Source organism: Arachis ipaensis, chromosome B9, assembly GCF_059453495.1.
Source record: "Arachis ipaensis isolate K30076 ecotype BB chromosome B9, ASM5945349v1, whole genome shotgun sequence".
NCBI lineage: Eukaryota > Viridiplantae > Streptophyta > Magnoliopsida > Fabales > Fabaceae > Arachis > Arachis ipaensis.
Genome location: NC_142444.1, coordinates 91,375,626 through 91,447,714, shown reverse-complemented (window position 1 = coordinate 91,447,714; position 72,089 = coordinate 91,375,626). Strand labels below are relative to the sequence as shown.

The window sequence follows — 72,089 nt, the reverse complement described above, 5'->3', positions numbered from 1 at the left end:
GCTGCTGCACCTCCGTGGTAGCCTGTGTCTCTGGTAGTGTCTCTGTCTGAGCTGGCTCCGCCTCATGCTCCTCCTCGTCCGAAGCGGAAGAGTCAAGAAGAGGGGGCAACTCAACGCCCAGTGCCACAAGCATCTGATCTACTCTGTCCAGACGTCGCATAATGCAGTGCTCACTGCGCTCCGTGAAGCGTAGCAGATGCTGTACTAAGAGATACGTCGGCTGGGGTGCTGGTGGTGGTGGTGCTAGTGGTGCTGCTAGTGTTGATGGGCCTGCTGTGGCTGTGGAAGAAGAGGCTCCAGGTGTCGTGGCCGCTCTGGCTCTGGCTCGGGAACGACGCCGGGATGGGGGTTTCTCGTGCACCTAGTCCACCCACAGAATGGAGGACTCCTTCTCACGCTCTTCCGGGGGTGGTGACACATCCTCTACCTCCCATGGGCACCGGCCAGCTGAATCATCTCGGTGACCAATGTCGAGAATGGAAGTAAGCTATGGACATGTGCTCGCCACATATATCTCCTGATCAACTGAGGGAAGTATAACTCCTTCCCCTCCATAACACAGCCGATCAGGACGAGCATGTCCATCGGAATCTCAGAAAAATGGGTAGTAGGCATGACGTAATGGGCAAAGATCTGTTGCCATGTCCTGGCCTCCCTAGATAGATGAGCAAAATACATCCCCTTGGGCTTCTTGTTGTCAGCATCCATCACTCAAGGGGCATCTGGGGTGGCAATAACATCCCTCAGAGCAGCATAATCAAAGGTCATACAATGTATCGCTATCTCCGCCTACTCAATGGCATCTGTATCACTGGTCCTAGGCAGACAGCCAAGTCTATCCTGAATAGCAGCCTCAGTAACCAAGATTTGACCACCTCTCAGGTGGACTAAATCAATGGTGTATCTGAAGAAGTTACAGCAAAATTTCTTAACCCATGATGAGTTTATCCTACCTAGCTCCCTATCAATAAAGCCTAGGCCCATCCCCTGAATACGTGTCGTAATGGCTTGCCTTAAGTCAGTTGGAATGGCCAGTTTTTTCTCTATATTCAGATTCTTCTTCCGGTATATCAGAAAGCGGAGCTCACAATAGAGGTTAGGGAACCGGTGAGCGTCTGTAAGCGGTAGCTGTTGGTTAGCTTTATCCTCATCATTAATAGGGTTCTTGGCATAGTCGTGGTAGGGAGAAAGAGTGGAGGGCTGAGGTTTCTTGCACTTTCTAGAGGTAACTTTGGCTTTTTCTCTATCGGCCATCCTGAAAAAATAGATATATAGGATATAAACAATTAAGCCACGTAGAGGAAAATAAAGCAAGGCATTAAGCATATACAGAAGGCAAGAGGATTAACCTATTCATGAAGTGAGTAAAAAAGAATGAAAACTTGGAATGCAAGCAAACAGAATACAGAATTCAAATTGAGTGATGCAAACCAAGAAGTCATGCAACAATGATAGAATGCTTGTTTGATAAGTCACAATTGTCATCACGCCTCAAAGAATGTGAGTGTTAGTGAGAAAACCAAAAAGAGAGTTGTTAACAAGGTCAAAAGTTAGAAAACTAAGCCATGTGTTAGTGGCATGACAATCATGGGACTCAACCAAGAGAAGCTCAAATGAGTATATAAGACAAGCATGCTCACAATCATGAGGATAATGCAATCATTGATGATGAAATATGAGATTGTATGAAAGCATGCAATTGGAAGGCAAATCATCAATCAAAGCCACGGTCACTAAATGGGCAATAATTGGTATAGAAAGAGTGAAATATGCACTGTGTATAACTAAAACAAGTTAGAAACCAATTTGGATTAAAAGTGTCACACAAGTGGAATGCACCAATCATTACAAAGGAATGAGCCATATTCAAGAAAAATGCAAGTCAAGATCAAATGGTGAGCTTAGCATGAGTTAGAAAGCATTTGATTTAACTCAAAAAGTGAAAGCATATGAAGGTTCGCATTGAATAACCAACACCTGCTTGAATGAGTCAAGTTCACTGCATATCAACAAGAATCCAAATAAATGGGAAAGCTGACCATCTTGACTAAGGAATTGCATTTGGTAGGAAATGAATGAATGTTGTCTAGTCAAAAAGAACCAAAGGCAGTCCTTAAGTTACAAGTTAACCCAAGGAGATTTTTCCAAAAATTCGGCAGCATCCCGGCAGGAAATTAGGCATTCCCGGATAGCAGAAAATAGCAAAGATCACATATGAATCCAAGGTATAAGAAACTGGTAAAATAATCACGGATTTCATGTGATACAGGCAACATTAATCAAGCAAGGCAGGAATTAGGCAGCAGTAGCACTATGTACACAGAACTACACAGCAGTCATCATTCAGCAAAGCATGCAACATTCAAAAAGTAAACAAGAACGGAGCACTTATCAGGCCTAGAGTCCTCTAACCACAACCTAGCTACCTAACAGCATGCATCTCTATCTAACCTAATAAACAGAATTAATCAACTAGCGAACTAAAATTAACAGAGGTAATTGAAAAGAAAGAAAAAACAGAGCAGTAGTGATGAGGCAGGGACCTGGAATGGTGGCAGGGATGGAGGGAAATGGTAAATGGAAAGGAACCGAAGTGATGCTGCCCAGGAGTGGTGGCGACAATGCCCGCGGCGGTGGCGCAGGGGACGGAGGAGTAGGAGTGCCGAACAGAAAAAATAGGGCAGGCGTAGAGCAGAACATTGGTGACGAACAGTAAGGGAAAGGTATGGAATGGGAGGAGAGGAGAGACAAGGTTGATGTGAGGAGATTGTAGGGGTCGCCGGCGGTGCTGGAGTATCCGCGGCGGTGATTGGGCGGAGGTAGAAGACGAAACGGTGAGACAGGGGGATGAGAGACGGAGAGGAGAAGAGGGAGGAGACAAGACAGGGGGTAGGGCGGCGGCGGTGAGTTGCCGGACTGGTGGGTGGTGGTGGTTGCAAGCTTGAGAGTGGTGGTTATGGGGTTTGGTGGAGGGAAGAGAAAATCGAACGTTGAAGAGGAAGAAAGTGAGGGACGCGATCTTAGGGCTCCTCGCGTGGATGGGGTTAGTGTTTATGAATCCACGCATACGTGTCCTGTACGCGTCCGCGTGGGCGGTGCGAAAAAGGGATGGGCGCGGTAACGGCACCATTTTGATGAATGGAATTTTGGTGGTATAGAATTCACTAATGAAATCTCGTTGCAATATAGCTTCTAAACCAACAAATAATCCTTTCATACAAAAAATTTTTTGTCAAAAGTACAAACCCCTAAAATTATAAACCGAAGTATTTAAACCTCGGGTTGTCTCTCAAAGGAATTGCAGGGTATTGTTCTTGTTATTGGCCATGGACATGTATATTTTGGGGTTTTGAATGAGAGATAAGAAAAGTAAATGGTAATGGAAATCAAATGACAAAAAGGTCTTGGCAAGGTTTGGTGGTCAAGGATCTCTATCCTTATCACTAACCACAATATGATAATTGCAAGGATTAATCCCACTAAGTCATCCTCTAACAAGGAAAGTCAAGTGAGCTATATCAATCCAAGTCCATAGGTCATAGCTATTCACTAATTGAATTAATGAGAGCTAGAGTTAATGGCCACCAACTATCAATCACTTGGACGTTAGCAACTCAAGAATTCCTAAGTTATCTTCCCAAGCCAAGAGCATAAAATTCTACTCTAACATCTTCTCAAGCATTTTGACAAACACTTGGAAGGTATAAAAGGAAAGCATGGTAAATCTACAACAAGAATGAAATCTAACAACACTTTATTGCAAGGAATTAACAACAACAATCAAAAAAAAACATTATTGACATGAATTACCTCAAATTGAATTGAAAGAAAGTAGAAGAGACAATAGTGAATCTACAACAAAGCATAGTAACAAAATAGAAGAAATTACAACAAAAGAATAGAAGAATGATGAATGTAACAACAAAGAATTGAGAAGTAGAAGTAGAAGAAGGCATGAATTAAAACCTAGATCTAAGATTATTGACCTAAACCTAATCCTAATTCTAGAGAGAAGTGAGAGCTTCTCTCTCTAAAACTAACTAATCCTAATCCTAATGTGTGTGAATGATGAAAAATCCCCCCTTTGCTCTTCAATCCTGGGTCCTTAAATGCATTTTGGCGCCAAAGTTGGTTACAAACTGGGCCCCACAGCTTCTGAGAATTCCCTGGGCACGTTTTGACTTTAAAATCACGTGCCAGCACTGACGCGTATGCGTACAGCATGCGTGCGCGTCTCTTGACGTTTTGTGATCCACGCGTGTGCGTGGATGGTTGCATCCAAATCTTTGGCTTTTTCCATGTGTTCTCCACTTTGCATGCTTTCTTCTTCACTTCTTTGATCCATTCCTAGCCTTTTCAATCTGAAATCACTAACAAACCCATCAAGGCATCTAGTGGAATCAAAGGTGAATCAAAATCATCAAATTAAAGGTCTAAAAGCATGTTTTCACATTTAGGCACAAATTAAGGGAGAATCACAAAACCATGCTATTTCATTGAATAAATGTGAGAAACGGTTAATAAAAGACTCTAAATTCAACACAAGATAAACCCTAAAAATGGGGTTTATCATTTGGTCACGCAGCTTGCTCACCGGGCTAGAGTCCCTTGGCTATCAGATGATGAGTCACCACCAATAGTCCACGGGAAGGAGAAAGTGATTCCTTGGGGAACTTGGGTGGGTGACCAACCAGCAGCCCAGCGTAGAGACCGAGCTGTCACAGTAGAAGCATCTGGGCCAGCCTCTTCTTCAATAGCAGCCGGACCCTCTACAGCACCACATGCATCCACCAGGCCAGCACCACCATCATCAGCACCCCAGCCAACCTACCGACTCGTGCAACACCTCTTAGAGCACATGGATCAGAGTGAACGTCACAACAAGCGATGTTATGAGTGCCTGAGCCGGATGGTCGCAGCACTGGGCGTCGACATGCCTTCCGACCCCTATACTCCTTCCGACCATTCTGAGGCGGAGGAGGAGGATCAGGAGGAGGAGGCTCAGCAGGCAGAGGTTCCTATACAGACTCAGGCTCCCACAGAGACACAGCAGACTTCTGTGGAGCCACAGCCGGAGCCACAGCCTCAGCCAGCTGCAGACGTTGACCCTCTCACCCAGCCTGAGTTGTAGCATCGAGGACGATGCTTTCTTCTAAGTGTGGGGAGGTCATCGTCGTTGGCGGATTTCATTTTGGTGACCATTTTAGACTCCTGTTTTAGTTCGCTTTATTTTGTTTTATTTTCAGTACTTGCACATTTTTACTTTATTGCACTTTTGGGATTCTTGTACATATTAGTTATTTTGGATACTTTTTTTTTAGTTATCACATTTCGCACTTTGACTTGTATATATCTTAGTTTTTAGTTTGATTGGTACTTTTAGTTTGATAGTGTATATATATAGTTATTTTAGTTTATTAGTTGTGATTTGGAAAAATGTGGATTATTGAGTTTAGTTTACCCTTTTGCATATGAGAATTTGGTTTGGTTGAAAATAGGGAATAAACTAAGGAATTTTAACCTTTTCCAATCACAACATTTCATTTAGGACATATATATATATATATAATAATCTTAGCCAAAATAATGAAATTTTTTGAGAATTTTATCTATAGGGCACCCCAATTGATTTGAGAAAAAAATTTTCTTTTTTAGACCTTGCTTGAATTATATATTGTGGATCATGTTTTTGAGCTAAGAACACAAGCATATGAGATTTTGAGCCTAATTGTGTGGTTACATCATATAACCACTTATTTTCATTCTTGTGTGATTAGTCTCTTTCTATGATTGTAATCTTTGATTTGTTTAATTCTATATGTCCATTATTTTGTGTATACATGCATTTATATGATTGAGGCCATTGTTTCAAATAGCTCACTTACCCAAATAGCCTTACTTTTTATCTTCCATTGTTAACCAACTTTGAGCCTATGTTAAACCCCATTTGTTCTTAATTTTAACACATTACAAGCCTTAAAACGAAAAACAATAAATGTCTCTTGTTTGGATCTTTGATTAGTTTAGGCTAGTGAGAGTGTTTATCATTTAATTTTGGGAGATTTGGGAACATTGGGTAGAGATAAAAATGTATTTTGTAGTTTTGTTGAAAATCATGGGAATTGGGTGCATACTCATGTATCAATTATGTTTAAATCATATGCATTGATGCTTTTGTATATATTTTAGTTTTAAAAAAAATGAATGAGAAAAATAAAAAGAAAAAAATAGAAAAGAAAAATAAAAGCAATAAAAAGGGGACAAAATGCCCCAAAGTGAAGTTCAATAATAATCAATGCATATGAGTTGTGATCAAAAGCAGAATGCATGAGTATATGAAAAAGTGAGAATTATAGGTAGTTAGGTTTGTTAGAATTGTATAGGTTGTATATAGATTTGGTGGGAAGTTTAAGTTAATCAAAGATTCAAATTTTAGTCCACTTATCCATATGCATCCTACCTTGACCCTAGCCCCATTACAACCTTGTGTAAGACCTCATGATATTTGTATGCATGCATGAAATAATTGTTGATTGTTAGATGAAAAACAAATCTTGGAAAGAATGATTGGGGAGAATTGAGTTAATCAACCCTATACACTTGAGTGACTAGAGCGGATACACATCCGGTGAGGGTTCAATTGCTCAATTACATATTTTCACCTATGATCTTCTCTTTTCTTGCAAGTTTGTAAAATCATTTTAATAACTCAATTCAATTGTTGGGTTTAATTTGATTGCTATTGCTTTAGCCCTTATGCTTATATATGTATTCTTGGGATTTGATTTATTTTGAGTAAGCAGATGCATTCATTTAGATAGTTTGCATTGAATAAATGTTGATACCCTTTTTTTCTTTCTTGAGTTTAGCATGAGGACATGCTTGGTTTAAGTGTGGGGAGGTTTGATAAACCCTAATTTTGTGGTTTATCTTGTGTTTATTTTAGGGGATTTTATCAACTTATCTCACATTTATTCAATGAAATAGCATGGTTTTGTAATTCTCCCTAATTTTGTGCTTAAGAGTGAAAACATGCTTTTTAGGCATTAAAATAGCTAAATTTAATTCACCTTAATTCCATTCGATGCCTTGATATGTTTGTTGAGTGATTTCAGATTCATAAGGAAAGTATTGGATGGAAGAGATGAAGAGAAAAGCATGCAAAGTGGAGAATTCATGGAAAAACAAGGATTTGGAGCATTTAAAGCGACGCGCACGCATGAAAAGGCACATCGTCTAGGCGACGCGTACGCGTGACATGATGCATACGCGTGAGAAGAAAACGCCAGACGACGTGTATGCGTGACCCACGCATACGCATTACAGCAGGCACGTGACCTCATTAAAGTGAAAACACTGGGGGGCGATTTCTGAGCTTTTCAGGCCCAAATCCAACTGATTCCAGAGACTATTTCATGCAGAATTGAAGATTGGACAAGGGGGCAATTAGTGAGTGTAGGAATCATGCTTTAGTTAGTTTCTAGAGAGAGAAGCTCCCTCTTCTCTCTAGAATTAGGTTAGGATTAGGTTAATTTCTCTTAGATTTAGGTTTAATTTCTTGTTCTCATCTTGTTCTCTTTACTTTTCTTTGTTCAATTGCTTAGATTCTCTTAGTTCTCTTGTTAATTTCCCCTTTATGTCATTTTTATGTTGATGCACTATTGTTGGATTTGGATTTTCTTTTAATGCAATTTACATTTTATGTTTCTTTATGTTGTTAATTGAATTGTTGTTGTTAATTCCTTGCAATTGGTAGTTGTTAGATTTTATTCTTGTTGTCATTTTATCTTGCTTTCCTTTTGTGCCTTCCAAGTATTTGATAAAATGCTTGGAAGGATGTTAGAGTAGAATTTTTGTGTTCTTGGCTTGGAATGGTAACTTAAGTGAACTTGAGTTGCTAATGTCCAAGTGATTGATGATTGGTGTCCATTGACTCTAGCTTCCACTAAGTTAATTAGTAAGTTGGCTAGGACTTATGGATTAGGATTAATGTAGCTCATTTGACTTTCCTTTACTTGTTAGAGGATGACTTAATGGGATTGATCCTTGCAATTATCATGTTGTGGTTAGTGACAAGGATAAAGATCTTTAACCATCAACCCTTGCCAAGACCTTTTTACCATTTGAGTCTCTTTACTTTCTTGTCATTTAAATTTCTTGCCTCTTATTCCAAAACCCCAAAAGATACAATCCCATAACCAATAACATGAACACTTTCCTGCAATTCCTTGAGAGATGACCCGAGGTTTAAATACTTCGATTATTTTTATTGGGGTTTATACTTGTGACAAACAAATTAAAAATTGATTGAGGATTGTTTGTTGGTTTAGAACTATACTTGCAACGAGATTTCATTGAGAAATTCTTTACCGACATTTTCCTTCATCACTCCCTTTGCCACATTAATCATGGCATTTGCAGTAGCTAGGAAAGGTCTTCCGAGAATGATAGAGTCATCCTCATCCTCTCTAATATCTAAGACTATGAAGTTTGCAGGGATGTAGTGGTCTTCAACCTTTACCAAGACATCCTCTACTAAGCTATATGGCTTCTTCGTTGATTTGTCTTCCATCTCTAGTGAGATGTTTGCAGCTTGTAACAACCCCAGTTTTCGAGTACGCGAGATCCTTTCTGAAGGTACGGATTTCTCCGGAAGATCAGTAAAGGGAACACCTCTAATGTATTATCAAGCATCTCAATCCTCATTGTCATTATATCATCTTTAAGCTAGAACCTTTTCTGAGGCAAGCTCGATAACGCAGTCACGAAGAACTTAGTTTTTGAACCGTATCGGTTAGGAGTTTTGATTCTGGTTTCCATAAATAGTCTCAATTTGATGAACCGGACTCGATTCATGAGAGAGGAGAGATAATAGTATAATATTATCATTATATTAGTATTAGAAGATGCTTGAATGATATTATAAGGTTACCTGGTCTGTTTTAGTTAAAAACAGAAAATCGGTTTAACCGGGTTCACAGTTTACTGGTGCAGCTTAGCACCAGCACTCTCTTATGACTTTAGCAATGCTAAGGCCTCATCATACATGTTCTATTCTCATAATAAATATGTTACCAGTTTCAATTATTCTAGTAGCTCAGAAAATAATTTTTAGAGATGTTTTTACAAGTGTTCCGATACATCTAGTTTTAGTAGTTATACACCTGAGATATTTTAATATTATTTTAACCCACCTCCAAGCCAACAAATCACAACTCACCCTACACCCCCAAGACACTCCAAGTCTGGTCATTTACTCCCTTTGGATGAAAATGAAAAGAGAGAAAAGAGAGAAACTTTCATGAACAATTAATCTTCAAAGCTTGATTTCTTCTGAACTAAAACTCAAATCAAAACTCCGATTTCACCAAAATGATCCTCTCTTTGTCCTCTACATAACCATATAACATATCAAGGCTGAAAATAAGGTAAGATGGCTGTCTCCCTCCCTCTTCAATTCGGTTTTCAAGGAAACATGCTTAAACATGTGTTTTCTTGATGTCTTCCTTAGGAATCATGCTTAACTTGACTTGAGGCCCAAGAAACATTAATTTCAAGCAAGTATAAGGTGAGATATCCTTTCCTAACGTGCTGAGAAAGATTTGGTCAGCTGAGGGATTTTGAATTTAAAGTTGTTCTTGATGTGATTTAGAAGGAAAAAGTGCTTAAGGACCCCCTAAGGACATAACCAAATTAGGAGCAGCAAAACCAGGTAGGGTGTAACAAAATTAATCTTGATTATTTGTGTTTGAGTTGTGTGAATGTTGTATGATTTGGCTGTGCTAAAAATTGGTTGCATATATGATTGATTCTTGGTGAAAATTTGGTAAAATTTTGATGAAATTTGATGAAATTCAGGCTTTAAAGTTCATGTTCTTGGAGCATCTGGAAAAACGAAACCCTAGGCTTAAATTGAGGTTCAATTTGTGTTGAAATCATGTGGAAAAGATGGGGTTTTAGTGGCTACAATTTTATTTTGAATTATGATAAAAATCGGTTGCTGAAATGATTGAAAAACGGGTAAAAACAGAGAAAGAATCTGAAGAATTTACGAAAAACACTTTGAGTGTGGTGAAGAATATTGAAGTACACCTTTTAGATCTTAAAAAGGGCAAGGTTGTAATTATTTTGGTGTTTGAGGGGTTATTTGGTAATTTTTGAAAGTTAGGGTGGTAAAAGTAGAAATATTAAAAGTTACGGGTGGTAAAAAGTGAATTTTAAAGGTTAAAGGCTAAAGTAAAGTTAATTTTCGAAAATTTGATGATAAAATAATAAATAATAATAAAATATTAAATAATGATATTTAATTAAAAATAATATTTTAATAAAAATAATAAAATAATGCGGAAAAGGCAATTTTCTGTAAAAGCTTTAGAAAGACAACTTTAAGCGCAGAATCTCATAATTACCTTCATAAAACACTTAGGGAGTGGTAATAACATGTTAGTGAGGCAAAGATAAAAGAAAGATAAAAAGTTTAAGAAAAGATAAAAGTCGAAGAAAAAGTCTCTAAAGTTTTAATGACAGAAACAGACAGAGATTAGTGAACGAACTAGAGCAACATAGTTAGTCCTTGAGTTGCGAATAGGGTTAGGTATAATATGAAAAGTTAAACTGTTTCAATATAGACTTAATGAACCTATACTTGGGACAGGCATACTATTCATATCAAAATTTACATAAGCTTCAAATACATATGTTAAACAGAGTAATCAGAATAGAGTAAAGAGATATAGAGAAAAGAGCAACCAGAGCAGAGCAAAGAGACAAAGGGAAAAGAGTAATATAACAAAGAGAATAGAAGAGAAGAGTATAAAAATAAAGAGTTAAGCCTTATGGCATGATATTCTATTATATGTTCATCTGATGCTTTTCTATTGGCCCTAGAGGTCCTGTAGGCCCAAGTTCACCTACAGTGAGTTGTTATTCCTGTAGGCCAAAGTTCACCTACAGTGAATATCAATTGTGTATCTCAGGGTGTTGCTCCTGTAGGCCAAAGTTCACTTACAGAGAGTTGTGATACCTGTAAGCCGAAGTTCACTTACAGGGGCGCCATCTCTGTAAGCCGAAGTTCACTTACAGAGGTGCCATTTTTGTAGGCCGAAGTTCACCTACAGAAAGTTGTTCTGTTGTTTTTAGACTATTCCTGTAAGCCGAAGTTCACTTATGGGAGTGTTGTTTCTGTAGGCCGAAGCTCACCTACATAGATAAAGCCATATCTAGGACTAGTTCCTGGGTAATGTCGGGATGCAGGGTGTAAACCGACACGTGAGCTCATGGCCTGCATAGGACAGACATGCATCATACATGGTTGTGCATTTCCTCTGTTATGATTGTTAAATGAATGTATGCTTTGCTTGTTTGTATTCTATTCTTTGTATTTGTGTTTTATTTTCTTGTATTCTTTTGTTTGCGTTCTGCTTTCTGTTTTTTTCTATTTTCTCTATTTATCTGTATCTTCTATTCACTACTTCTCGGTATTTTGCTATTCGTCTGCTAAACAACACGGAATTAATGAACGTAACTAATAACCCCGGCTCTACTAAGAACTCCCCAGTTCTTATCCCTTCTCTCTCCCTTCCCCCTTCAAATGGAAGCAGGAGTACCCTTCTGTAACCTACTGATGACCGTTTTGCAAAGAGGATTCCCCTCTATGTAGTCTTCTGAGTCTAGAGTGAACTCTGTTACCTGTTTATATGTATATACTTTGAGACCAGCCAACGTCTACACCCCGTTTGTATGCAAACTTTTACTTAAATCCTATGTACGAGACTCCTGTTATGTGGCTACTTGATGAGGTACCGGAGAGACGTCATGTGGCAATGACTAATCGTGCAGAGGAGTAGTATATGATGTTCCACCTTTTGATGACATTCTACCCGACTTGAGTTTTGAAGGCTTAGAACATACTTTCCCTCGCCTTAGTTGTATAGAGGGACTAGGTGAGTATAGAGTCTAGGCTAGCCTGGGTGCCAGCTTAGGGACTTCTTGAACAGGTCAGGGCCTGGGATGTTGTATGTATATATATGTATATATTTATTATCTAGCTATATCTAGGGGTAATCTAACTAAAGATCTTTACTCTGATAAAGGTTGGATAATCGAATGATATTAACTATTGAGATGTATGTAAGTGTGGTTGTTTATAACTCTGGTATTTCTTATTATTTACAAATTGATTGTGAGTGATTCTATTTATTAATCCAAATGTTTTCAAAAAAATATCTCGCAAAATAACTACGCTTTTAACAACGAATCATGCTCATATAATAAATAATAGATAATAATTAGGAAGACAAGTTGGTAGTGCTCAGTTTCTAGTATGATCATGACATACCAGAAATAGGGTCGTTACATAGCTTGTACCTCAAAGATTTCCAGCTTCTCCATTACAGAGAGTGGCATGAGGTTTATGCTTGACCCTAGGTCACACAGAGCCTTCTCAAAGGTCATGGTGCCTATGGTGCAAGGAACCAGGAAGCGTCCAGGATCTGGAAGCTTCTGAGGTAATTTCTGCTGAGCCAAAGCATTGAGTTCTTTGGTAAGCACTGGAGGTTCTTCCTCCATAGGCTTTGTACCAAAGAGCTTGGTATTCAGCTTTATGAGAGCTCCTAGGTACCGAGCAACCTGCTTTTCCCTAGTGTCTTCATCCTCATCAGAGGTGGAGTGTTCATTAGAACTCATGCACTACAGAAGTGCATGCAAAGGAACCTCTATGGTCTCTACATGAGCCTTGGATTTCTTTAGTTCTTGGATAGGGATTTCCTGAGTGGGCATTGAGCACTTAGAGGGTGTGCCTTTACTGGCATTCAACGCCAGCTCTGATGGCTCTTTGGGCGTTGAACGCCCATGCTATATACCCCTACTGGCGTTCAATGCCAGTTTCCTTACCATTTTGGGCGTTGAACGTCCAGCAGAGATGTCTTGGCTGGCATTCAATGCCAGCTTCCCTGCCTGTTGGGGTGTTGAACGCCCAGTGAGGGCTTCCTCACTAGCGTTCAGCGCCAGCTCTGGTGCCAGTATGGGCGTTCAGCACCAGGGCTTCTTCACTGGCGTTCAGCGCCAAGCTCTTAGCCATTTTGGGCGTTGAACGCCCAGTGAGATCTTCCTCACTGGCGTTTAATGTCTTCCCAGTCTCTCCATATTCGGCCTCTACCTCTATGGTGATGGCCTTGCACTCTTCTCTTGAGTTTACTTCAGTGTTACTAGGAAGAGTGTCCGGAGGAGTCTTAGGGATTATCTTGCTCAGTTAACCAGTCTGTACCTCCACATTTTTGATGGAGGACCTTGTTTCAGTTATGAAACTATGAGTGGTCTTATAGAGGCTGGAGACCAGAGTGACTAAGTCAAAAAGGCTCTGCTTTGGAGTCACCATGTTCCCTTGAGAAGATGGGAATGGTGGCCTATTGTTGAACCTATTCTGGTTCCTTCCACCTTGATTACTATTGAAGTCTTGCTGAGGGTTCTGTTGATCCTTCCATGAAAGGTTAGGATGATTCTTCGGAAGGGTTTTAGGTGTTTCCATAGGGTTCTCCCATGTAATTCACCTTTTCCATGGTGGGTTGATCAGGATCATAAGCTTCTACTTCAGAAGAAGCTTCCTGAGTGCTGCCAGTTGCAGCTTGCATTCCAGTCAAATGCTGAGAGATCATATTGACCTGCTGGATCAAGATCTTGTTCTGAGCCAATATAGCATTTAGAGTGTCAACTTCAAGAACTCCTTTCTTTTGATTTTTGAAATTGAATTTTCAATTTTGAAATTTGAATTTTAAATTTTAAATTTTGAACTTTTTTAAATTTTGAATTTTTAAAATAAAACAAGATAAGATAAAGATTTGAAAAAGATTTGCTTTTTTTTTAAAAGATTTGAATTTTGAAATTTAAAACTAAGATAAGATAAGATAATAATTTAAAATTAAAATCTGAATTTTCATTGTAATTTTTGAAAATTTAATTAAAGATAAGAAAAGATATTTTATTCTTTTGATTTTTGAATTTAATGAAAAAAGAGAAAAATAACAAAAAGACACCAAACTTAAAAATTTTAGATCTAAGATACCTAGAATTCGAAAATTGCAAAGAAAAACACAAAGAGACACCAAACTTAAAAATTTTAAGATCAAAACAAAAAGAAAAACAAGAACACTTTGAAGATCAAGAAGAACACTAAGAACAAAACTCAAAGAATTCAAAGAAAATAAGAACACGCAAAAGACACCAAACTTAAAATTTTTGAAAACCAAAGAAAAATTTTTTGAAAATTTAAGGAAAAGACACAAGAAGACACCAAACTTAAAGATTGACACAAGATTCAAATAAAAGAAAGTATTTTTGAAAATTTTTATAAAGAAAGACTTAAATAATTCAAAAATTTAACCAAGAACAAGAACAAAAGACTCAAACCAAAAACAAAGGTTAAACAAAGAAAAGAAAAGGTTTTTGAAAAAAAAATTTGAAAGATTTTTTTTGATTTTTTGGAAAAAAAAAGAAAAATAAAATAAAATAAAATAAAAGACTCTAACAAAATTAAAGACAATACCTAATCTAAGGAACAAGATAATCCGTTAGTTGTGCAAACTCGAACAATCCCCAACAACAGCGCCAAAAACTTGGTGCACGAATCCCCACACTTCGTACTGTACCAGCAAGTGCATTGGGTCGTCCAAGTAATACCTGAGCAAGTCAGGATCGATCCCACGAGGATTGTAGTTTAAAGCAAGCTATGGTTACCTTATCTTAGTCAGGTGAATAGAAAGGTAGATGGTTTGATTAATTGTATAAAAGAAAATAAGGAGATCTAAACTAGGTTAACCTATTTATAATGATAAGAAGATGGTTAAGGCTTGGAGATGCTTTGTCCTTCTAGATTAACTCTGGTCTTATTGTCTTCCTCAATTGTGAATGATTTCTTCTATGGCAGGCTATATTGATCAACGCCTTACGGTCGCGGTCGCCAATCTCCTCCATATTTGAACGCCAAGGTTAGCATGGATCCATTCTGATAGAGGGCACTACAACATTTCGGGTCTATGGTCACGGTTTTTTTTGTCACGGTAAAAAACCGTGACCATAGACCCTCTATGGTCACGGTTTTTTACGGTGACCAAAAAAAAAGCTATGGTCACGGTTTTTTTGGAAAGGGTGACCATAGAGTATCTATGGTCACTCTTTTTTAAAAAAGGGTGGCCTAAAAGGGTCTATGGTCACGGTTTTGAGGGGTGACCTAAAGGGGTCTATGGTCACGATTTTTTACAATGACCAAAAAGGGTCTATGGTCACGGTTTTTCAAAAAAAGGTGACCTAAAAGGGTTTATGGTCACGGTTTTAGGGGTGACCTAAAGGGGTCTATGGTCACGGTTTTGGGGGTGGCCTAAAAGGGTCTATGGTCACAATTTTGGGGGTGACCTAAAAGGGTCTATGGTCACAATTTTTCAAAAAAGGGTGACCTAAAAAGGTTTATGGTCACGGTTTTGGGAGGTGACCTAAAGGGGCCTATGGTCACGGTTTTGGGGTGGCCTAAAAGGGTCTATGGTCACGGTTTTGGGGGTGACCTAAAAGTGTCTATGGTCACGATTTTTTGGAAGGGTGACCTAAAAAGGTCTATGGTCACGGTTTTGGAGGGTGACCTAAAGGGGTCTATGGTCACGGTTTTTGGGGGTGACCTAAAAGGGTCTATGGTCACGGTTTTAGGGGGTGACCTAAAGGGGTCTATGGTCACGGTTTTTTACCGTGACCAAAAAGAGTCTATGGTCACGGTTTTTCAGAAGGGTGACCTAAAAAGGTCTATGATCACGGTTTTAGAGGATGACCTAAAGGGGTCTATGGTCACGATTTTTGGGGGTGACCTAAAAAGGTCTATGATCACGGTTTTAGGAGGTGACCTAAAGGGGTCTATGGTCACGGTTTTTTACCGTGACCAAAAAGAGTCTATGGTCACGGTTTTTCAGAAGGGTGACCTAAAAGGGTCTATAGTCACGGTTTTAGGGGTGATCTAAAAGGTCTATGGTCACGGTTTTGAGGCGTGACCTAAAAGAGTCTATGGTCACGGTTTTACGAAAGAGTGACCTAAAAGGGTTTATGGTCATGGTGTTGGAGAGTGACCTAAAAGTATCTACGGTCACGGTTTTAGGAGGTTGTCCAACCGGTCGTCCAACCCCTCTATACACTCGCATATCACAAGTTTCTCTGTGTCGTTTGTCACATGTCGTGGGTCATCGTGCTCGTCTCTCGTCGCCCGTCTTGTCCTCATTGCTCAGAAAGTTGTCTTTACTGAAAAGTAAATAAATCAAAGTTATTAAATTTATTATATTTGTTAAGGATTTTATTTTAAGAAAATTATTTTACTGAAAGTAATTAAATAAAACTCTGATACTTTAAATTTAAAAATAATTAGGAGTTATATGTAATTTTTTATAATAATTGGAATTTAAATTAATTAGATTTTTTATATAATCTTTATTGGATATTTGGCACAATTGAAATTATAATTTTGGTAATTGAGCAATAAGAAAGAATTGTATATTTTAATTTAAATAAATTCTATTATGTATGAATTATGTTATTAATTTGAACTCATTGAAATTAATTTATTAAAAATGATTAGATTGATATTTATAAATGTTTTGAGTTTAAGTCAATTAATATTTATGTATAATTTTTATTATAATTAGTTATTTTATAAATTAAAGTTTCGGTGATAGAAAAATAATAAAAAGTTATATCATTTAATTTGAATAATTAATATTATGTTTAAATTATATTTTATAAAAATGTTATTAATATATTCATTTTATATTTTAAATTAGAAATAATTGATTGAACTTAGCAATATGTTGATAAATAATGTTTCTAAATATTTTTAATAGAATATATTTGGTTTCAAAATTATTTTACCCTCCAATTTTATCAAAATATCTATTCATATATATCCATATTCCTTTATAAAATCCCTATTTTCAACCATAAATTCCTAAATTGAAATAAAAATCCTAATTCCTAAATTAAGAAACCCTAACCCTAGTTTTCCCCTTTCCCCAGCCTCTGAACGCAGCCTCCCCCCTTTCTTCCTAAACCTAACACAAACAGAAAATCAAAGAGAAGGGAGTGATGCAGAGAAGGAGAGCTCGAGCAAGAGGATGCCGCTGCTGTCGCCGTGGGTCGTTACCACCGTCACCGCCGTCGCCCTTAGAGATCGTCCCTGATGTAGTTGAAGCTTCCCCCGCCGCCGTCGAGTTACTCTCATCGCAGAGCCTTCAACGTTGCCACACTTCTTCGCTGAAAAGGGATCTCGTCGCCGTGCTCTGCTGGCACGAAGTCGTCGCGTCTCGCCGCCAAGGGTTCCGTCGCCGTCGTGCCTTGCCTCTGTCACCGTTAATCCACCGCTACTGCTTCCAAGGCTCGTCACCGTCACCGTCACAGGCAGGAAAGGGGAAAAACGAACAGAACGTGAGGGAGAGGAGGAGTTCTCATCGCTGTTGTGTGCCCAGTTATCACTGCTGCTTCTAATCCCGCCGTTGCTATTGCGTTGCCGCCTCCGGAGCTCGACACCTCCGGAGCTCGCTACCGTTGCTGGTGGATCCGCCGTGGGAAGAAACGTGATGATGGGGAAAGAATCTATAACTGTTACTGAGCTCTGTCCCCTGTTTTTTGTTAGTCTATCTCTGCCAATGAGGTTTAGTGAGTTATTGCAAATAATTCATAAATATGATTAATTGATAGGAATAAGCTTGATTTGAGGTTGTGAAATTTGGATTAAGTTTGGTATTGAGATGATTTTCTAGTATTTCAATTAATTTATTGATTTCAAGTTGTGGCTGTGAATGTCATTGGGTGTTATTATTGTGAGTGATTGATTAATTGACAAGATTAATTTTGGATTGAGGCTGTAATTGATATTGGTTTTCTGATTTTGATGGAATTGTTGACAATTTTGATTTATGTGATTATGCTAAATTAGTTGAGTTGTGGCTGTATTTTGATTATTGAGAATAAGTGCTTGCCGTTGATTTTAGTTATCTGATATATCGGAATGGCTGTGAAATTGCCTTATGACTGGTTGGGATTGGTTTTGGTGGTTATTAAAGGATTTGAACTTAAAGGATCAAATTGTTCTTAAGAACCTGATTTTGTGAAATAATATAGTAACTTTAAGAGTACATAAATAATTCTGTAATGGCTGGAATTGCGTGTGGTTAAATTCTGAATGAATTTGGATAAGTCTAGTTGATTGAGTTTAATTTTTGAAGTCAGATTGGTTGATTATGTCGAAAATTGTGGATCATGATGGAAATGTTAATTATTGCGAATTGTGAATTTCTGATTGATTGAGAAGTTTCTACTTGATACTTGTTGAGAAAAGATAGATGAATTTGTTGCTGTAAATTGAATTTGATGCTGAACATATCACGGAGTAATTTTTTTTCCAATTTCATTGATGTAAATCGTTAGTACACAATTACACATGAAGTAGGTTTCATGCATGAAAATTTGATGAAGTGAAGTGACTGAAAATTAATATTCTATTGCAATCCAAATTCAATACGCAAAGTTTGTTGAACGATTTTGTATGTTCAAGTATGCCATGTTTAGTTTGTTAAGTTAAATACTGCACATATATACAAGCTAAGTTAATTTCAGTCTGTAAATTCTTTCTTTTTCAATATTATTTGCTGCTTTGGATTGAAAAATTATAGTTGAGTTTGTTGTCAAAAATGATCAATGAGCAGAATTTGTTGGTAGAAGTAAAATTTGTTGGCTTCTATCTTATAGTTTATATAATTGTTCATTATTTTGTGTTGATTAAATAATCTACTACCATATTTTTTATTTATATTTATTTATTGCTATGATTTATCTTAGAAAACAAGGTTCAATAATGAAGAGAATGTGAATGGATCAAATGCAAGGAAAGAAAATCCTTTGATTATATGGAAAATGGTCCTAATTTTGTTGGATATGAAATCCCAAACCTTGATGATGGGGAAGAAGTCAGTGGGATTATCAAGAATGATGAAGCTGCTGCTGATGAGGTGGATTAGTCAATTAATCATTAAAATGTTATAATAAGTCCATAAAATTAAATTTTAAGCATTTCTTGATGTCTTTTGTACTTTTTTTTAGGGGAATCTATCCGATATTATATGTAATGGATAAATTACATCCTATTTTGATTTGTGTTGTTTGAATTAAAAACATATCTAGTTTATAATGTAAATTTTATGATTTATATTTTTTTGAATTTTTTCTTTGTAAATTGATTTTGTAATTATCAAAATTTTGGGATATGATTATGCTATAAAAAAATATAAAAAAAAATTTGTAATTATCTATGGTTACAATTTTAAGATAGGGTGACCATAGATAAGCTATGGTCACAGCAAAAAACTGTGACCATAGATAAGGCTATGGTCATGGTTTTAAGGAGGGATGACCATAGATAAGCTATGGCCACGGTGAAAATCATGACCATAGATAAGGCTATGGTCATGGTTTTAAGGTGGGGTGACCATAGAGGCTATGGTCACGGCGAAAAACCGTGACCATAGATAATGCTATGGTCACGGTTTTAGGGAGGGGTGACCATAGAGGCTATGGTCACGGTGAAAACAGTTAAGGCTATGGTCACGGCCAAAACCGTGACCATAGATAAGGCTATGGTCACGGTTTTAGGGAGGGGTGACCATAGAGGCTATGGTCACGGTCAAAACCGTGACCATAGATAAGGCTATGGTCACGGTTTTAAGGAGGGGTGACCATAGAGGCTATGGTCACGGTTTTTACGCGTGACCATAGATTAACCTATGGTCATGCTGAAAAAACGTGGCCTAAAGTGTCAGAATTTGAAAATTGAAACCGTGATCATAGAAACCGTGACCATAGATTAAAAAACCGTGAACATAGACCTATGGCCACAAGAGAATAGGCCACGGTAAAAAACCGTGACCATAGGTCTAAAACCATGACCATAGATCTATGGTCACCCCTTTTTACTAGCTATGGTCACGGTTTTTTACCGTGGTCATAGGCCTTTTTTTTGTAGTGGGGTGAAGCTCCTGCAGTCCATTCTTCTTAATGATCCTACTCAAAACACCACAGACAAGGTCGAATCTTCTGGATCAGAGAATGCTGCACCTTTGGGTTCTAGCCTCTACCATAGAGACCCTAATCTCCCCCTACCTCGGCTGAACTGGTGTCTCGAGAAGTCCTCAACAAAGTTGTGGATTAGCTGTCTAAGAGATGTATAATCAAGCTGGCGGTTCGATGCTTTCCAATTATATATTCACACGAACCCAAGAAGAACACGGGTGGTTGTCAGCCATGCGGTCTTAGTATGAAGAACGAAGATGATTATCACGGGTCATCCCATTCATCAAGTTAAAGAACGAAGATACATCTTATAATTGAATCAAACACGGATTGAAGAAAAATGGTAATACTTTTATTAATCCATAAAACTCAACAGGGCTCCTCCCATCAACCTAGGAGGTTTAGAAACTCATACTGATAGAAAACATAATGATACACGAAAATATGGCATAAAGTCCTCTAAGATTATGTAAAATATCCCTTAAATACTAAACTAATGAATACGGATTACATAAGGGTAAAACATTCTTTTAGTACTAAAATCCACTTTTGGGGCCCACTTGGTGAGTGTTGGGGCTGAGCTTTGATGAGATCCACGTGCTATGAGGCCTCTATGGCATTGAACGCTGGCTAGGGGGTTCTCTTTGGGCGTTTGGATACTGGTCTCCTCCTTTGGGCACTGGACGCCTGGACTAGGGCAGGAGGCTGGCATTGGACGCTAGTTTTGAGCTTTCTATTCTGAAGCAAAGTATAGACTATTATACATTTCTGGAAAGCTCTGGAAGTCAGCTTTCTATAGCCGTTGAGAACCTCCATTTGGACTTCTATTGCTCCCAAAAAGCTCTTCCAAGTGCAAGAGGTCAGATCTGGACAACATCTGCAGTGCTTTCTCTGTCTCTGAATCAGACTTTTGCTCCAGCTCCTCAATTTCAGCCAGAAAATACCTGAAATTGCACAAAAATACACAAACTCATAGTAGAATCTAAAAATATGAATTTTACACTAAAACCTATAGGAATATAATAAAACTTAAACAAAACATACTAAAAACTATATGAAAATGATGCCAAAAAGCGTATAAAATATCCACTCATTAGACACTGTTCATATCGTGACACGAGGAACGAGGTCTGGACCAAAGGCAGGCGAAAGGCCGACCTCTTAGGACTGCCTGGCTCCCGCACACGACATCCTTAAGGGAGGTTGGACATTTACAAAGAGGCCCATAGAAGGCCCAATGCAGCAAGGTCACCGCCTCTGAAAGGCGATTACCAAAAGATATGATCTTACCAAACAAGATATAAAGATAAGATAAGAATCTTCTCCCCAAAGAAGATCTCAAAACACCACTATAAATACACTGGAGCCTCCAAGTATAAATCATACTCCAATTCTACTAAAAACCTACCTAAACCCCTTGCTAACTTAAGCATCAGAGTCTCTTGCAGGTACCACCACCCAACCCCCCAAGGAGCTCGGATAGGCAGCACCTCAACACTGGTAGATCGGAGATCAACACTCGGAGGAAACACGGACCTCACGTCCGGTCCGAACTCAACGTTTCAGATAACCCTCGGAATAGTAAGGATATATATGGTTAAATGAGCTTGAAATTTGAATCTTTGATTAACTTAAGCTCTCACCTAACACATATAACAACCTATACAATTCTAATACAATACCTAGGTACCCATAATTTTCACTTTTTCACATACTCATGCATTCTTTTCAATCACCACACATATGCATTGATTTTTATTGAACTTTGCTTTGGGATATTTTGTCTCCTTTTTATTGCTTTTTTTTTCACTTTTTCTTTTTCTAATTTTTTTTCTTTTTATTTTTTTCTTCATTTTCATTTTATCATTTTTTTTTCAAACTAAAATATATACAAGAACATCAATGCATATGGTTTAAACATTTAATGCATGAGTATGTATCCAATTCCTAAACTTTTTCACAAAACTATAAAATACACTTTTATCTCACCCAATGTTGCCAAATTTTCCACAATTAAATGATAAACACTCTCACTAGTCTATGCTAATCAAAGATCCAAACAAGGGATATTTGTTATTTTTCATTTAGGGGTAGTGATGTGCTAACATTAAGAATGAAAGGGGATTAAAATAGGCTCAAAATTGGCTTACCATGGTGGATAGAATGGTAGGCTATTTGGGTAAGTGAGTTAAATGAAATGAAGGCCTCAATCATATAAATGCATTGATAAACCCCAATTTTGTTGTTTATCTTGTGTTGAATTTAGGGAATTTTATCAACTTTTCTCACATTTATTCAATGAAATAGCATGGTTTTGGGAATTTCTCCTAATTTGTGCTTAAGAGTAAAAACGTGCTTTTTAAGCCTTTAAATCGCTAATTTTATTTATTCACTTTAATTCCATTCGATGCCTTGATATGTTTGTTAAGTGATTTCAGGATTAAAAGGCAAAGATTGAGTTGAAGGAATAAAGAAAAAACATGCAAAAAATGAAAAATTCATGAAGAAATGAGGATTTGCAGAACTCAAGGCCACGTGCATGCGTCACCCACGTGTATGCGTGAGAAGGAGATTCGCCAGCGACACGCACGCGTCACCCACGCGCACGCGTGAAGAGGAATTTTGCAATGCGACGCGTACGCGTGACCCATGCGTACGCGTGACAAGCGGCACATGACCTCACTAAAGACAATATGTTGGGGGGCGATTTCTGAGTTCAAGAAGGCCCAAATCCAACTCATTTATGATGTTTTTGAATCCAAGGATTGCATTTCAAATTTTAATTTAGATATTTCTTTTTATTGTGAATTGTTTACTGATTAAAAATTATTTGTTTTCAATATATTTTCTATATAAATGTTTTTTAAAATATTAATATGTATTATATTAAATAATTTAATCTAATATATCAAATAATTTAAATTTTACAATCATTTTTTTTATAGAAGCATGACTGATCATCACAAATTTGTATTTCTTTTGAACTTTTATTTTATATCCTACACCAGAATTAAATTCGTATAACATTATACTATTTATAGGTAATACTATATAATTAAGTTATTTTAGTAATTAAATTTAACTAAATTAGTTTAATAATTTATTAGATAATTAAAAAATTTAATTAAAAAAACAAAAATAAAAAATAAAAAGAGGATTGAACTTAGTTATAAAAATAATTTATTTTCAACTAATAATTGTTCTCGGTTACTTTCAAATGTAGAAAGAAGGGTGTACACATACCATAAGCATCTGAAATCTGAATTATATATGTGCCTATTTTAAGGTTTGGTTTGGTAAAATGTTTTTGAAAAATTATTTGTATTTTTTAAAAATACAAATATCTTATTTTATATTTGGTAAATCAAAAAATTTATTATGTATTTATTTTTGCCGTTTTTAAATATTAGAAGTGTTTTTTAAAAGCATCTAAGAGAAATTTTTAAAATTAATTTATACTTATTAAAAATAAAAAATTTAATTTAACTTCATATATTAATTAATATCTAAATTTTAAAAGCTATATTATTTTATCCAACATATTTATTGTTATTTATACTTATTAAAAATTATTTTTAATTTAATTTATCAAATACAAGTATTACAACTTTTAAAAATTAACTTTCATAAGTTTCTTTTAAAAAATAAAACCCCGTTTTGGGCTTTGATGTTCTATTCATCATATATCAAGAAGTACTTTACGTCAGTTAAGGTAAACACATATCTACGATCAGCCAGAATTTTGTGATAATTAGATCATAGAAAATACAAATATTACAATTTCAAACCTTGAACCTTGCATTATCGAATCGAAACAATATACTTTATACAGACATTACATTAGTATTCAAAGAGAAAGAATCTTGGCTAAAACAATCAACATTACACTCGAATTAGTCTTACCTGTATGATGTATTTTACTATTTTATATACAAATCAAATAGTAGTTGAGTAAGTCACAAAATTACACTTATTAATTAATATATTGGGAAGGGAGGTATATTGTTCAAAGTCATGGAAACTGGGTGTGTTTCACCCACCAAACAAATCGGACCATCAGATTGTTTAGTCACATATAAAACAAATATTTATTATTAATAATCGACAAAATATTAAAAATTTAAATTAAATTCTCATATTTATAAATAAAAAATAAAAAATTATATTTTATAAAATCAGATCTTTCGATTTGTAACCTTTCACAATTTAAAATTCAGCCTTCATAAAATCTGATCATCCGATTCTTTTACAAATTTTATTATGAAAAAAAAAAATCTAAAAAATCAGTACTTTTAATTTATTAAAATTTAGTCAGCATTAAGCAACAAAAGAAAAATAAATAATTTTATACTATTAGATGAGATTATAATTTAAAAAAAAATCACACTACATATTAAAAATAAAAAACACGCAAACTAACTATTGTCGTGAATAACACATAATTTCCATCCATTTCTATAAAAGTTAGTCCACAAAATTAAGAAAGTGATACGAGAGCATACACGGGACAAGAAATGCATGTGACGTAACAGCCAATGAATTTGAACCCTAAAATAAAAGATTTATATATTCATTACAATACCAATAGATTCCATGTGCCTGCAATCACAACCACGGACTAAATGGTTGAACCTCAGCACAAACCCGAGAGATAATATAAATGAAAAAGGCAACTACTTCGATAAAAATACCAAAAATAACTTCTCATGATGATCTTTGTTTAAAAAATGTAACTTATTTGTTTAGCAATACTTTAAATAAAGATAACATTTTTACATGATCAAAATAAAATATTTTCACATAATGACATTCATAAAATCTTTATTGAATTAGCCACCGAGTAAAAACAACAACCCCGAATTCGTACTGGTCCACTCTACACTCACCCCTCCCTCAAACCTCATATATAAATACGCACCTTCAACTCCTTATCTGAAATTCATATTACTCAAAAAATAATAAAAAAAAAACGCTTACAAAATAATGGCCTCTCAGTCTTGCGCAGCCGCACTCTTAGGCGGTTTGGCCAACGTCAACACAACGGCCGCAAACTTCATCTGCGGCCAGCTGGACGCTATTAACCAGAAGCTCACCGACACCACCTACGCCGTCGACAACACCTACCTCCTCTTCTCTGCGTACCTAGTCTTCGCCATGCAGCTCGGCTTCGCCATGCTCTGCGCGGGCTCCGTCCGCGCCAAAAATACCATGAACATCATGCTTACCAATGTTCTTGACGCAGCCGCCGGTGGCCTCTCCTACTACCTCTTCGGCTATGCCTTTGCCTTTGGAGGCCCCTCCAACGGCTTCATCGGTCGCCACTTCTTCGGTCTCAGTGACTTCCCCTCTCCCTCCGCCGACTACAGCTTCTTTCTCTACCAGTGGGCCTTCGCCATCGCCGCAGCCGGCATAACTAGCGGCTCCATCGCCGAGAGAACGCAGTTCGTCGCTTATCTTATATACTCCTCGTTCCTAACCGGCTTCGTCTACCCTATCGTCTCTCATTGGTTTTGGTCGTCTGATGGGTGGGCCAGCCCCACCAGAACCAGTGGAAGCCTCCTCTTTGGATCTGGCGTAATTGATTTTGCCGGATCTGGAGTTGTCCACATGGTCGGCGGAGTTGCCGGCCTATGGGGAGCCTTGATTGAAGGACCACGCATAGGTCGCTTTGACAGAAGTGGCCGTTCGGTGGCCCTTCGAGGTCACAGCGCTTCCCTAGTTGTGCTAGGTTCGTTTATGTTATGGTTCGGTTGGTACGGTTTCAATCCAGGCTCCTTTCTAACCATTGCGAAAAGCTACGGTAAAAGTAGCGTGTATTATGGACAATGGAGCGCGATAGGGAGGACAGCTGTCACTACTACATTGGCTGGTTGCACTGCAGCCCTAACTACTTTGTTCAGTAAACGGTTATTGGTTGGACACTGGAACGTGATCGATGTGTGTAACGGTTTGCTTGCTGGTTTCGCTGCCATAACGTCTGGGTGCTCTGTCGTTGAGCCATGGGCGGCAATTGTGTGCGGCTTTGTTGCGGCGTGGGTACTCATTGGGCTCAACATGTTGGCGGCAAAGGTAGAGCGTTCTACCTTATACTTGTATAAGTACAAATAATTAATTTTTTATTAGATAATATTTAATATTTTTTAAAAATAAAAGTTTTAATTTTTTAAATATGGTCTTCATCTAAAATTAATATTTTAAAACTGTCATATAATTTAATAAATTTGATTAGATTATTATTTAACTATTTTAACCTATCAATTTTACATAAAAATAAATTATATGAGTTTTTATCTTAAAAATATAATTTAAAATTTAAGATGAAAAAAATAATTTTAAAAAGCTATATTATAAAAAAACTTTTCAATTAAATACATAAATAATATTAGCCAACTAATTATTGGCGAGCTTTTGTTAAAAAGACGTGTTTAATTATTTTATGTGTTATTGCTGAAAACAAAATTGATTTTTTTTTCACTATCTTTTGAATTTCTCTTTTACCAATCTTAATGTTTAGTTTATTTATTAGTATACTCGTGAACTATATGTTACCAAAAATTAATATTCTGATAAAATCATTATATTTTAGGATAAAATATTATCTTGTTTCCAATGTTTATGCTAATTCTTAATTTAGTTTCTAATGTGTTATTATACATTTTATTTCAGTTTTAAAAAGTTTTACACGTCTTATTTTAGTTCTATTTTAGTCTAAAAACATTTGAAATAGATTCATTATTATCTCTCCATTAAATTTGACATAAACAATTAGTATATTAAAAAGTTAATAACCTTTGATATTGTAAGTAAAATTTTTTTTTTTGGTTTGGGATCATTGATGATTAATTGATAAGATTTTTAAAATTTTTTTTATATAGAAAAAATTGAGAAGAAGTGTTACAAGAAAATTTTGGTTATATTTTTCTAACACAAAAAAAAAAAAGATATTGCTTGACAATTACGGTTATATTTTTCTAACACAAAAAAAAAAAAAAGATATTGCTTGACAATTATGTTGTTAATGTCTAAATCAATCATTCGGTTAACTATTCGTGTCAAATTTAATGGTAGGACAACATTAAATCTGTTTAAAATTTTTTGAGACAAAAATAAGATATTTAAAATATTATGAACCAAATTAAAATATAGACCAAATGTTAAAAATCAAAACAGTACTTTACTCTTATATTTAAAAAAATATTTATATAATATTTTTAATACTTTGTTTCATCTATCTTTGACTTATTATTTAAAAGAGAAATTTTCTATTTCCTTTCTATTTTATCAACTATTTTTAGTATTTAAAATATAAAATATTAGATAGCTAATTTTTTATTTTAATCTTACATTAAAATTAATACTAATCAACTTTATATTTAAAAAATATTAATCAGAATATAAAAAAAATTCAAAGTAAATATTTTTTTTATTTTATAATCTTTAATTATTACTGAAATGAATGAGTAAATTTAGATATAGTAAATACGTAATAAAGATGTTACATATATAAAATCATAAATAAAAAAATTAAGCATCAATAATTTTAATTTATATTGGCTAATATTTTTAATTAGCAGTCCATCGATACTTTTAGCCTATAAATCAATATTTTTAAATATCATTGACAAACTATTAGATAAAAGTTATATTATTTCTATATCCCTATTATTATAGATATTAAATTGAATAAGATAACTTCATATGATTGGCTTAGTAATATATTTTTATACTAAAAATAATGACAACCTAACATTCTGATAAAAAAAATACACACGAATAATGTATATATACAACGTTCTACTATAGATAGTGCTTATATTTGTAACTGGACAACATAGGTGAAGTTTGATGACCCATTGGAGGCGACGCAGCTCCACGGAGGGTGTGGTGCATGGGGAGTGCTATTCACGGGGTTATTTGCAACTAAGAAATACGTGGCAGAGGTGTACGGATCCGGGAGGCCTTACGGGCTGTTGATGGGCGGCGGAGGGAAGCTGTTGGCTGCGCAGGTGATCGAAATTCTAGTAGTTAGCGGGTGGGTGACGGCAACGATGCTGCCGCTGTTTTACGGACTTCAAAAGATGAGTCTGTTGAGGATATCGAGGGAAGATGAGACGGCGGGTATGGATTTGACGAGACACGGTGGGTTTGCTTATGCGTATCATGATGAAGATGATGGGTTTGCAAAGCCCGCCATGTATATGATGGGCAGGATTGAGCCCTCTCCTCAAGCCAATCCACTGTGAACCCCAAGAAATTGGTTTTGCGGTTGTGACGTCACACCTGAAATCGTATTATTATTATTATTTGTAGGTAGGTCAAAGTCTGTTAGCTTAGATACAGTAGCTTGTTTACCAAGACGACATGCAGGTTCAGCTAAAATATTACTAGATCACTGTTTTTTATTTTTTTTTTTTTGGGTTTGGATCACAACAATACTGTTATGCATTTTAACGAATAACTAGTGTAAAAATTCGAACTACTTCCGGACCAAATATTGTCCGATTAAAAAATTTGTTGTTACCTGGTTATTAATATTAGAAAAATATTATTTGTACATTAAAATTAGTTACTAAAATTAGTTATCAATGTATTTATGTATAAATATATGTATAATTTAATTTATTTTTAATGTGTATTTTATTCTAGCATGTATTTTATACTAATGACTAATTTTAGTGACTAATTTTAGTATACACATAGCATAACCCTTAATATTAATAGTTATTATTTTTAACTTGAATAAATTTTCGTAATAAAAATTTATTGTACAGAATATAATATTATTATATATTTTATTTATAAAGACTAAAATAATATTATTATTTTTTTAGCCTATATTAATAAATTTTACTTAAATATAAAAATTATTACATATATATGTTTAAATAAATATTATTACACTGATGCTGTTATAAATTCAAATAAATTAAAATTTTAATAAAAATAATTTATATTCTAATTATATATACTAGCGACTCAATAGCTACTAAGCTGCTTTTCTATTGTTTTGAAAAAAATAATTTTATTTTTAAAATATATTATTTATTTTTTAAATTTATTAGATTACTTTTTTAATTTTAATATTGACGTGATCTTATTTATATCATATTTTAGTATATTAATATATCATTTACCCTTTGCATTTGTCAAATAAGTATTTTTTTTTCATCATTTTAAAATTAACGTAGCCTTATTTATATGTTATTTTGTTGAGAGTAAAATTACTATAAAAAACCTTTAAAATGCTAAATTATAAAAGTACACAATAAAGATATATGTATATATTATCAGAAAAATATATAGTTCAAGAAATAACGACAAAAATGTTATCCTAATTTAAAAAGAGTATATCTATAAATCCAAATGCATGTTAGTTATTTACAAAAGATTAATTTTGCCTAAATATCATGGATATTCATATTTGTCTTCTTCTTTTTTAAGTAGTAGGCCAAAATATGATTCTGAATCTGAAAAGGCCTTCATTTTCCTACAAATAGTGGTAGGATAGAAGAAATAAATATGCTTATTTTTTTCGTTTTTAAATATCAAACTATAAGAGAATTAATGAAAAAATTAGGAAAATACAAAGATTGTGTACTTGGAAAAAATCCTTCGTAATTCATCATACATCTCCTTGTTAATAACTTCTTGCATCTTGAAAAACTGTCAGATTTTGTTTACCATAAAAATAACCATATAAATGCTTCAGATTTATTCAATTAAATTGATTGCTTATTATAGAGAAGAATTCAATTAAAACATGTAGAATTGTAACCACGAATGTGTTTTCTGAAATGGTTCCCTTCTGCAGAAGGGTCTAAGAAGATTTCAAGTAATTTATAAGGAGCATTTACTTGGGGTAAAGAGACTTTTTCTCCATTGCAACACATGCACTACAAAAATAATTAATTTTAGCGACAAACTTTTAGCGGCAATAATTTAGTGGCCGTTAATTTTTTATTTAAGTTATGCTCGCTAAAAAGGCTAGGAACTATGGTGGCTACCTTAGCTAAAGTTGTTAACCAGGACACCCCCATCGATGAATGTGGAGGATTAACTAAGGAGAATGAATAGAAGGAGAACTTGGAGCTTCAAGGAAAAGAAGAAGAATTGAAACAAGAATTCCAATAAGAGAAGAAAGTAGAGATAATTGAGCCTGAAGGAGTGGTTAAAGAATTAGGAAAGGTTGAGCAAGAGTTGGATTTAATCATTGATGAGTTCTTGTCCACGCTAACTAATCACCTCGATGATCTTGTTGAACCTTCTTCCATTGAGTTTAAAAGTGATGTTGAGGAGGGTGTGCAACCTCCAAAGCATATGGTGAATGAAGACTTGGAAGAAGTTGAACAAGCAACAAATCCACATCTTGATGATAATTCTACACCAACACATGATCCTTTTGAGGTTGATGTTGAGGTAGATTCTACATTACTTCCGATTTGTGACATGAAGGATGGAGAAGAGTTAGAAGAGGTTGGTAAGGAAGTGATTGAATGTGAAGAACCTTGTCAAGAAGTGGACATGGAAGATGCTTGTTAAGAGGTGGAGGTAGTCAAAGAAGAGCACAAGGGAGTGAAACTTGAAAGACTATTGGAATCATCCCTTCCTAAGTCACCATTATCCATTACATTATTCAAATGGGTAAACTTCATATCTCTTAGCTTTCTTATTCTGCTTGAGTATGATTTGCTTGAAATGGATGGTCAACTTAGAGTTCTTTGTGGAATGGAAAGCAAGAAAGAGTTAGTTAGTGGTTGGCACCACAATTCAAGGTTCATTATGGTTGTGTCATCAAATTTTAAGTGCAAAGGGTGGTGTAGTACTCAATTAAGAGGATCTAGGAGAGTTTGGTACTTAAATAAGAATTCAAAAGTCTTGTCACCCGGATTGAACTACGGTTGTCAACAAGAAGATGGGTGCAAAAATAAGGTTTGGGACCCCGGAATTCACTTTAACAATCAACAACTTTGGGGTCTTGTCACTTGTTTAAATTTGCTTGAGAGATTAGTGTGCCTAGTTTGGGATCCCAGTGGACATTGGATATACAAGCATTGGTGGGATTCAAAGAAGAATTCAAGCACAAGCCACATTGACAAGGACCCATCAATTGTCCAACTTAAGGACAATAAATAAAAGTGCTAGGTGGGAGACACCCCACCATGGTAACCTCTTTCCATTCTCTTGTATATATATAGTTGATGAATGAATTGAGTTGCCACTGTTAAGTATTTTTCTCTCTTTATATTACTCTTGTATATATTGCCTTACGTGTTAGTTTGTTTAATTAGATTTATGCCTTGAGTTGTAGGTTACTTGTTTTAAATTGCATCTTTGCTTTGAATTGCAATTTTGGTTTGAATTGCTTAGTTGCATGTTTAAATAATTTTTAGAAGTTAGGAATTTTGGTAATTTTGATTTTGGTTATTTTTCAGAAATGTAAATAGTGGTTAGGAGAGAGTCATGTTTCTGTTTTATGCTTCTTTAAAAAAAAGGGTCTATCACGCGTACGCCTGACCCATGCGTACGCGTGACTCCCTGAATTTGGACGTGCCAGGATCGTGTGTGGACTGTGCCGCACGGTCCAAACAGAGACTCGTCCAAGGACCGTGCTGGCTTGTTGCGGGGCGCACAACCCTTCTCACACGTACGCGTGACCTACGCGTACGCGTCGCACCATAAGCTTGGATCATGAATTTTTTATGCTGGCACTGTGCCATCGCATGGTCCAGACAATGAGTTGTGCACATAGTGTGTGGGAACTATGTGTCTAGCACAATTTCTTCCCACGCATAAGCGTCACCTTAACTATGAACCAGTTCACACTACATATGCACAAATCAGTCGTGTCGTCTCCTCCTTCGACGCTTCTTCTTCAACCATGCAGTCTCCGCCGTAGCCGGCACCGGAGCAGGGAACTGGCACCAGCACCATATTGTCTCCTTCAACCGTTCAACGACCTCACCTATGTTTCTCTTCTTCAGCCTTTGGTCTTCTCCTTTCTCATTCGCCGTCATCATTTTTTGGTTTCACCGTCTCCGTCTCGCCGACTCGCTGTCACAGGTGTGGGCTTTCCATTTGCCTCTGCTCATGCTTCTTGCCTCTGGGTCACAGTGTTAGTACTATTTGCCTCTGCTTGTGCTTCTTCTAGGGAAATTTTGGGTTGTCGTGTCTGATTTTGCATATGATTACATTGCAAATTTTATTTTTTCATCCAAGAGCACAATAAAGTTCGTGAAACTGGAGGTAGCCATGGATTTTCACTGAACTAGAACAAGCAGTTCCCGCACAGCAGAACAAGTAGTAGCCCTTATTTTTCTTCTTTCCACAGAGTCCCGACGTAGTTCCAGCACGCCAGTGCCGCCTGTAGCAGTGTCCTCCATCCACCGCCATTGCAACACCCATGTCCCCTTTCTTTTTGCCCTGTTCTAGTTCTTTGCTTTCAGCTTTTTGTCCATTTTTCTTTTTATTTTTATTAATTTTTATTAATTTTGGTTAATTAGCTTAGTTAGATTAGTTTCTGTTAGTTGATTATAGGTAGTCAGGTTAGGATGATTTTCTTTAGATTGTTAGGTTTTGATTGTTGCTGAAAGTGTTTGGAACTAGTTTTTATGATGGAATTGCTGTTTTGATGAGAAACTAGGCTTGAGATGGTCTGAACATTGTTTGCTTGTGTGAAAATTTACTAATTTATTACGAAATTGCTAAAATTGTTGCTGGAACTATTGAGATTGTTTAATCCTATTAACCCACTATGTCGTATTTGATTTTGCTGCCATATGCTTACCGAATCAATTGGATATTTGGATTGTGCGTAAGAATTGCTGTTTTGCATTATTTTTATCATGCTATCATACTATTCTTGAGTTTGAATTACAATTTGTTTGAATTACTGAGATATTGCTGCTGGGATTCTCGAGTTTGAATTGCATTTTGATTAATTGATTTTCATACTTAGTTCTTTGTCTAACCATTAATCTACATTAATTGTGATTATATTTTTATATTTAAGAACAAGATATGATTTTGTTATTATTATTCATTCATCTTATGTTTCCCAAAAAAATTAAAGCTTTTTGTAAATATCTTGTCCACTTTAATTTATTCAATCACTACCTATATCTTTCTTTATGATTTTATATTCACTAAGCGTCTAAGCCATTATATATATATATATATATATATATATATATATATATATATATATATATATATATGGGTCACTAATTATATATGGAATTTACAGAATAAGCCTTACTGCCGTATATATGGATCGGATAAACTAAACATTATTATTGCTCCTCTGATCTTGAATTATTATTAATATCAATTTCTCATGATGAGAAAATTATTTCAGAAAATGATGAGATCAGGAAACAATATATATGTTATAATTAGGAATAAATTCCAATGAGTTTTTTCTGATAACAATTAGTATATAATAGGCCAAACATGGAAAAAGGTGAAACCTATACATATTTAGAAAAATGTTGAATTTCTTTGAGAAAGAGAATATATATATATAAATATTGCTATCATCTTATTTTACTGATATTGTTTGAATTCTATTGAGCTTGACGTCTGTACTTCGAAATCTCTTCCAAGTTTGGCTGTTCATTATTATTTTCTCTTCGAGTTTTGGCGCTACTTTGTTGTTGAGACATAAAAATGCCTCCAAGATTTGATTATTTTTTGTGTTTCTTTTTTTCTCTTTTTTTATTTATGTCCTTTTCTGTTTCTTGTTGAGTCCAAGCTCTGAAATTATGTTGTTTCTTTTGTTTATGTTAATCTGATTTTTTGTTTATGTCCCTTAATGCTTGTTTTGCTCTTTTTTATTTATTCTCCTGAGTTGAACTCTTCTTATTATTCTGTTGTTGTTGAGCTTGGAAAGAAGAAGAATCTCTAGCCAAAGCACCCTATTGCAACTTCTCAGTTGTAACAACATGGTGTGTTTGTGTTTGTGTTTTCATCTTATTAGAGTCCCTATCTTGTTCCTGTGCCATGTTTTCTTTGCGAGATATCTGCTGAGACGCCATTGTTTTGTTGTTCCTCCTTTAAAGAACCAAGAAACTGCTTGAATTATTTCACCTTATGTATTACTTTTCTTTTATATCTTGTATACCTTATAAAAAAATGGGAAGCATTAAGGGGTGTTTCAATTTCTAATTTTCTGTGTAACCTTTATCATGTTCTCTTAGTATATTGAATAGGGTTTAGCTGAGTTTCAATCCATTTTAGTTTATGGGTACTCAACCTTCTATTGTAAAGATTGTAGTATGTTTCTTTGGCTGCTGTTAATAGCATTGGCTGCTGTTTCTTTGGATTAATTTGTGTTAATTTTAGTATGTTTAGCATAAAATTTTGAGTTATGTACCTTGCTTTATATGCATAACAAGATGACTGAAAACAGTAATATTGAAGTAGGAGGGATGTCCATTAGCACTCAACCATCTTCCCCATCGTCTGGTGTTCGTAAAAATTGGTCAGCTGTTTGGGATTATTTTGATATAGAGAATGCTACTTGGAAGAATGCTAAATGAAAATATTGTGGTAGTTTAATACAATATGGGAACCGAACCAGCTCAATGGGTGGTCATTTGAGAAGATGCAAGCAAAATCCTAATAATGATTCGAACGAAAGAAGAGGAGGCTCGAAGAGCACTTGTGGAAATGTTTATTGGGGAAGAGCTACCATTTTGCTTCGTTGAAAGCCCGAAATTCTGAAGATTTGTGCATGCTATACAAGCAAGATTCAAAGTTCCTTCACGAACTACGTTAGCATGAGATATTGGAGCTCTTTATGCTGAAGAGAAGATGAAGTTGCAAGATTTTCTCTTGGCAATTTGTGTTAGAGTATGTTTAACCACTTACACTTGGACTTCAATCAAAATTTTACTTATATGAGTTTGACAGCACACTTTGTTGATTTGGATTGGAAATTACATAAAAAAATACTTAATTTTTGTCAAGTGACAAGTTATTCACGAGAGGTTATAGGAGTAACAATTGAATCTTGTTTGAATAATTGAAATTTGAATCAGGTATTTAGTTTGACAGTTGATAATACATCGTCTAATGATGTTGCAATTAAATATCTGAAGCAGCGCTTAAGTTCTTGGAATAGTGTTATTTTGAATGGTGAATTTATTCATATGAGGTGTTGTACACTGATGCACCACTATTTCATAGTACATTTTGTGCTTAATTTAGGTGGATTTTATCCACTTTTTCCACATTTATTCAATGAAATAGCATGGTTTCATGACTTTCTCCTAAATTGTGCTTAAGAGTGAAAACATGCTTTTTAGGCCTTAAATTAGCTAATTTTGATTTACCTTTGATGTCATTAGATGCCTTGATGTGTTTGCTAGTGAATTCAGGTTGAAAAGGCTAGGAATGGATCAAATGAATGAAGGGAAAAGCATGCAAAGTAGAGAAATCAAGGAAAATCAAGGATTTGGGATGCTTACGCGGAAGCGCACGTGCAGCAGACGTGCACGCGTGGATATGGAGTCGCATGGCAACGCGTACGTGTACATGACGCGTACGCGTGGATAGCAAAATGTCAAGCAACGCGTGTGGTGCGGTATTTTTACAACCACACTTACTAACCGGCAAGTGCACCGGGTCGTACCAAGTAATACCTTACGTGAGTAAGGGTCGATCCCACGAGGATTGATGGACTAAGCAACAATAGCGTTTGATAGGATTAGTTAGACAGACAGAAAATAGTGTTGAGATGCAATATAAAAGATATTAAACAATATCAAAAATATTGAAGAAAGGCAAGTAATTAAGATGGGAATAATATATGGAGAAGATAGTTAAAGTTTCAGAGTTATCTATTTTTCCGGATTTACTTCTCTTACTAACTATTTTTAATTATGCAAGATTTAATTCATGGCAACTATATGTGACTAGACCCTAATTCCTTAGACCTTCCTAGTCTCCTCTAAAATTCATTAACTGCCAATTCCTTGGTCAATTAATTCCAATTAGAGGGTGATGATCAAATTCCAGTTTATATGCCACAAGAATCCTAATTATCCAAAAATAAAGGGATTATATGTCACGTATCCCGTTAAATACAAACAATTAGAAATTCAGGATAATATGTTTTCAAGTTATTGTTCAAGTAAAGAGCTTTTCCAAATTTTACAAGAACTCAAATAGAACATGGGTCATACTTCCGTTCCACCCAAATTCATAAAATAAAGAACGAAAACAATTATTAAAATATAAATCAAAACATGAATTAAAATAGAAAAATAATAAAATCAATCCATACAATAGATAGAGCTCCTAACCTTAACAGTAGAGGTTTAGTTGCTCATGGAAAAGAGAAAATAAGGATTGTAAATTGGGATGGAATGAGATCCTCCCCAGGACCTCTACCAAGAAAGGAAAGCTTCCTCCTTTTATAACTAATCCTAATAAATTTAAAATCTAATATCTAAAACTAAAAATTAAAATAATATCTTTTCCTAATTTAAGATTTGAATTTAAATTTGAATTAATTAACAGATCTTCAGTTGATGGGTGGAGACCACTTGAATTGTCCATTCTGCAGCTTCCAATCTGTGTTTTCTGCACGTGGCGCATGTCCTTTTTCACGAGTCACGCGGATGCGTCGGTCACGCGTTCGTGTCATTTGTGCAGATTCCAGTCCACGCGTTCGCGTCAGGCACGCGATCGCGTCATTGCGAATTCCTCCATTCCGCGCGGTCGCGTGAGCCATGCGTCCGCGTCGGTATTCGTTGGTCATCTCCTTGGCTTCTTCTCTTTCTCTGCAGAAACTCCATCAAATTCCGCCAAATGCTACCTAAAATAAACAGTATTGTACAAAACTCAAAATAGCATCCATAGTGGCTAAAATATAATTAATTCTTAATTAAATTCAACAATTTAGATGCAAATTCACTAGGAAAATATAGGAAAGATGCTCACACATCAGCGTACACGTGACCCACGCATACGCGTCGATGCTCGCACGCGACTTCATTAAAGTGAAACCGCTGAGGGCGAATTCTGGGCTTCTGGTGCACGAAAATTACTTCACAATGTAATTCCGCACAACTAACCAGCAAGTGCACTGGGTCGTCCAAGTAATACCTTATGTGAGTAAGGGTCGAATCCCACGGAGATTGTTGGTTTGAAGCAATCTATGGTTATCTTGCAATTCTTAGTCAGGAAGTCAATTATATTTATCAGTTGAATTGCGAATAAACAAGAGAGCATGGATTAAAGGTTACTTGTTATGAAGTAATGGAGAATATGTTGGAGTTTTGGAGATGCTTTGTCTTCAGAATCTCTGCTTTCCTCTGTCTTCTGGTTCACGCACGCACGTCCCCCTATGGCAAGCTGTGTATAGGTGGATCACCGTTGTCAATGGCTACCATCCATCCTTCCAGTGAAAAGGGTCCAGGTGCGCTGTCACCGCACGGCTAATCATCTGTAGGTTCTCAGTCGTACCGGAATAGGATTTACTATCCTTTTGCGTCTGTCACTACGCCCAGCACTCGCGAGTTTGAAGTTCGTCACAGCCATCCAATCCCAGAATCCTACTCGGAATACCACAGACAAGGTTTAGACTTTCCGGATTCTCATAAATGCCGCCATCAATCTAGCTTATACCACGGAGATTCTGATTAAGGAATCTAAGAGATAATCATTCAATCTGATGTAGAACGGAGGTGATTGTCAAACACACGTTCATGGATTGAGGAAGGTGATGAGTGTCACTGATGATCACCTTCTCCATAGTTAGGCGCGAATAGATATCTTAGGTAGGACACGCATGTTTGAATGGAAAACAGAAATACTTGCATTAATTCATCGAGACACAGCAGAGCTCCTCACCCCAACAATGGAGTTTAGAGACTCATGCCGTCAAAGAGTACAAAGTTCAGATCTAAAAATGTCATGAGATACAAAATAAATCTCTAAAAGTTGTTTAAATACTAAACTAGTAACCTAGGTTTACAGAAAATGAGTAAACTATAACAGATAGTGCAGAAATCCACTTCTGGGGCCCACTTGGTGTGTGCTGGGGCTGAGACTAAAGCTTTCACGTGCCTGGGGCTGTTTTGGGTGTTCAACGCCAGCTTTGGATCCTTTTCTGGCGTTGAACTCCAACTTGCAACTTGTTTCTGGCGTTGGATGCCAGAATTGGGTAGAGAACTGGCGTTGAACACCAGTTTACGTCATCTATCTTTGAGAAAAGTATGGACTATTATATATTGCTAGAAATCCCTGGATGTCTAATTTCCAACGCAATTGGAAGCACTCCATTTGGATTTTTGTAGCTCCAGAAAATCCATTTTGAGTGCAGGGAGGTCAGAATCCAACAGCATCAGCAGTCCTTTTTCAGCCTGAATCAGATTTTTGCTCAGCTCCCTCAATTTCAGCCAGAAAATACCTGAAATTACAGAAAAACACACAAACTCATAGTAAAGTCCAGAAATATGAATTTTTCCTAGAAACTAATGAAAATAAACTAAAAACCAACTAAAACATACTAAAATCTATATGAAATTAACCCCAAAAAGCGTATAAAATATCTGCTCATCAGCTTTCCAGGCCCAAATCCAACTCAGTTTCTGAGCCTATTACATGCAGAAATCAAGAGGAGTCAAAGGGGGGGGGGAGGAATCACATAGTTTAGTTTAGAGTTAGTTTCTAGAGAGAGAAGCTCTCTCTTCTCTCTAGAATTAGGTTAGATCTAGATTAGGATTTCTTAGATCTAGGTTAATTTCATGCTTTGATTTACTTTTTCTTTATCAATTCTTGTTTCTCTACCTTTGCTTTCTTAGATTAGTGATTTACTTCTTGTAATTCTTTACTTTTATGTTGATGCACTCTTGTTTCTCCTATTTTCCTTTAATGCAATTTGAGTTTGGTTTCTTTTATTGTTGATTTGAATTGTTGTTGTTAATTCCTTGCAATTAGTAGTTGTAGATCTACTTTCCTTGTAATTTGAATTTACTTTCTTTTTATGCCTTCCAAGTGTTTGATTAAATGCTTAGAAGGATGCTAGAGTAGATTTTCCTCCTCTTGGCTTTGGTTGAGTAATTGGAGACTCTTGAGTTATCAAACTCTTTTGTTGATTGATAATTGAAAGTTGCTAGTTGATTTGGATTCCACTAACTCTAGTCTTTCCTTAGGAGTTGACTAGGACTTGAGAAATCTAATTGATATTTTTACTTGACTTTCCTTCATAGTTAGAGGTTGACTAAGTGGAGCAATGGACAATTCTTGTCACAATTGAGGAGGATAATGAGGATAGGACTTCTAATTCTCATACCTTGCCAAGAGCTTTCCTAGCTATTAGTTTACATTCTTGCCATTTATCTTTCATGTTCCTTATTCAAAACCCCAAAATATACATCCCATAACCAATAACAAGAACACTTCCCTGCAATTCTTTTGAGAGATGACCTGAGGTTTGAATACTTTGGTTATTTTTATTGGGGTTTGTTACTTGTGACAAATAATTTTTTATATGAGAGGATTATTTGTTGGTTTAGAAACTATACTTACAACGAGATTTCATTTGTGAAATTCTTTACCAACCAATTTTCCATTCATCAAAATGGCGCCGTTGCCGGGAAATTGCAAATGTGCGCTTGTTATTGGTTATTGTATATATGTGAATATTGTGAATATGTTTGCCTTTTTGTCTCTTTGTTAGTTTTTGTAAGTTTTAGGATTTAGTTTTCTTTCTTTATTATTTGATTTTGTTTTCATTTGCTCTTGCTATCATAAATTCTCATCACTTTGGCTATGAGAGTGGTTACAATTATGTTGTAGGAAATGGAGATTAAGGATGGAACAATCAAAGGTGGGAGGAGCCTCACGCATATAGACAACCTTCTTGGCATCAACCTCCTCCAGTTTCATATAGGTATAACTCCAATCCTAATGCATATCACTCTAATGGATGTGGTAGTCCTTATTGTACATGTCAACAACAACCACCACATGCCTATGAGCCTCATCCTCAACATAGTCCTCAACCATACTCACAAGCCCCTTCCTACCAAAGACCTTCCTATGACCCTTATCCATCATATAACCAATCACCTTTACCTCATTCTTGTGACCATTATGTAAGAAAATCCATAGAGCCACCACAATCCCAACATCAATACTCCCAAGATCCATACATTTCATATGGATCACCTCCATATTTCCACCAAGAAGAACCACCTTCCTATTATGAACCTTTCCTCCAAAATGATGAACCCTCCTATCCACCCCAAGCCCCAATGGATGATTCTCCCACCTTGCTACTTCAAGAACAAAGAGAAATGTAAAGGGAGGCACTAGAATCCATAGCCACCTTGAATGAGGTGGTAAACCGATTAGCATCCCAATGCTTGAGCACTCAAGGAACTCCCATGGCCACATGTGGAGAATTGGTTGAAGAGCATAGCATGAAGGAGAGATTGGAAACTTCGGTGGAAAATGAGGATTGTTGCTTTGTGTTGGAACAATTGGAGGAACCTATGATTGATGAAGACAAGGAAGAAGTGGTTGAAGACTTAGAAGATGCAGAACCTCCATGAGAATCTAGAGTCATAGAAAACCCCTTCAAGAAGATTGAATTTGATGTTGAGGAGGAGAGTGCACAACCTCCAAAACAATTTTTGAATGAAGACTTGGAAGGGATGAAACAAGAATTGAGTCCCCTTGGTGATCAAGACCATGCATCAAACTTTCTTGGTGATGAATCCTTTGAACTTGAAGAACCTTCTCCCGGTGAGATAGAAAGTAATGTGGAGGTAGATTTCTCTCATCCTCCCAAGTATAATTTGAGTGATGGAGAAGAGATAGATGAAATTGATGAACAAAGGATTGAATTTGAAGAAGTTTGTAAGGAGGTGGAAGTAATCAAGGAAGAACACAAGGGAGTGGAGCTTGTAAGGCCATTGGAAGTATTTCTCCCCAAGCCATCACCATCCATTCTTTCATTCAAGTGGGTAAATCTCTCACCTCTAAGCTTTATGATTCCACTTGAATATGGTTTGCTTGAGACGGATGGGCAACTTAGAGCTCTTTATGGCTTTAAGAGAAAAAGGGAAATGGTTAGTGGTTGGCATTGTAGATCAAAGTTCATGATGGTTGCATGCTCAAAGCTTAATAGCAAGGGTTGGTGTGGAACTAGAATGCTTGGGTCTAGGATGATATTTGGTCGCTTGCTTGAGAATTCATCTTGCTTGCCACCCGGATGGACTAATGAGAATCAACTTGAAAACGGGTGTCGAAACAAGATTTGGGATCCGGGAATACATGAGGATCACTTTTGGGAGCCCTTAGCTTGTGAAGAACTCCATTAAGGCTTGGTGGCATTATTTTGAAGAATGGCACTTATTGGAGATTCAAGCATTGGTGGATGTTCAAGGATGGATTCAAGCACAAGCTACCTTGAAGAAGAGCTCCCCATAAGTCCAACTTAAGGACAATAAATAAACATGCTAGGTGGGAGATAACCCACCATGGTAAAATCTTTTCATTTTCTCTTTTGTAAATATTGGTAGAATTAGTTTAATTGCAAGTTCTGTTGAGTTTGTTGAGTTTAGTAGGTAGTCTAGTATGTTAAATAAGGTTTTATGGTGTTTTGGTAGCTGTTTGGAGGTTTAGAATGCTTAGTTTGGGGGCAAAAACATGGAAAAATTTTAAAAAACAGAGCACCAACCCACGCTTATGCGTGCCTCATGCGTACGCGTGACCCAAGCTTTTTCAACCATCCACGCGCACGCGTCACCCACGCGTACGCATGGATCCCAAAATTTCACCTCCCAGCCAAAAACTCGAGCGTTGTGCGTGAAGTGTGCCAGATTTGTACCTCCACTCATGCGTACGCGTCACCCTACGCGTACGCGTCGCCTCTCTAAATAAGCCACCACGCGGACGCGTGACCCACACGTATGCGTCGTTCCCATTTCACCATTGCCACGCGCACGCGCCACTCTACGCGTACGCGTGGATCGCCTTCTTTCATCATCTTCTTTTCTTCCCTTCTTTCCATTTCTTTCCTTCTTCCTTCTTCTTCTCTTCTCTTTCCACCCTTCAATCATCATCCAACACTATCACACACCATTTATAACCATTCCTTTTAGTTAGTTAGTTGTTTAGTTAGTTTAATTTTTATTTAATTTTCTCTTTTTCATAATAACTGTTGGATTATTGATTTTGTTTACTATATATTGCTGCTTATTATTAACTGAACGCTATTTTAGCATAATTATTTTTGATATTCATTGTTGGATTCTCTTGTTGAGGTTACAATTCATTACTTGGTTTTGAATTTTTCATGCTTAACTTTTGAATACCAAGTGAATGACATTGCCCTTAGAGCTTGTTAAATCTTTTTGAATTGCATGATTTGGCCACCATGTGATTTGAATCATTTTCTTTGATTAGGCAATCTCTTAATGGATGTTGTGCATTTACCTTAATGCATTATGTTTCTTGATTATATGCATCCATATGTTTTTGTCTTGGATGCTTTCATGCTTCTTTATTGCTTCTTCGGTTATCTTGACCTACAAGTTTGGAGCATCTCAAGCACATTAGGATGAGTGAAGTGCATGTTTCTTTTTGTGTACTTGTGACATAGTTTTCTGTTGGTGTGTGTGTTCTAAGTCGCGCGCAACTTAGAATGCACATTTACTTTTATTGATGTCACACATTGGGTCACTCATTTCATTCTAGTGTTTTTTACCTCATTCCAACAATTTATGCTTCTTTGCTTTTGCATTTACTTCTCTTATTATCCTGCCTTCTATTTTGAGGATGAGTCACTATAAGCAAAAAATGGAAGCAGAAAAAAGAACACGCAGCAACTGGTTGACTGATAAACCCATATTTTATGATATATTTTGTGCTCAATTTAAGTGATTTATTCAATCCTTCACCCACTTATTCATGTAAATTGCATGGTTTTACTTTCCCTTCCTTATTATGTGATATATGTGAAAAACATGTTTCCTATGCTTTAGAAATATTAAAATTAATCATCCTTTATTACCATTCGATGCCGTGATTTGTGTGTTGAGTGCTTTCAGGCTTTATAGGGCAGGAATGACTTAAGGGATGGAAAGAAAACATACAAAAATGGAAGGAAAGCACAAAATAGAGTTTTTGAAGAAACTGGAAGTGACGCGTCCGCATAGACAACGTGAACGCGTGCTTTGCGCAAACTGGTATCCGCGTGAACGCACACATGACGCGAACATATGACTCGCGCAAAGTACAACTGATGCGGAAGCGTGCCTGACGCGACCGCGTGGAAGAGCAAAACTCCCAGATGACGCGACCGCGTGACCCACGCGGACGCGTGACAGACGCCACGTGCAGCAACTGCAGAAAATGCTCCCAGCGATTTCTGAAACCCTTTTTGGCCCAGATCCAAGTCCAGAAAGCACAGATTAGAGGTTATAAGGTGGGGGAATGCATCCATTCAGGGGGAGGCCTTCCATTATTCACTTTTTATAATTTAGATGTAGTTTTTAGAGAGAGAGGTTCTCTCCTCTCTCTTAGGTTTTAGGATTAGGATTCCTCTTAAAGGAATTAGGATTTCTTATTATTTCAACTCTTTCTCAGGTTCAATATCCCTTTTATATTTCTATTTATTCTAATGCTTTAATTCGTATCTGACTCATGTTACCAATTTGGCTTATGAAATCTCCGTATTTGGATTTGAATGTTTTATTCAATATAAATTGAGGTATTTCAGATTTGACTTTGATTGCTTTATTAATATGAATGCTTTTAATTTAATTTAGATTTTTTCCTTTTGGCTTCGGTTGATTAATTGGTAACTCTTGAGTTATCAAACTCATCGTGATTGATAATTGTTATTTTAGCTAATTGAATTGAATTCCACTAACTCTAGTCCTTTCTTAGGAGTTGGCTAGGACTTGAGGATCTAACTAATTAGTTCACTTGACTTTTCTTTGCTTGAGTAAAGGTTAACTAAGTGGGATTAAAACTCAATTCTCATCACCATTGATAAGGATAACTAGGATAGGACTTCCAATTTTCATACCTTGCCAAGAGTTTTATTAGATATTAATTTATTAATCCCTTCAATTTATTTCCCTTTTTCAACATTTTAAAACCCAAAAACACTGTTTTCCATAACTAATAATAAGAACACCTCCCTGCAGTTCCTTGAGAAGACGACTCGAGGTCTGAATACTTCGGTTTATAAATTTTATTGGGTTTGTTACTTGTGACAACCAAAACGTTTGTACGAAAGGATTTTCTATTGGTTTAGAAGCTGTACTTACAATGCGATTATATTTGTGAATTTCTTTACCGATAGGAAAACCCGATCGTCATTGACCCGCCAGCTGAACGTGGCAATTCGGAGAGTCGTCGTCTCCCCTTGCTCATCTTTGAATGCACCGAGGATGGTGCAAACTTTTAAGTGTGGGGAAGTTGTCTGACCAGTCGGCGCTTTTGGGTGACAAATTTCTAATCCCAACACTTTTGCATTTCATTTTTAGGTCTTTTAGGATTTTTTGTTGTATTTTCTTATTTTTCAAGAGATTTATCTATAGGGCACCCCAATTGATTTGAGTAAAAAGTTTTCATTGAACTTGCTTCAATTATATATTGTGGAACATATTTTGAACTAAGAACACAAGCTTGTGAGTTTTGAGCCTAATTATATGGTTACATCTTATAACCACTTATTTTCCTTCTTGTGTGCATTATTCTCTTTCTATGATTGTGATCTTTGATTTGTTTGATTCTTTATGTCCATTATTTTGTGTATACATACATTTATATGATTGAGGTCATCATTTCATTTAGCTCACTTACCCAAATAGCCTTACCTTTTATCTTCCTTTGTTAGCCAATTTTGAGCCTACGATTAACCCACTTGTTCTTTAATTTAGCACATTATAAGCCTTAAAGAGAAAAATAATAAATGTCCTTAATTTGAATCTTTGATTAGCTTAAGTTAGTGAGGATGTATCATTCAAGTGTGGAAAGACTTAGGACATTGGTTAGGAAAAGGTGTGTGTTGTATCTTTGTTGAAAATATTGGGAATTGGGTACATACTCATGTGTTAATTAAATGTAAAACCTTATGCATTGGAACTTTTGTATATACTTTATTGAAAAAAGAAAAAAATGAAATGAGAAAATAAAAAGAAAAAAATATACATATGAAAAAAAATAGAAAAAGAAAGAAAAAAAGAAAAGTAATAAGAAGGGGACAAAATGCCCCAAAGTGAAGCTCAATAATAATCAATGAATATGAGTTGTGATCAAGAAAAGAATGCATGAGTACGTGAAAAAGTGAAGGATGGGTAGTTAGGTTAGCTTTGAAATTGTATAGGTTGTCATAGGTTAGATGGGAAGTTTAAGTTAATCAAAGATTTAAATTTTAAGTCCACTTGACCAAATATGCATCCTACCTTGACCCTAGCCCCATTACAATCTATGGAAAGACCTCATGATATATGTATGCATGCATTGAATAATTGTTAATTGTTAGAAGAAAAACAAATCTTAGAAAGCATGATTAGAAGGGAATTGAGTGGATCGACCCTATACACTTGAGCGATTAGAGCGGATACACGTGCGGTGAGGGTTCGATACTCAATTACATGTTTTCATTTATAATCCTCACTTTTCTTGCAAGTTTGTAAAATTCTTAGTAACTCAACTCAATTGTGGTTTGGCTTGGTTGTTAATACCTTTAGCCCTTATGTTTATATATATACTTTTTTGGGAGTTGATTTATTTTGACCAAGTAGTTGCATTCATTTAGATAGTTTGCATTTAGATAGGTTGCATGTAGTTAGTTTACATTGAATAAATGATGATACCCTTTGTTTCTTTCTTGATTTAAGCATGAGGACATGCTTGGTTTAAGTGTGGGGAGATTTGATGCACCACTATTTTGTGGTACATTTTGTGCTTAACTTAGGTGGATTTTATCCACTTTTCCCACATTTATTCAATGAAATAGCATGGTTTCATGTCTTTCTCCTAAATTATGCTTAAGAGTGAAAGCATGCTTTTTAGCCCTTAAATTAGCTAATTTTGATTCACCTTTGATGCCACTAGATGCCTTGATGTGTTTACTAGTGAATTCAGGTTGAAAAGGCTAGGAATGGATCAAGGGAATGAAGGGAAAAGCTTGCAAAGTGGAGAAATAATGGAAAATCAAGGATTTGGGATGCTTACGCCGACGCACATGCGCAGCAAACGCGCACGCGTGGATATGGAGTTGCATGGTGACGCGTACGCGTACATGACGCGTACGCGTGGATAGCAAAATGTCAAGCGACGCGTACGCGTGACCCACGCATACGCGTCGATACTCGCATGATAAACCATTATTTTATGGTTTATATTGTGTTTAATTGTGTGATTTTATCGAATCCTTACCCACTTATTCATTAATTTAGCATGTATTTACAATTCCTTCCCAAAATTACTCCATGGTTGAAAACTGCTTCCTAGAGACTTTTAATTATGTATTTTAATTCTCCTTTATTCCATTTGATGCCGTGATCTGTGTGTTAAGTGTTTTAGGCTTTATAGGGCATGAATGACTTGGAGATTGGAAATGAGACTTGCAAAAATGGAAGGAACATAAGAAATGGAGGAGATGACCAGCGAGAAGTGACGCGGACGCATGGCTCACGCGATCGTGCAAAATAGAGGAAATTGTAGTGACACGCTCGCGTGCCTGACGCGAACGCATGGATTGGAAACTGCACAAGTGACGCGAATGCGTGGACGACGCGCACGCGTGGCAAGGGAAAATGCTGGATGATGCGATCGCGTGATGTGCGCGATCTGCAGAATCTGCAGAATTCACTGGGGGCGATTTTGGGCCCTGTTTTGACCCAGTTTTCGGCCCAGAAAAGCATATTAGAGCCAGGGAACATGCAGAGACCAGAGGACAACATTCATTCCGCATAATTTTAGTTTTAGATCTGATTTTACTCCTCCTCTAGGTTTTCTCTCTACACATTCATAGTTCTTAGGATTTCGTTTTTATTGCTTTTGGATTGGGATATTGAGAAGAGTTATTACCTCCACCAAGACTTCATCATTCTAGTTTGTTTTCCCTTACTTGTCACTTACTCTTTCATATCCTTACTCTGTTCAGAATTACTATTGGATTATTTTTAGAATTTATTAATACAAGAACTATTTTTATTTTTAATTGATCTTTTGGATTATTATTTATCATGTCTCTCTTTATTTCTCTTTCTTATCATGTGAAATTTACATTCATAATGAGCGAGTAGTTCCATAACTTGATTGGGAGATGATTGAAGGGAGAACCTTGAGTTGGAATGCTCAAGAGAAAAATTGTAATTAGGTTTATTGTTGGATCGCCCTCTAGTCACTGACACTAGTCCTTCCCAAGGGAGAGGATTAGGACTTGTGAATAGAAGTTGCCTTCCAGCTCGCTTGACTTTCCTCTACCTAGTAAAGGATAACTAAGTAGAACAACCTTCAATTATCACTTTTATCTTGGGAAAACTCCAACAAGGATAGGACTTCCGACTAATCTACTCCCGGTCAAGGTTTTTATTTAAATTACATAAATTCTCTGATTTAATTTTTTGTTTATCAATTCAAACCATTTTAGAAAACATCTGATTAATAAAATAGCACACCTTTCTGCAACTCGTTGGGAGACGACCTGGGATTCATACTCCCAGTATTTTAATTCTACTTTTGTGACAACCCCTCTAAATTGATAAGAAGATTTTTGGTTGGTTAAGAACTATACTTGCAACGCATCTCTTATAATAATTTCTTAACTCGCCAAGTTCTGCCACGTCAATTTTTGGCGCCGTTGCCGGGGAGTTGCAATAGAGTGCTAAGTTATTGATTGGAATTTATTTATTTGCATTTTATTTTATTTTGTCACTATGAGATGCATGTTTCTTTCGTTAAATGACGCGTTCACTTCCTGATCCAAGCTTGCCAGTATTTGATCCTAAGATCGAAAGAACTATTTCACGTATAAGGCAAGCTCGGCGTCGGTTAGTCCTCTCCGAGGGCGAATCTGAAATGTCACGTAAGGAAGAAACAAGCTCCCTTTCTACTGATTCGGTTGATTTACGTGCAGGTGACATGGCAGCACCTAGGAGAGTTACTATCCAGGAGGCTGGAGCCCCTGATTTTACAATGCAACTATTTCAAGCGCATCACCCAGCAGTGGCTACAGATTTTGAAATAAAGTTTGCACTGCTCAACTTGATGCCTAAGTTTCATGGCTTACCTGCTCAAGAGCCTATCAAGCACCTTAGGGATTTCCAAGCAGCCTGTTCTATTGTCAGGCATGATGGTGCAGATGAAACTTCTATTCTGTTGAAAGCCTTCGCATTCTCTCTTGAGGGAAAGGCGAGAGAGTGGTACTACACTCAACCCGCAGCAACTGTTTCTGACTGTGATACGCTTAGAAGAGAATTTTTGGAAAAATTCTTTCCAGTTGAAGTTACTGATAAACTGAGGAAAGACATTTCCATGATTGTCTAGGACGAGTCCGAGACTCTCTACGAATACTGGGAGCGCTTCAACAACCTTCTGGAAGCATGTCCCCACCATATGATTGACAAGATAGTGTTGCTCGGCTACGTCATACAGGGTATGAGGCCTCAAGATAAGACCACATTGGAAAGTGCTAGCAATGGGTCTATGAAAAAGTACAAAACCACTGATGAGGCATGGCAATTGATGTATCACATAAAGCCAGCCATGGAAAGGAGTAAGACTGATTGGATGAAGATAGCAGGAAAGCAGAGGTTCAGAGGAACGAAAAGCATCTCCATTTGCTTATCTGAAATTCCTACCAATGATTTACATAAGTACCTCTATCCCTATTTTATTAATTAATATTCGAAAACACCATTATCAATTTATATCTGCCTGACTGAGATTTGCAAGGTGACCATAGCTTGCTTCATACCAACAATCTCCGTGGGATTCGACCCTTACTCACGTAAGGTATTACTTGGACGACCCAGTGCACTTGCTGGTTAGTTGTATCGAAGTTGTGAACCATGGTATTGGCACCATGTTCTTGGCGCCATTGCCAGGGAAAGAAAGAGCCATGAATTTTACATAATCAAAGTGTAATCACGATTGCGCATACCAAGTTGCTCACGTTGCCAGGGATTGTTTGAGCCTGGACATCACAATTTCGTGCACCAAGTTTTTGGCGCCGTTGCCGGGGATTGTTCGAGTATGGACAACTGACGGTTCATCTTGTTGCTCAGATTAGGTAATTTTCTTTTTTGTTTTCTTTTCAAAAATTTTTCAAAAACCTTTCATAAAAATTTCAAAAAAAAAAAAATTTTTCTTTTGCTTTCGAAAAAATATAAAAATGTTTTCAAAAATTTATTCAAAATTTTTAAGAATGAATTCTAGTGTTTCATGAAGCATGTAAAGCCTGGCTGGCTGTAAAGCCATGTCTAAATTTATTTGGACTGAGGCTTGCAATTTGTTATCAAGAGCAATATACTCTAGTGTTAAATGCTGAAGCTTGGCTGGCCATTGGCCATGTCTAGTGTTTTGGACCGGAGCTTTCATTGAAAGTTTGGCTGGCTAGTGAGCCATGTCTAATTCCTGGACTGAAACTTTAGACTAACAATGCAAGATTCCTGGAATTCATGTTAAAAATTTTGGAATCCTTATTTTTTCTTTTTCATATAATTTTCGAAAAAATCCAAAAAAATTAGAAAATCATAAAAATCAAAAATATTTTTTCTGTTTCTTGTTTGAGTCTTGAGTCATATCATAAGTTTGGTGTCAATTGCATATGCATCTTGCATTTTTCGAAAATATCATGCATTCATAGTGTTCTTCATGATCTTCAAGTTGTTCTTGGTAAGTCTTCTTGTTTGATCTTGATGTTTTCTTGTTTTGCATCTTTAGTTGTTTTTCATGTGCATTTTTCGTTTGTTAGAGTCTAAACATGAAAGATTTCTAAGTTTGGTGTCTTACATGTTTTCTTTGCATAAAAAAATTTTTCAAAAATGTGTTCTTGATGTTCATCATGATCTTCATAATGTTCTTGGTGTTCATCTTGACATTCATAGCATTATTGCATGCATTCATTGTTTTGATCTAAAAATTTCATGCATTGCATAATTTTCATGTTTTTCATAAAAATTTCAAAAATCAAAAAAATATCTTTCCCTTTTTTTCTCATCAAATTCGAAAATTTGGATTCACTTTTTCAAAAATTTTTAAAATCAAGTTGTTTCTCATGAGTCAAATCAAATTTTCAATTTGAAAATCTTATCTTTTTCAAAATCTTTTTCAAAAATCAAATCTTTTTCAAAATTTTTAGTTATTTTCGAAAATTCTAAAAATATTTTTCAAAAATCTTTTTCTTATTTTTATATCAAATTTTCGAAAATAACATAATCAATTAATGTTTTGATTCAAAAATTTGAAGTTTGTTACTTGCTTGTTAAGAAAGATTCAAACTTTAAGTTCTAGAATCATATCTTGTGATTTCTTGTGAATCAAGTCATTAATTGTGATTTCAAAAAAATCAAATCTTTTTCAAAAAATTAATTCCTATCATATCTTTTCAAAATATCTTCTTATCTTATCTTTTTCAAAAAAAAAAAAATTTGATTTCAAAATATCTTTTCTAACTTCCTAACTTCTTATCTTTTCAAAATTTGTTTCAACTAACTAACTAACTTTTTGTTTGTTTCTTAACTTTTTCAAAACTACCTAACTAACTCTCTCTCTCTCATTTTCGAAAATATCTTCCCCCTTTTTCAAAATTTCTTTTTAATTTATTAATTATTTTAATTTTTAATTTTTAAATCTTAATTTTCGAAAATTTTTACTAACTTTTTTCAAAAACTATTTTCAAAAATCACTAACTCTTTTTCAAAAAATCATTTTCAAAAATTCCTTCTCTCTCACCTTATTCTATTTATTTATTCATCTACTAACATCTCATCTCACATCTCTGCCATCCTCACAGTTGTGTTTCTTCCATTATATTACATTCTTTGTCCCCCCCTTCTTCTACTCACACAGGGATCCCTATACTGTGGTATAAAGGATCTCTATTATTATTATTAATTTTATGTGCCCTCTTCTTTGTCATATGAGCAGGAGCAAGGATAAGAACATTCTTGTGGAAGCAGATCCAGAACCTGAAAGGACTCTGAAGAGAAAATTAAGAGAAGCTAAAATACAACAATCCAGAAATAACCTTTCAGAAATTTTCGAACAGGAAGAGGAGATGGCAGCCGAAAATAATAATAATGTAAGGAAGATGCTTGGTGACTTTACTGCACCTAATTCCAATTTACATGGAAGAAGCATCTCCATTCCTGCCATTGGAGCAAACAACTTTGAGCTGAAACCTCAATTAGTTTCTCTGATGCAGCAGAACTGCAAGTTTCATGGACTTCCATCTGAAGATCTTTTTCAGTTCTTAACTGAATTCTTGCAGATATGTGATACTGTTAAGACTAATGGAGTAGATCCTGAAGTCTACAGGCTCATGCTTTTCCCTTTTGCTATAAGAGACAGAGCTAGATTATGGTTGGATTCTCAACCCAAAGACAGCCTGAACTCTTGGGATAAGCTGGTCACGGCTTTCTTAGCCAAGTACTTTCCTCCTCAAAAGCTGAGCAAGCTTAGAGCTGATGTTCAAACCTTCAGATAGAAAGAAGGTGAATCCCTCTATGAAGCTTGGGAAAGATACAAATAGTTGACCAAAAAGTGTCCTTCTGACATGCTTTCAGAATGGACCATCCTGGATATATTCTATGATGGTTTATCTGAGCTATCAAAAATGTCACTGGACACTTCTGCAGGTGGATCCATTCACCTAAAGAAAACGCCTGCAGAAGCTCAAGAACTCATTGACATGGTTGCTAATAACCAGTTCATGTACACTTCTGAAAGGAATCCTGTGGGTAATGGGACGCCTATGAAGAAGGGAGTTCTTGAAATTGATACTCTGAATGCCATATTGGCTCAGAATAAAATATTGACTCAACAAGTCAATATGATTTCTCAGAGTCTGAATGGAATGCAAGCTGCATCCAACAGTACTCAAGAGGCTTCTTATGCAGAAGAAGCTTATGATCCTGAGAACCCTGCAATAGCAGAGGTAAATTACTTAGGTGAACCTTATGGAAACACCTATAACTCATCATGGAGAAATCATCCAAATTTCTCATGGAAGGATCAAAAGCCTCAACAAGGCTTTAATAATGGTGGAAGAAACAGGTTTAACAATAATAAACCTTTTCCATCATCCACTCAACAACAGACAGAGAACTCTGAACAAAATACTTCTAATTTGGCAAACTTAGTCTCTGATCTCTCTAAGGCCACTGTGAGTTTCATGAATGAAACAAGGTCTTCCATTAGAAATTTGGAAGCACAAGTGGGCCAGCTGAGTAAAAGGATCACTGAAATCCCTCCTAGTACTCTCCCAAGCAATACAGAAGAGAATCCAAAAGGAGAGTGCAAGGCCATTGACATAAGCACCATGGCCGAACCTGTGAGGAGAGGAAAGGACGTGAATCCCAAGGAGGAAGACCTCCTGGGATGTCCAGTGATCAATAAGGAGCTTCCCTCTGAGGAACCAAAGGACTCTGAGGCTCATCTAGAGACCATAGAGATTCCATTGAACCTCCTTATGCCCTTTATGAGCTCTGATGAGTATTCCTCTTCTGAAGAGAATGAGGATGTTACTGAAGAGCAAACTGCCAAGTTTCTTGGTGCAATCATGAAGCTGAATGCCAAATTATTTGGCATTGATACTTGGGAAGTTGAACCTCCCTTGTTCATCAATGAACTAAGTGATCTGGATCAACTGACATTGCCTCAGAAGAGACAGGATCCTAGAAAGTTCATAATACCTTGTACCATAGGCACCATGATCTTTAAGGCTCTGTGTGACCTTGGTTCAGGAATAAACCTCATGCCCCTCTCTGTAATAGAGAAACTGGGAATCTATGGGGTGCAAGCTGCTAAAATCTCATTAGAGATGGCAGACAGTTCAAGAAAACAGGCTTATGGACAAGTAGAGGATGTGTTAGTAAAGGTTGAAGGCCTTTACATCCCTGCTGATTTCATAGTCCTGGATACTGGAAAGGAAGAGGATGCATCCATCATCCTAGGAAGACCTTTCCTGGCCACAGCAAGAGCTGTGATTGATGTTGACAGAGGTGAACTAGTCCTTCAATGGAATGAGGACTCCCTTGTGTTTAAAACTCAAGGATCTCCCTCTGAAACCATGGAGAGGAAGCATGAAAAGCTTCTCTCAAAGCAGAGTCAACCAGAGCCCCCACAGTCAAACTCTAAGTTTGGTGTTGGGAGGCCACAACCAAACTCTAAGTTTGGTGTTGGAGAGTCTCAACAAAGCTCTGCACATCTGTGAGGCTCCATGAGAGCCCACTGTCAAGCTATTGACATTAAAGAAGCGCTTGTTGGGAGGCAACCCAATTTTTATTTATCTAACTATATTTTTCTTAGTTATATGTCTTTGTAGGTTCATGATCATGTGGAGTCACAAAATAAATATAAAAATTGAAAAATGGAATAAAAAACAGCAGAAGAAAAATCACACCCTGGAGGAGCATCTGTCTGGCGTTTAGCGCCAGAACAGGCATGGTTCTGGCGTTCAACGCCAGAAATGGCACACAAATGGGCGCTGAACGCCCAAAATGGCCACCAACCTGGCGCTGAACGCCCAGAGTTGGGTACAAAGGCATTTTTACATGCCTAATGGGTGCAGGGATGTAAATCCTTGAACACCTCAGGATCTGTGGACCCCACAGGATCCCCACCTACCTCCACTCACTTCTTCTCACCACTTTCTTTCACACAACCCCATAAACACTCTTCCCCAAAAACCCTTCACCAATCACCTCAAACTCTCTCCCCCATCACTTCTTCACCACTCACATCCATTCACTCTTCCCCATAAACCTACCTCATAAACTCCACCTACCTTCAAAAATTCAAAACCAATTTCCCACCCAAACCCACCCATATGGCCGAAACTTTTCTGCCCCCCTCCCTTCCCTATATAAAGCCCTCCATTCTTCATCAAATTCACACAACACACCCCTCTACACCCTTCTTGGCCGAAACACTTCCCACTCTCCCTCTCCTCCATTTCTTCTTCTTCTTCATCTATTCTTTCTTTTATTGCTCGAGGGCGAGCAAAATTCTAAGTTTGGTGTGCTAAAAGCATAAGCTTTTTGTTTTTCCATTACCATTGATGGCACCTAAGACCGGAGAATCCTCTAGAAAGGGGAAAGGGAAGACAAAAGCTTCCACATCCGAGTCATGGGAGATGGAAATGTTCATCTCCAAAGCCCATCAAGACCACTTCTATGATGTTGTGGCCAAGAAGATGGTGATCCCTGAGGTCCCTTTCAAACTCAAAAGAAATGAGTATCCGGAGATCCGACATGAAATTCAAAGAAGAGGTTGGGAAGTTCTAACAAATCCCATCCAACAAGTCGGCATCCTAATGGTTCAAGAGTTCTATGCTAATGCATGGATCACCAAGAACCATGATCAAAGTAAGAACCCGGATCCAAAGAACTATGTTACAATGGTTCGGGGGAAATACTTAGATTTTAGTCCGGAGAATGTGAGGTTGGCGTTTAACTTGCCCATGATGCAAGGAGATGAACGCCCCTACACTAGAAGGGTCAACTTTAATCAAAGGTTGGACCAAGTCCTTATGGACATATGCGTGGAAGGAGCTCAATGGAAGATTGACTCCAAAGGCAAGCTGGTTCAACTAAGAAGATTGGACCTCAAGCCTGTAGCTAGAGGATGGTTGGAGTTCATTCAATGCTCAATCATTCCCACTAGCAACCGGTCTGAAGTTACTATAGACCGGGCCATCATGATCCATAGCATCATGATTGGAGAAGAGGTAGAAGTTCATGAGATTATACCTCAAGAACTCTACAAGGTGGCTGACAAGTCTTCCACTATGGCAAGGTTAGCCTTTCCTCACCTTATTTGCCACCTATGCAATTCAGCTGGGATTGACATAGAGGGAGATATCCTCATTAAAGAGGACAAGCCCATCACTAAGAAAAAGATGGAGCAAGCAAGAGAGCCCATTCATGGAGCTCAAGAGGCGTATGAAGCTCATCACCATGAGATCCCGGAGATGCCTCAAATGCAATTTCCTCCACAAAACTATTGGGAGCACATCAACACCTCCCTAGAAGAATTAAGTTCCAATATAGGACAACTAAGGTTGGAACATCAAGAGCACTCCATCATGCTTCATGAAATAAGAGAAGATCAAAAAGCAATGAGGGAGGAGCAACAAAGACAAGGAAGAGACATAGAAGAGCTCAAGGACATCATTGGTTCCTCAAGAAGGAAACGCCACCATCACTAAGGTGGATTCATTCCTTGTTCTTCTTTCTTCTGTTTTTCGTTTTCTATGTTATGTGCTTATCTATGTTTGTGTCTTCATTACATGATCATTAGTAGTAGTAACTATGTCTTAAAAGTTATGAATGTCCTATGAATCCATCACCTCTCCTAAATGAAAAAATGTTTTAATTCAAAAGAACAAGAAGTACATGAGTTTCGAATTTATCCTTGAACTTAGCTTAATTATATTGATGTGGTGACAATGCTTCTTGTTTTCTGAATGTATGCTTGAACAGTGCATATGTCTTTTGAAGTTGTTGTTTAAGAATGTTAAATATGTTGGCTCTTGAAAGAATGATGACTAGGAGACATGTTATTTGATAATCTGAAAAATCATAAAAATGATTCTTGAAGCAAGAAAAAGCAGCAAAGAACAAAGCTTGCAGAAAAAAAAAATAGGCGAAAAAAAAATTTATAGAAAGAAAAAATAGAAAGGAAAAGCAAGCAGAAAAAGCCAAAGCTCTTAAAACCAAGAGGCAAGAGCAAAAAGCCAAAAACCCTTAAAACCAAAAGGCAAGGGCAATAAAAAGGATCCCAAGGCTTTGAGCATCAGTGGATAGGAGGGCCTAAAAGGAATAAAATCCTGGTCTAAGCGGCTAAACCAAGCTGTCCCTAACCATGTGCTTGTGGCGTGAAGGTGTCAAGTGAAAACTTGAGACTGAGCGGTTAAAGTCAAGGTCCAAAGCAAAAACAAGAGTGTGCTTAAGAACCCTGGACACCTCTAATTGGAGACTTTAGCAAAGCTGAGTCACAATCTGAAAAGGTTCACCTAATTATGTGTCTGTGGCATTTATGTATCCGGTGGTAATACTGGAAAACAAAGTGCTTAGGGCCACGGCCAAGACTCATAAAGAAGCTGTGTTCAAGAATCATCATACTGAACTAGGAGAGTCAATAACACTATTCAAAATCTGAAGTTCCTATAGATGCCAATCATTCTGAACCTCAATGGATAAAGTGAGATGCCAAAACTATTCAAGAGGCAAAAAGCTATAAGTCCCGCTCATATGATTGCAGCTATGTTTCATTGATAGTTTGGAATTTATAGTATATTCTCTTCTTTTTATCCTATTTGATTTTCAGTTGCTTGGGGACAAGCAACAATTTAAGTTTGGTGTTGTGATGAGCGGATAAATTATACGCTTTTTGACATTGTTTTTAGTATGTTTTTAGTAGAATCTAGTTACTTTTAGGGATGTTTTCATTAGTTTTTATGTTAATTTCACATTTCTGGACTTTACTATGAGTTTGTGTGTTTTTCTGTGATTTCAGGTATTTTCTGGCTAGAATTGAGGGACTTGAGCAGAAATCAGATTCAGAGGTTGAAGAAGGACTGCTGATGCTGTTGGATTCTGACCTCCCTGCACTCAAAATGGATTTTCTGGAGCTACAAAACTCGAAATGGTGCACTTCCAATTGCGTTTGAAAGTAGACATCCAGGGCTTTCCAGCACTATATAATAGTCCATACTTTGGCCAAGAATAGATGATGTAAACTGGCATTCAACGCCAGCTTTCTACCCAAATCTGGCGTCCAGCGCCAGAAAAGGAGCCAAAACCAGAGTTGAACGCCCAAATTGGCACAAAAGCTGGCGTTCAACTCCAAGAAGGACCTCTATACGTGCAACACTCAAGCTCAGCCCAAACACACACCAAGTGGGCCCAGGAAGTGGATTTATGCATCAATTACTTACTCATGTAAACCCTAGTAGCTAGTTTATTATAAATAGGAGCCTTTACTATTGTATTAGACATCTTTGGATTACCTTATGATCCTTTGATCACGTTTTAGAGAGGCTGGCCATCTTGGCCATGCCTGGACCTTTCACTTATGTATTTTCAACGGTAGAGTTTCTACACTCCATAGATTAAGGTGTGGAGCTCCGCTGTCCCTCAAAGATTAATGCAAAGTACTACTGTTTTCTATTCAATTCATCTTATTTCGCTTCTAAGATATCCATTCGCACCCAAGAACGTGATGAAGGTGATGATTATGTGTGACGCTCATCACCATTCTCCCCTATGAACACGTGCCTGACAAACACTTCCGTTCTACATGAAATAAGCTAGAATGAATATCTCTTAGATCTCTTAACCAGAATCTTCGTGGCGTAAGCTAGAATGATGGCGGCATTCAAGAGAATCCGGAAAGTCTAAACCTTGTCTGTGGTATTCCGAGTAGGATTCAATGAATGAATGACTGTGACGAGCTCCAAACTCGCGATTGCAGGGCGTTAGTGACAGACGCAAAAGGATAGTAAATCCTATTCCAGCATGATCGAGAACCGACAGATGAATAGCCGTGCCGTGACAGGGTGCGTGAGCATATTATTCACTGAGAGGATAAGATGAAGCCATTGACAAGGGTGATGCCTCCAGACGATTAGCCGTGCCGTGACAGGGCATTGGATCATTTTCCCGAGAGATGACCGAAAGTAGCCATTGACAGTGGTGATGTATCACATAAAGCTAGCCATGGAAAGGAGTAAGACTGATTGGATGAAGATAGCAGGAAAGCAGAGGTTCAGAGGAACGAAAAGCATCTCCATTCGCTTATCTGAAATTCCTACCAATGATTTACATAAGTACCTCTATCCCTATTTTATTAATTAATATTCGAAAACACCATTATCAATTTATATCTGCCTGACTGAGATTTGCAAGGTGACCATAGCTTGCTTCATACCAACAATCTCCGTGGGATTCGACCCTTACTCACGTAAGGTATTACTTGGACGACCCAGTGCACTTGCTGGTTAGTTGTATCGAAGTTGTGAACCATGGTATTGGCACCATGTTCTTGGCGCCATTGCCAGGGAAAGAAAGAGCCATGAATTTTACATAATCAAAGTGTAATCACGATTGCGCGTACCAAGTTGCTCACATTGCCAGGGATTGTTTGAGCCTGGACATCACAATTTCGTGCACCACTTTTCACAAAATCCTTTCTCATATCATATTAATTCAATATATTTGTCGTTACAAACAGGTTATTAGTTTGAAAGGCTTGGTAATCTAACTTGGACATTGAATGCTTGATCTATGCTACTCATGCCTTTGCCTACATGCCAATAAACACCTTGCATTTACTTGTCCCCATATGCACTTGCTATATTTTCATTGATGATTTTCCATATGTAGTCATGACCATGTGCTTACATCATTCATCTTTTAATGTGCAATGATTACCACCTTCCCCGTTCCCTTCCTTGCTCTATCCCTTTGAATTCAAGCTACTTTCTTTTTCCCCTTTTAGGATGGCCACCAAGAAAGGCAAGGAGAAAGCTACTCCCAAACCACCCGCAAGGAGAGGAACAAAAAGAGCATTAGTGGTAGAGCCATTTTCAACTGCAGTTAAGCCCTCAACAAAAAGAATTAAGAGGATTATAAAGGTTGATGAAAAAGAGAAAGCCTTCCCAGCAAAGGACATTGCGTGATTTCCCAATCGCTACTGTGAGTAGATGTTCCCCATCCTGGCAGAAAAGAGTTACAACAACAAATATCTTCTTATCCTCCCGACCCGTATTGCTGAATTTGTTGAGCCACAAATTGAACGAAGACAATGGGATTTCCTACAGAGACAACCACGGCAGGTTAATCTTTCCTGGGTAGTCGAGTTCTACTCTAACTTCCACCTGCCAACCCTACAGTCTGTCTATGTCCGTCAGAAGCAAGTCCCCATTACAGAAGAGGCCATTCAGCGAGCTTTAGATCTTCTCCCTACTCTAGAAGGACTGGACGCATTTCAAGAGGCCGCACTGAAGCGCCAGATGTACCAATTTGATTGGGCCGCTGTTCTCAGAGTTATCGCACTACCTGGCAGCAGATGGATTTATGGATACCATCGTTCCCGTCCTAAGGGAATATCGGCTTCCACACTTACCTTGGAGGCTCGCGTATGGGCACAGATTATGTCCCATTATGTCTTTCCGAGCACCCACGAGTCCTCCTTCACTGCAGACATGGCCATTCTACTATGGTGCATCCTTACAGACCAGTCTCTGAACCTACCAAGACACATCCGGAATACTATGGGACACGTACAAATTGCGGGCAACTTACCTTTTCCTGCCTTGGTTTCAGATCTCGTTTCAGCAGCCGGAGTCTCCTACAGAGCTGGAGACACCAAAGCCATGCTTCCACAGGATGATCAGTACGTCCCTAACGGGAAATATATTAGACTTCCAGTAGCCACTATAAGCCAGCCTACTGAACCGGCTGAAGACATTCCTCCTTCAACACCACAAGCACCTACAACAAACCAACTGCTCCATCAGATACTTGAAAGGTTGGATCGGCAGGAACACAAAGCAAAGCTAAGAGAGCGCCGTAACAAGCGCCGATTCATATACCTCAAGGAGCTACTTAAAGGAAAATATAGAGACTCAGACACCCCGGACTCCACTTCATTTACCAGCACAGGGAGCCATGACGGTCCCGATTGTGGAGATACTGCTACCAGCCTACCTTTGTTCCTGACAGATGGCACCGAGGACAGTGCAAAGCCTTAAGTGTGGGGAGGTCGGTCAGTACCTGACTTCCGAAGGTAATTTCTCTTCCTTAACACCAATAAGATAGGATATTTAGTTAGTTTTTCTTTTGTAGAATAGGATAAATTGCATAGTAATAGGTTAGTTGCATGCATGTTCTACTTGATTGAAAAGACAATAAGTTTTTTCTAAGACCCTACTTTTAGAACAAAATTTCACTAATTTTAATCAAAAGTTTTATGTTAAATTTGCTTGAAGTTGTATTTGGAAAATGGTTTTTGAGCTAAAGAACACACAACCTGTGAGACTTTGAGCCTAAACACATGGTTACATTATTTAACCATAAATATTTTATTCTTGTGTGTTTACTTCTCTATGATTGTAATCTATATTTTATTTCATCCTATATGTCCAATGTTTAATATATTTATATGCTTGCATATGATTGATGCCATTATTTGTTTAGCTCACTTATCCAAATTAAGCCTACCCCTTAAGTTACCTTTGTTAGCCACTTTGAGCCTTTAAATCCCATTTGTTCTTTATTTTACCACATTACTAGCCTTAAGCGGAAAAACAATTATATATCCCAATTGAATCTTTGGTTAGCTTGAGGTAGAATTGTGTGTTAATTGAGTATGGGAAGATTGTGGAAACAAAAGATAATAGGAGAATGTGTCATGATAATATAATGGGAATTCGGGTACCTACTCATGTGAAACTATAAAAGAAAAATTTAATAATTCTATGTGCATTGATAAGCTGTGTTTATTTAAAAAAATATCCAAAAATATTTAATAAATAAATAAGGGGACAAAATTACCCCAATGCTAAGTTAAAATTCAAGGATCAATGCATATATGATAAAATTAAAATAAAAAGTTGATACATGAGTATGGAATGTGAGAAGGAAATTCTGGGTAGCTAGGTCTGAAATTTAAGTTATATAGAATATATATGTATGTTAGGTGAAAGCCTGGGTTAATTAAAGATTCAATTTATAAGCTTACTTAGCCATATATGTACCCTTACCCTTACCTTTGCCCCATTACAACCTTGAAAAGACCTCATGATGTTTGCATTGGTATATTAAATGTTGTTGATTGGTTAGGAGAAGAACAAAAATTAGAAATCATGATTAGAGAAGGATAGAATGATCACCCTATACACTAGAGGGACTAGAGTGTACATACATCATCAGTGAGGGTTCAATGCTTAAATTCTATGTTCTCTACTTTCATGAGCTACCTTCTTGCATTTTTATCTGTTGTTACTTGATGACAAGTCATCTTAGCCTAGTTTCACTAGTCTTTTTCTTTTGTTTTCAATTGATTTTATGCACTTTCTTGAGCCATAAGTAAGCCAATTGGGTAGAATTTCATGTTTCCTTTGATTCAATCAACCATGGATAAATTAACGCAATTTCATGAGATTTTGTGCTATAACTATCATATATTATGAAAGAATAACAATCTCATGATTTTGAGCATAGCTTTGATGTCTTTGATTGATTGATGATAGGTGAAAAGAGCTTTGAAGAAGGTTGAAGAAAGAAGGAATGGCAAAGAGCAAGAGAGAACAAAAAGCTTGAGCCAAAGCTTGCCTCAAACTTTAGCTCAAACTTTTGGAGGAGCTTGACTACACCCTGGAGGGAGCAAAAGCTTGCGCCAACATTTGACCTCAAGCTTTTAGGCAAACGTTGGCGCCACAACAAACACACTCTGGAGGGAGCAAAAGCTTGCGCCAACGTCTGACCTCAAGCTTTTAGGCAAACGTTGGCACCACAACAAACACACCCTGGAGGGAGCAAAAGCTTGCGCCAACGTTTGACCTCAAGCTTTTAGGCAAACGTTGGCGCCACAACAAACACCCAGGAGAGCAAAAGCTTGCGCCAACGTTTGACCTCAAGCTTTTAGGCAAACGTTGGCCAAGAGGCATACAAGAGGGATCCACATTTGGCTCAAAGTTTGACCTCAAACTTTAGCTCAAACGTGGATGACAGCAAGGAAGGCTAGCTGATATGAAAAGCTTGAGTAAAAGTTTGCCTCAAACTTTTACTCAAGCTTTAATGGTTCATGGCCCGGTTCACAAGTGGGTTTCTCTCCAACTCCAAGAGCAATCAACAGAGGCTTTTGTCAACCCAATTCCATCAAGAGCAAAGGCCCAATTCAAGGCTTGAAGATCATTTGAAGAGAGTGTAAAAATAGCTTAGAATTTAAGTTTTAAGGGATCTTTTTCCGTTTTAGTTTTGCTGAGTGATTTGAAGTTATTTTGAGATTCTGAGTCTTGGGGAAGGAGAATTGAATTCTCTTCCTCTTAGTTTTCTTGTTTTCAATTTCATTTACACTTGTCTTGAATCTTGGGTTGAAGAGTTGAAGAAATTCTGTCTCAATCTCATCTTGAGATCTCTCTCTGTTTTGATTTACTGCATCATTGAGAATTTGCGATTTCACTTCTTTTCTTCTACTGCTGGATCTTTACTTTTCTTGCAATTGAATTCTCAATTTAGATCTAGGAAGGCATTGAGATCTAGACTTGGTTACCTAGTCTCTTGAGTCCTGAGATCTACATCTTTCAATTTCAATTTCCTTGTTTCGTTGCTACACCAAGCTTATTTTCATTGTCATTTGAGATCCGGTTTAATTGAATCCATCTTTTACATTTCTGTTTGTTGAATTTTACCTTTCCTTGTTAAATTTCAGCAAATCCACTTCCCAATTCCCTTTATAATTCAAGTCATTTACATTTCTTGCACTTTAAGATTCATCCATTTACATTTCTTGCAATCTAAGTTTCTGCAATTTACATTACTTGTTCTTTAAGATTTAGCTTATTTACTTTCTTTGCTCTTTAATTTTCTGCAATCTACCCCTCTCCCTTTACATTTCAAGCAATTTAGTTTCTGCAATCACAAATCACCCAACCAATACTTGATTCGCTTGACTAAATCAACCACTAAACTAAAATTGCTCAATCCTTCAATCCCTGTGGGATCGACCTCACTCACGTGAGTTATTATTACTTGATGCGACCCGGTACACTTGTGGTGCACGAATTGTGAATCACACTTTTCACAACTCGTACCACTAACCAGCAAGTGCACTGGGTCGTCCAAGTAATACCTTACGTGAGTAAGGGTCGAATCCCACGGAGATTGTTGGTTTGAAGCAATCTATGGTTATCTTGCAATTCTTACTCAGGAAGTTAATTTTATTTATCAGTTGAAGTGCGAATAAACAAGAGAGTATGGGTTAAAGGTTACTTGTTATGCAGTAATGGAGAATATGTTGGAGTTTTAGAGATGCTTTGTCTTCTGAATCTCTGCTTTCCTCTGTCTTCTGATTCACGCACGCACGTCCTTCTATGGCAAGCTGTGTGTAGGTGGATCACCTTGTCAATGCCTACCATCCATCCTTCCAGTGAAAAGGGTCCAGGTGCGCTGTCACCGCACGGCTAATCATCTGTAGGTTCTCAGTTGTACCGGAATAGGATTTACTATCCTTTTGCATCTGTCATTACGCCCAGCACTCGCGAGTTTGAAGTTCGTCACAGTCATCCAATCCCAGAATCCTACTCGGAATACCACAGACAAGGTTTAGACTTTCTGGATTCTCATGAATGCCGCTATCAATCTAGCTTATACCACGGAGATTCTGATTAAGGAATCTAAGAGATATTCATTCAATCTGATGTAGAACGGAGGTGATTGTTAGACCCACGTTCATGGATTGAGGAAGGTGATGAGTGTCACTGATCATCACCTTCTCCATAGTTAGGCGCAAATGGATATCTTAGATAGGAACACGCATGTTTGAATGGAAAATAGAAATACTTGCATTAATTCATTGAGACACAGCAGAGCTCCTCACCCCCAACAATGGGGTTTAGAGACTCATGCCGTCAAAGAGTACAAAGTTCAGATCTAAAATGTCATGAGATCCAAAATAAGTTTCTAAAAGTTGTTTAAATACTAAACTAGTAGCCTAGGTTTACAAAAAGTGAGTAGACTATGACAGATGGTGCAGAGATCCACTTCTGGGGCCCACTTGGTGTGTCCTGGGGCTGAGACTTAAACAATTCACGTACATAAGGCTGTTTTGGGCGTTCAACGCCAGGTTTGGATCCATTTCTGGCGTTGAACTCCAACTTTTAATCCTTTTCTGGCACTGGACGCCAGAATTGGGCAGAGAACTGGCGTTGAACGCCAGTTTACGTCATCTATCCTTGAGTAAAGTATGGACTATTATATATTGCTAGAAAGCTCTGGATGTCTACCTTTCAACGCAATTAAAAGCGCGCCATTTCAAGTTCTGTAGCTCCAGAAAATCCACTTTGAGTGCAGGGAGGTCAGAATCCAACAGCATCAGCAGTCCTTTTTCAGCCTGAATCAGATTTTTGCTCAGCTCCCTCAATTTTAGCCAGAAAAATACATGAAATTACAGAAAAACACACAACTCATAGTAAAGTCCAGAAATATGAATTTTTCCTAAAAACTAATGGAAACAAACTAAAAACTCACTAAATCATACTAAAAACTATATGATGATTCTCCTATTTCAGTATGATGATTCTTGAACACAGCTATTTCATGAGTCTTGGCCGTGGCCCTAAGCACTTTGTTTTCCAGTATTACCACCGGATACATAAATGCCACAGATACATAATTGGGTGAACCTTTTAGATTGTGACTCAGCTTTGCTAAAGTCCCCAATTAGAGGTGTCTAGAGTTCTTAAGTACACTCTTCTTTCTGCTTTGGACCTTGACTTTAACCGCTCAGTCTCAAGTTTTCACTTGATACCTTCACGCCACAAGCACATGGTTAGGGACAGCTTGGTTTAGCCGCTTAGGCCAGGATTCTATTCCTCTAGGCCCTCCTATCCACTGATGCTCAAAGCCTTGGGATCCTTTTTATTACCCTTGCCTTTTGGTTTTAAGGGTTATTGGCTTTTTTTTTTGCTGCTTTTTCTTACTTCAAGAATCATTTTTATGATTTTTCAGATTATCAATAACATGTCTCATGTTCATCATTCTTTCAAGAGCCAACATATTTAACAGTCTTAAACAACAAATTCAAAAGACATATGCACTGTTCAAGCATTCATTCAGAAGACAGAAAGTATTGCCACCACATGTAACTAATTAGAATTTCTCTTATTAAAACTCGAAATTTTATTGCCTCTTATTCAAAAGATCTACTATTTTATTCATGTTTGCTGATGTTGAGAAAAATAAACTATGGCTTAATTGGAGATAAAATCAAAATAGATACTAATTACTACTATATGACTCCTAAGGTGAACTTCTATAATGACACTATCACAGAGTTAAAGCAGAAATTGGAATTTAACAACTTTTGTTCTGGGAAGTGGATGTTCCTCTGATCCGTGGGGTGCTTGGTCCTTCAAGAGATAACTTCTGGCGCTTCAATTCCCTTAAGTCACACCCTTGCTCCTCTTGTTCTTTAAATATATAGGTAAGAATTTGACTGTGTTCCTTCTGTTCTTTTATTATTTGTTCCATAGCTTCCCGTATCTTGGTAACAGACGTCTCAAGATACTCCCAGTATTCAGATTGAGGGATTTCTGGGAGAAATTCCTGTGTTTTCTTCTTGGTGGGATCATCCTGTGCTTGTTGTTTTTCCATTGATGCTTTGGTGATTAGTTTCTCAACTGAGATATACTCAGTTATTCCCATCCTTACTCCAGCGTCCTTGCAGAGCAGAGAAATCACACTTGGATAAGCCAACCTGGCTTCTTTAGAATTTTTGTTAGCAATTTTGTAGAGTTCAGCTGAGATTAGCTGATGAACTTCCACTTCTTTTCCCATCATGATGCAATGGATCATCACTGCTCTTTTAACAGTGACTTCAGAACGGTTGCTAGTGGGCAACAGAGAATGCCCAATGAAGTCCAGCCATCCTCTGGCGACTGGTTTGAGATCTTCTCTCTTGAGTTGATTTGGGACACCCTTTGTGTTGGTGGTCCACCTGGCTCCAGGGATACATATGTCCTCTAGAATCTTATCCAGGCCCTTGTCTGTTCTCATCATTCTCCTGTTGAAGGAGTCTGGACCATCTTTCAGCTGAGGTAGCTTTAAGATCTCCCTGATCTTGTCAGGGTGGGTATGAACAATCTTTCCTCTGACCACGGTCCGATAGTCATAGAAAGCAGTCCCAGATAGTTTCTGCTTGTCAGTTTGCCACATATTAGCATAGAACTCCTGAACCATGTTCCTCCCTACTTTCGTTTCAGGATTAGCTAGGACTTCCCAGTTCCTGATTCGAATTTGCTCCTGGATCTTCGGATATTCATCTTCTTTCAGATCGAATCTAACTTCTGGGATCACTGATCTCAGACCCATTATTTTGTTATAATGGTCTGAATGTTCTTTAGATAAGAACTTCCCTTGATTCCAAAGTGGTTTTGGAACGCTCTCTTTCTTGCCTCTTGGAGTGGGTTGTTTTCCTTTAGGAGCCATGATCTTAGTGATCGTGGATAAACACACCAAACTTAGAGGTTTGCTTGTCCTCAAGCAAAAGAAAAGAAAGGAGAGGGATAGAAGGAGAGCTAGGTGCAATTGTTGATGGAGGAGGGTGGAGGCCGAACCCATATATAAAGGGAGGGGGGGTGGGTTCAAAAATTTTGAAAAGATATGATAAAAAGATTGATTTGGAAAAGATAAGATAGAAGATATGATAAGAGAGGATATAGTTTAAAATTGAAAAGATATGAAAAATTTTTGAAAAAGATAAATCTAGATTTTGAAAAAGATAATGTGGAGATTTTGAAAAAGATATTGATGAGTTGAAAAGATAGATTTGTTTTAAAAAAGGGATTTGAAAAGAGTTGGATTGAATTTGCAAAGAGGCTTGGTGCTTATGGATTAAGATACATTTGATATTTTTAAGGTAGGGTTTTTAGAAATTAGGGGTTTTAGAAATCGGGGTTCTTAACATGTTTATGCAAGAAATCATGAATTAAAAATATGGAATTTTAAAATTAGAATGGAAAAATATGAAGAAGAATGATTTTTACCTCCTCCCCACTATCCTGGCGTTTGAACGCCCAAACACTGCCTGTTTTGGGCGTTCAACGCCCAATTACTGCTCTCCTGGGCGTTCAACGCCCAGTTGTTGCCCTTTTCTGGCGTTGAACGCCAGATAGCTATCTTTACTGGCGTTCAGCGCCCACTGGATGCCCCTTTTGGGCGCTGAACGCCCAAAATGGACTTTCACTGGCGTTTTCTTGCCAGTGAGCTCTTTTTCTCTGTTTTGAATGCAGATTCCTTCTGTAACCCTGTGAATTTATGCAATTGATTCTTTACCTTAGTGTCAGTGAACTTTATATAAACAAATAAAAATAAAAATAAAAAAATAGGGCAAAATGCTTAGAGGATTGATGCCTCATGGCTGGGTTGCCTCCCAGCAAGCGCTTCTTTATTGTCTTTAGCTGGACCTTGCTGAGCTTTTAGTCTAGCTTCAACCTTGAGCACTCTTGCTCAACGTTTCCTTCAAGATAGTGCTTGATTCTCTGTCCATTGACAATGAACCTCTTATCAGAATCAATATCTTGAAGCTCCACATAACCATATGGTGATACACTTGTAATCACGTATGGTCCCCTCCACCGGGATTTCAATTTCCCTGGGGAATAGCCTGAGTCTAGAGTTGAGCAGCAGAACCTTCTGTCCTGGCTCAAAGATTCTAGATGACAGCTTTCTGTCATGCCACTTTTTTTATTTTTCTTTATAAAGCTTGGCATTTTCGAAAGCTGTGAATCTGAATTCCTCTAGCTCATTTAGCTGGAGCAATCTTTTTTCTCCTGCTAATTTGGCATCAAAGTTTAGGAATCTGGTTGCCCAGTAGGCTTTATGTTCCAGTTCCACGGGCAGGTGACATGCCTTACCATACACAAGTTGGTATGGAGAGGTCCCTATAGGGGTCTTGAATGCTGCTCTGTAAGCCCATAGAGCATCATCCAAGCTCCGTGCCCAATCCTTTCTACGAGTACTTACTGTCCATTCTAGGATTCTCTTTAATTCTCTGTTAGAGACTTCAGCTTGCCCATTAGTTTGTGGATGATATGGAGTAGCCACCTTATGGTGAATTTCCTACCGAACCATGGCAGAGTAAAGCTGTTTATTGCAGAAGTGAGTGCCCCCATCACTGATTAGTACTCTAGGGACACCAAACCTGCTAAAGATATATTTCTGGAGGAACTTCAGCACTGTTTTAGTATCATTGGTGGGTGTGGCAATGGCCTCAACCCATTTTGATACATAGTCAACTGCCACCAGAATATAAGTGTTTGAGTATGATGGTGGGAAAGGTCCCATGAAGTCAATTCCCCATACATCAAACAACTCAATTTCCAAGATTCCTTGTTGAGGCATGGCGTAACCATGAGGCAGATTACCAGCTCTTTGGCAACTGTCACAGTTACGTACAAACTCTCGGGAATCTTTATAGAGTGTAGGCCAATAGAAGCCACATTGGAGGACCTTGGTGGCTGTTCGCTCACCTCCGAAATGGCCTCCATATTGAGATCCATGGCAATGCCACAGGATCCTCTGTGCTTCTTTTCTAGGCACACACCTACGGATTATTTCGTCTGCACATCTCTTAAAGAGATAGGGTTCATCCCACAAGTAGTACTTTGCATTAGTAATTAATTTCTTCTTTTGTATCCTGTTGTACTCCTTGGGTATGAACCTTGCAGCTTTATAGTTTGCAATATCGGCAAACCATGGTGTTTCCTGAATGGAAAATAAATGCTCATCCGGAAAAGTCTCAGAGATCTCAAGAGAGGGGATGGGCGTCCCTTCTACTGGCTCTATCCGGGACAGATGATCAGCCACTTGGTTCTCTGTCCCTTTTCTGTCTCTTATTTCTATATCAAACTCTTGCAGAAGCAACACCCATCTGATGAGCCTGGGTTTTGAATCCTGCTTTGTGAGTAGATATTTAAGAGCAGCATGATCTGTGTACACAATCACTTTTGATCCTACTAAGTATGATCTAAACTTGTCAATGGCATAAACCACTGCAAGCAATTCTTTTTCTGTGGTTGTGTAATTTTTCTGGGCATCATTCAAAACACGGCTAGCATAATAAATGACATGCAGAAGCTTGTCATGCCTCTGCCTCAGTACTGCACCAATGGCGTGATCACTGGCATCAAACATTAGCTCAAATGGTAATGTCCAGTCTGGTGCAGAAATAACTGGTGCTGTGACCAGCTTGGCTTTCAGCGTTTCAAACGCCTGCAGACACTATGTGTCAAACACAAATGGCATGTCAGCAGCTAGCAGATTGCTTAGAGGTTTTGTGATTTTTGAAAAATCCTTTATAAACCTCCTATAGAATCCTGCATGCCCCAGAAAGCTTCTGATTGCCTTAACATTGGCAGGTGGTGGTAATTTTTCAATTACCTCTATTTTTGCTTGATCCACCTCTATTCCCTTGTTTGAGATTTTATGCCCAAGAACAATCCCTTCAGTCACCATGAAGTGACATTTTTCCCAGTTTAAAACTAGGTTGGTCTCTTGGCATCTTTTCAGAACAAGTTTCAGGTGATCAAGACAGGAGCTGAATGAGTCTCCATATACTGAGAAGTCATCCATGAAGACTTCCAGAAATTTTTCCACCATAACAGAGAAAATAGAGAGCTTGCATCTCTGGAAGGTTGCAGGCGCATTACACAGCCCAAATGGCATCCTTCTATAAGCAAACACTCCAGATGGACATGTGAATGCTGTTTTCTCTTGATCCTGAGGATCTACTGCAATCTGGTTATAGCCTGAGTAGCCATCCAAAAAGCAGTAATAATCATGACCTGCTAGTCTTTCTAGCATCTGGTCTATGAATGGTAAAGAAAAATGATCCTTTCTGGTGGCTGTATTGAGCCTTCTGTAGTCAATACACATGCGCCACCCTGTAACTGTTCTTGTAGGAACCAGTTCATTTTTTTCATTATGAATCACTGTCATGCCTCCTTTTTTGGGACGACTTGGACAGGGCTCACCCAGGGGCTATCAGAAATAGGATAAATAATCCCAGCCTCTAGTAATTTGGTGACCTCTTTCTGCACCACTTCCTTCATGGCTGGATTTAGCCGTCTCTGTGGTTGAACCACTGGTTTAGCATTATCCTCCAATAAGATTTTGTGCATGCATCTAGCTGGGCTTATGCCCTTAAGGTCACCTATGGACCACCCAAGAGCTGTCTTGTGTGTCCTTAGCACTTGAATAAGTGCTTCCTCTTCCTGTGGATTTAAAGCAGAGCTTATGATCACTGGAAAAGTGTCACCTTCTCCCAGAAATGCATATTTCAAGGATGGTGGTAATGGTTTGAGCTCGGGTTTAGGAGGTTTTTCCTCTTCCAGAAGAGATTTCAGAGGCTCTTTCATGTCCTCTGAATCCTCCAAATCAGGCTGAACATCTTTAAAGATGTCTTCCAACTTTTCCAACGCCGATTACTTTGCCGGTGTTGTTGTCTCCATAGATCACGTTTCCCCCGTTTGTAGGCTCTATTGCGGTGAACTTTGATTCATTGCCGGTCATGTGTTTGGAGCATCCACTATCAACATACCAATTTGTATCCTTAGCTCCAACACGTACCTACAAAACAATTAAAATTGGGATTTAGGTACCCAAGTGAATTTGGGTCCTTGATGGTTAGTATGAGCATAATGCCCATAAGGTGCCCATCTCGTATCTTGACTACGAAAGTTTATATGTTTAATTCTAGTAAAGCATACGGGTGCTATATGACCTACTTTATTACAATAATGACATATGACATTTGGATTATGCATCCTATGCATGTTTCTAAATGGTTGCCTAGGTTGTTTCCTAAATGCAACATCTTTTGATCTATATGCATTGTGATTATAATTTCTAAATGAAGCATGTTGAGGAGGATGTTTAAAGGCTTCATTCCTTTTAGGCATGCTTGCCTTTTGGGCTTGCGGTTGCCTAATAGGAGTTTTAGCATTTTTAAATTTTCCTTTTTCAAAACCTAAACCTTCCTTATTATGAACATGCTTTTGGTTTTTCAACATTTTATCTAAGTTCTTTGAAGATTCATTGAACTTAGCTAAAGTGTTCTTAAGATTTGTAATTTCATTTTCATGCATTTTACAAGATTTGTATGGATCACTACTTGTGCTACACTTATCTTTTCCAAGATTGATATTCTCGTTTTTCAACATCTCATTTTGTTTTAAAAGATCCATATTCTTTTTCTTTAGGAGAGAATAATCTTGGGTAAGTTTTGTGTACACCTCAAGTAAGGCATCATATTCATCTTGTAAATTAAAAGAAGTGGAGTTGTCATCACTAACCTTTTCTTCGCTTGCCATTAAGTAAAGATTTGCAACCTCGTCGTCATCGGAGTCGGATTCATCCTCATTCTCCCATGATATGTATGCTTTCTCCTTCTTCTTAAATTTCTTGTTTTTGTCCTCCTTTTGAAGTTTTGGACAATTGGGTTTGATGTGTCCAACTTCTCCACACTCATAGCATTTTGGTACCTTTGTTTTGCTCTTGAAGTTTTTCTTCATTGCAAACTTATTGAATCTTTTCAATAAGAGTGCAAATTCTTCATCTCCTTCTTCTTCATTATCATCACTCTCTTCTTGTAGTGATGTTGTTTTAAGGGCGAGACTTTTCTTCTTGCTTTCTTCACCTTTTTGTCTATTTAGCATAGTCATTTCATAGGTGAGAAGATTACCTCGTAGTTGATCGAATGTAAGTTGATCATAGAGCCTTCCTTCCACAATGGCGTTCACTTTGGAGTTCCATTTTGGTGTAAGGCTTGTAAGCACCTTGGTCACAATTTGTTTATCATTGTATTTTGTGCCAAGCATGCTTAGATTGTTGAAGATCTTGGAGAGTCTTTCAAGAGCTTCTTCAATGCTCTCTTCATCTTTCATTTTAAAATTTTCCCATTCATGAACCAACATAAATACCTTTGATTCTTTAACGTGGTCGGTTCCTTCGTAAGTGATTTGGAGTTTATCCCAAATCTCTTTAGCGGTTTCACATGTAGATATCTTCATATAA

The 72,089-nt window shown here is 37.2% G+C and overlaps 1 protein-coding gene and 1 non-coding gene across 2 annotated transcripts; one reads left to right on the top strand and one right to left on the bottom strand.

Annotated features, from left to right (window-relative positions):
* The first annotated feature begins 24,948 nt into the window (after window positions 1–24,948).
* On the top strand, window positions 24,949–28,647 carry LOC107619300 (ammonium transporter 1 member 2). Its single transcript, XM_016321557.3, has 2 exons — window positions 24,949–26,154; window positions 27,921–28,647. The coding sequence occupies exons 1-2, from the start codon at window positions 25,069–25,071 to the stop codon at window positions 28,326–28,328; spliced, it is 1,494 nt and encodes a 497-aa protein (XP_016177043.1). The 5' UTR covers window positions 24,949–25,068; the 3' UTR covers window positions 28,329–28,647.
* A 23,095-nt stretch (window positions 28,648–51,742) lies between these two features.
* Window positions 51,743–51,850, bottom strand: LOC148545447 (small nucleolar RNA R71). The gene has a single exon (XR_015901242.1). It is a non-coding gene; the product is annotated as a small nucleolar RNA R71 (small nucleolar RNA).
* Window positions 51,851–72,089: the final 20,239 nt, after the last annotated feature.

Bases quoted from the DNA above. Each gene is read 5' to 3' on its own strand.
- LOC107619300 (XM_016321557.3), top strand. From the start codon at position 25,069: ATGGCCTCTCAGTCTTGCGCAGCCGCACTCTTAGGCGGTTTGGCCAAC. The intron at 26,155-27,920 runs GTAGAGCGTTCT...TGGACAACATAG, and splicing joins TCAACATGTTGGCGGCAAAG to GTGAAGTTTGATGACCCATT.